General features: G+C 36.4%; 5 protein-coding genes, 1 long non-coding RNA gene and 3 other non-coding genes across 11 annotated transcripts; 5 read left to right on the top strand and 4 right to left on the bottom strand.

The window, feature by feature from the left end:
• Positions 1-14856: 14856 nt before the first annotated feature.
• LOC113290530 lies at positions 14857-15526 on the bottom strand. Its single transcript, XM_026540124.1, has 2 exons — positions 15430-15526; positions 14857-15032 (listed from the first exon to the last, which is right to left on the bottom strand). The coding sequence occupies exons 1-2, from the start codon at positions 15524-15526 to the stop codon at positions 14857-14859; spliced, it is 273 nt and encodes a 90-aa protein (XP_026395909.1).
• Positions 15527-22349: 6823 nt separating this feature from the next.
• On the top strand, positions 22350-26541 carry LOC113285467. Of its 2 annotated transcripts, none has more exons than XR_003328674.1 (3): positions 22350-22538; positions 22783-22837; positions 25220-26541. It is a non-coding gene; the product is annotated as an uncharacterized LOC113285467 (long non-coding RNA). The 2 variants fall into 2 exon arrangements; XR_003328673.1 differs by lacking the exon at positions 25220-26541 and adding an exon at positions 23106-23638.
• On the top strand, positions 24221-24330 carry LOC113292236. Its single transcript, XR_003331731.1, has one exon. It is a non-coding gene; the product is annotated as a small nucleolar RNA Z103 (small nucleolar RNA).
• Positions 24537-24660, top strand: LOC113291967. Its single transcript, XR_003331665.1, has one exon. It is a non-coding gene; the product is annotated as a small nucleolar RNA SNORD14 (small nucleolar RNA).
• On the top strand, positions 24847-24927 carry LOC113292252. The gene has a single exon (XR_003331744.1). It is a non-coding gene; the product is annotated as a small nucleolar RNA R11/Z151 (small nucleolar RNA).
• Positions 26542-31677: 5136 nt separating the features above from the next.
• Positions 31678-32778, top strand: LOC113290529 (F-box protein At5g07610-like). The gene has a single exon (XM_026540123.1). It carries the CDS (start codon positions 31678-31680, stop codon positions 32776-32778), a length of 1101 nt encoding a protein of 366 aa, XP_026395908.1.
• Positions 32779-38311: 5533 nt separating this feature from the next.
• On the bottom strand, positions 38312-45623 carry LOC113287008 (4-alpha-glucanotransferase, chloroplastic/amyloplastic-like). Of its 2 annotated transcripts, XR_003329650.1 has the most exons (17): positions 45052-45623; positions 44697-44759; positions 44511-44599; positions 44352-44412; positions 43953-44031; positions 43606-43742; positions 43211-43369; positions 43036-43112; positions 42683-42822; positions 42258-42289; positions 42103-42177; positions 41779-41851; positions 41593-41681; positions 41451-41495; positions 41174-41326; positions 40800-40963; positions 38312-38506 (listed from the first exon to the last, which is right to left on the bottom strand). XR_003329650.1 is itself a non-coding variant. In XM_026535665.1 (16 exons), exons 1-16 carry the CDS (start codon positions 45430-45432, stop codon positions 40853-40855), a joined length of 1764 nt encoding a protein of 587 aa, XP_026391450.1. In that variant the 5' UTR covers positions 45433-45623; the 3' UTR covers positions 40485-40852. The 2 variants fall into 2 exon arrangements, 1 of the variants encoding a protein (XP_026391450.1); XM_026535665.1 differs by lacking the exon at positions 38312-38506 and having other exon boundaries at positions 40485-40963.
• Positions 45624-45653: 30 nt separating this feature from the next.
• Positions 45654-52474, bottom strand: LOC113287009 (ribosome biogenesis protein BMS1-like). The gene is made up of 15 exons (XM_026535666.1): positions 52030-52474; positions 51665-51727; positions 51442-51525; positions 50658-51335; positions 50246-50452; positions 50038-50131; positions 49840-49961; positions 49546-49738; positions 49183-49393; positions 48444-48704; positions 48044-48274; positions 47486-47689; positions 46989-47162; positions 46779-46895; positions 45654-46377 (listed from the first exon to the last, which is right to left on the bottom strand). The coding sequence occupies exons 8-15, from the start codon at positions 49686-49688 to the stop codon at positions 46237-46239; spliced, it is 1482 nt and encodes a 493-aa protein (XP_026391451.1). The 5' UTR covers positions 49689-49738; positions 49840-49961; positions 50038-50131; positions 50246-50452; positions 50658-51335; positions 51442-51525; positions 51665-51727; positions 52030-52474; the 3' UTR covers positions 45654-46236.
• Positions 52475-57809: 5335 nt separating this feature from the next.
• On the bottom strand, positions 57810-59199 carry LOC113287007 (protein MIZU-KUSSEI 1-like). The gene has a single exon (XM_026535663.1). It carries the CDS (start codon positions 59100-59102, stop codon positions 58224-58226), a length of 879 nt encoding a protein of 292 aa, XP_026391448.1. The 5' UTR covers positions 59103-59199; the 3' UTR covers positions 57810-58223.
• Positions 59200-72089: the final 12890 nt, after the last annotated feature.

Here is a 72089-nt window from a genome sequence, read left to right as displayed (position 1 = left end):
AATATTAATTAATTTGTTGTGGTTACGACACGCATCAAATTTTGGCGCCGCTGCCGGGGAGCAGCGGAGCAGCTTTAGTTGTTTTTATTTTCGTTTTATTTTTGTTTTTAACTTTGTTTTCTAGATTTTTTATTTCAGGTACCAGTTTTCCATGTACGGTGGACAAGAGCAAGCATATTACAACAATCAATACGGTTTTCAACCTCAACATTATGGCAACTTCCAACCATCTTTAGGATACAATCAAAACCAATCTTTTGGCTATGATCAATTTCCTACAAAATTATGGATATTCTCATACATATCAACAACCTTGTAGTAGGTATGTAAGTCAAGCACCAAGGTGGGATAAGTCTACTTCTAATGGCTTCATTCGAGTTGTATGCAGATTATGAAAGAATTGCAAGATATGCGACAAATACTAGACCAACTTGACCGTGATAAAAAGAACGCACAAACCAATTTCTGCAACACTTTTTCTTATCCGACTCTGGATCGTAGTTATGATCATTCACCCATTCAAAGGGAAGAGTCCTGGGAAAGAGAACCTATTGTAGCCAACGGTGGTAAGCGTGTGAACGTCAAGAAACTTGCACAGAAATTATACAAGTTGGAAGATGATGGAACCTCGGAAGCTTGTCGCAGAAATTAGTAGGACCATTCATATGGAACTTAAACGACGTCTGGATAAAGGTTATGAAACCGATGAAGATTCTTATTATGGTGAGTCTGAAAGTGAAGATGATGTTTGAAAAGGACCAACCTTTGGAGACTTTTGATGACGCTAGTGTAGCTTACTCGAGCCTTGATCTTAATAATGATCAATCACCTATTCAAAAGGTAGAGCTTGAGGAAGATGCAATTAGTGCTTTTAAAAAATTCCTTAGGGAAAGAAATGAGTCCGCGGTAGTGTATGAGCGTTGCAACAATGGAAGTTATTCCAACTCCGGATCATAATAACGATCCTTCACTTATTCAAAAGGAGATTGGGTGTGACTTACCTATTGTTATAAACGGTGTAACACCCTCACAAGATCTTACAATTTATACCGATGAAAATCATTTTAGTGAATGGCCCGATTCGATGATGAGAATGTTGAAGAGATGATGCTAGAGGATGAAACCAAATTCATTGATTTTGTGGAAGACCCAATTGAACTTGCCAATGATTTTAATGATGCCGAGACTTTGGTTAAGGTAGAAAACGACGAAGAATGGTTGCAAGGTTTGATAGAGGACCACGATATACAAGAGGTAAGTAATTCACTTGAATTTTTTAAGGATGAAGAGGATTCCGTAATACAAGAAATTGTGCAAGGTTTGTCAACCTTTGCATATTGATTCTTCTCCTTTACCTCTTATTGGTTTGAATGTATGTGCTTCGAAAGTATTTTTGGATGATTTTGTTTCTAGATATCCACCATTGGAAACACTTGATGCTAACACTATGCAGGTTTGCCAAGAGGAATACATGGAAGTTCCCAAATTCTATGTTCTTTATGCACTTCCGAGTGTGGACAAGACTAAGTGTGGGGGAATTTCTATCGAGCGATAACATTTATTATTTTCTTGTGCTAACATTTGTATGGAGTTATTGTTTGCAAACAGGTACTGTGGGTGGATCCCCAAATTTTCAGATTGTTAGTATATGGGGAGTGAATCTTACAAGAGCCAAGTCGGGCCGTCGACTTTAAAACAAGCGCTTAATGGGAGGCAACCCATAGGTTTTGTATTTCTTATCCTTTTGTTTTTTGTTTTGTTTATTTATTTTTTCTTGTTCCATATCATGTTAGGATTTCCCACCTTTACTTTACTTGGACGATTCAATTACATTGAGGACAATGTAAGGTTTAAGTGTGGGGGAGTGGTTAAGCATTTATTTAAAAAAAATTTGCATAAACCTCCAACTTTAGAGATTTTAGAGTCACTAGCATACTTCTAGTATGTTTACATAGAGAATTCTGACCGACATAACTGAACTTGGAAGTGTTAGGGAACTACGTTCGGATTTCTTGCTTGTTAGAGTGTTAAATAATGGATTTAATCATGCCGGTGATGCAATTAGGAGCAGGGAGACATGCATTATTAGAGTTGTGATCAATCATTAGTGGAGACTACCCTATTTATATCATGCGAGGCACCGACCAGATTTCTTTATAAATAACTAAAGAGCTTTCTTTTGAGTGTGTGTCACCGTACGTTAATTCCGGGTAGAATGGTGAGCTACCCAACCTCCCACCAATAGAAGCACTACTCTTTGATCTCTTGAGTGCTAATTTTGTCAATCATGAGGGTGACGTCTATAGATGAAAGCCTCCTTCTTGTAGTTCGATTTGCAGTTAGCACCATTCTCTCTCTCGAAAACAACGGATCCATAGAAACACCATCATCATCAACAAGGGAGCGACATCAAAATCTACAAGGAAAGTTGAAAACGTTCAAGGTTTACAAGCAACGGAACAAGAAAAGAGAAAATTTCATATCCAAGTAAAGAACTAGACAATGAGCGGAATTATATATACATGTTGAAGACTTATTTACAAGAGCAAAGAAAAGCAAAAGGTGAGAATTATTGAAGTTTATGATTTCGAGACGATATAAGTTGTGAAGATCAAGCGGTAAAGTACTTTTCCCACGGCCATGGTTTGTTTTTATTTTCACTTTTGTTTTGTATTTTATTTCTCTTGTCTCTAAGAAAAAAAGTAAATTAAGAAAAAAAAATGAAAAAAAAACGAGACAAGAAATTTTTTATTTTTATTTTATTTAATAAGCCGTGGGGGAAGTAAAATCTATAAATAAGTTTCAAGCGACAACGATTTTGAGGAAGAAAGTTACAAATTGTCAAGGATCTATGAAATTCAAAAGTTATCATCAATAGTTGAAGCCGAAGACGAAGACCAAGAAGATGAAGACGAGGAGCGGAATACGTTTCTATTGGATGCCGTGAGAGTGGTGTTATCATCATTGACGATCGGATGTGAAGGTGAGTAAGTAATCTCATCCTCGATAATAGTGGTTGATTTCCTTTCTTAGAGATCGTCAGAAAAATGGTTTTTCAAAACGTTAAAAGATGTGGGTTTTTAAAATATTTCGGAAGTTGTCCTTCCCACCATTCAACGTGTTGCAGGAATTCTCTCTTCATTCCTACCTACACACATGTGAGAACTATAAAAGTACGTCCTTTGAGTGCAATTTCATGAAACCCTTTTTGGTGAGGCAGAAGTCGAGGCGAAATGCTTATTGATCGCACTCAAACATGCATTCTCTCATTATGGTGTGGTTATTTCTCACTCAACATTTAAGAATGAGAATATGTTCTTTAGTATTTCTAACTTCTTATTACTAGTATGCAGAAACTCTATGTCCTCATAACTCTTTGGATGCTTGGGACGCTGGAACGCTTTGCAGTTGTAAGTTTTAGTTTGATTTGCTCGAGGACCAGCAAAGTCTAAGTGTGGGGGAATTTGATAGGGTGTAGAATACATCCTATTTATTATATATTGTTTATGCTTTCTCTGCTATTTTTCTTGTAAATTATGTATTTTACGCGTGTTTTGAGTTTTATAGCTACTTTGGAGTCATGCGGAAGAAAAGAAGAAGAAATCATCCAAATTGAGCGACAAGGGCAAACTAGTCATTTCAGAGGCGAACACAATTCAGAGCCAGTAAGATTGAGCTGACTCGGCTAACTCCCTTCCTTGACCCAGCTGACTGACTGAAGACCGTTAGATTGACAGTTAAATATAACAGTACCGGACGGAATATTCTGTCAGAGGCGATGAAGATTCCAGCGACCGGCAGGGAGCTTTCCGGTGCCGTATTCCGTTGGTACCAGTGAAGTTCCGGTGACTCAATTAATGAAGAATTTTCTAGACTCATGGGTTTGAACAATTGGGCTTGGATTTGGAAAGAGAAGATGGAAGATTTGAGAAAGACTTGGATTTGGAAGTTGAGCTACAAAGGGAAAGTGGTGTTATTATGGAATGAGGATTTTATTCATAAGAGGATTGCTAGGAAATTGAAGCCTATAAATAGAGAAGTTCTCTACACAACTTTTACACACACAACACTTCTCTTTTCTTAATTCTTTGTGTGAACTCCTTAGCATGAGTAGCTAATTTTATTGATTGAGGATGAATTCCTAGTTCTTAACATGTTTTGAGTTTTGTTTTAAATCTACTTTGAAGTTTTCACATGATTATCGTTTGTTTTTACTAATAGGAATTTTTATACATTCATGGTTGATTGATAGGTCGTTTAGGATGCATACTAAATTGATTTGTTAATTGATCTAAATCTAGTGAAAGTTAGGGGATAAGTAATCGTTTCTTGACTCTTTACACAAGTAACAAACACGAGATCTTGCGGAGGGATTCCGTGGAGCAATTGTGTGTGGAAACAACATTAGCAAGTAGACCTTGAGCTAAGAGTCTAACTACTAATATCAACCTAATAAATTCATAAATCTTAATGCGTTTAACTAAATTACATCTTGAGTGATCTACTACTAGGTGGTTTGGTGAATAGAATCCGGTAGTCGAGAACTTCCGTATCCGGTGATACTAGGGATTTAGGGGTTTAACAATGAGCTAGCTGCTTAACCTACGGTTGGTGATAATCTGTGACTAATAACATGTGGATAAAAAACATAACTTGAATCATTGTTTTGCAACGAAGAAGGATTCCTTGATCTAATCTCTCTTATCGATTTCAAATTTATCTTTTTAATTGTTTTGTTTATTCTTTTACTTTATAAAATATAAAACCCCCTTTTTTGTGACATTATAAGACAACTAAAACCTCTTGCTCCTCGTGGGAACGATCCTTACTATCGCTATATAACTTGTTAATTAGTGTGAAAGATATTAATTAATTTGAAATGGTTACGAGACGCATCAGTGGGGAACACGATTCAAGTTGTTACCATTGCTAGGTGAATATAGTGATTGAGAAAAAAAATTGAGAATTGAGACCAGACCATCAGACCAACCGGAATAAATTCAATAAAATCGACCACTGGTGCCCTTGTATATGCCAGTTGTGTTGACCTAGAGTTAGGTTTATCGACCACTGGTCCCCTTGTATATGCCAGTTATGCTGATATTAGTCAGACCGGTATCTCAGTCCATTAGGATAGGTTCATCTTGGCAGAGGCCTTCAGACAGATATGGGAAACACCGTTCACTTTAAACCATCATTTTTCTCTGCATCATCTTCTTATTCATTCCATGTGATTGGTTGACTCCGGTTATGATGTAAAAAAACTATCTGAGTAGAGCTCTGTCACTTATATATGAATTTTAGTATGCTTGAGTGCAAACTCGTGTACAACAATTGAAATTTCGCATCAGGGTACTTCCTCCTATAGTCAATGTTTGTATGTTAACCAAGGATATTCTTTAGTGCCTTCCAAGGTTCTGCGCAGATAGCTAGGGTCTGGAGTAAAGGTTTTGTGGGTACACCTCTGGTAAACCCTCCGGAGACAACACCCCGCCGCTAGGGCTACCTAGCGGTTTAACGGCTTGCTGCACGTGCTAAGTGTAGTCATTTTATATTAGATTTGCTCGAGAACTAGCAAATAATAAGTTTGGGGGTATTTGATAGACACATTTTTGTGTCTGAATTGTCCTCAGTGTCTCTATTGCTACTGCTTGATTTTTTACTTATTATGGTGTTTTAATGTTTGTGTAGGTGTTTTTGGAGAAATACACTTGTGTGGAAAAAGTTGCTCAAAAAGTGCTAATTGGACCCCTTGAGGACATTTGCTATACGAACCCCAGATTTGGCTAAGGGGCACCCAAGGTTACGCGTAGCCCAAATTCATCCTCATCACCCAAATTCATCCTTAGCACCCATATTATTCTTTTGAATTTCATTTTGGCGGGAAAATGAAGAACATAACTGTGTAATTTTCGATCGAAGTTTGAAGGAGTTCTGGATAGATTAAAGGGCTGAAATTTGTTGGGAAGTTGTGATATGTCCCAACAAAACTATCATGAGTGATTTGATCGACTAAATTTGGCTAGATAACTCGCGAGAAGAAAACAGGGGATTTTATTCTCGGAAGAGGTTATCACGGGATTTGCTCGAGCAGCAGAGGATTTTGCACGTGTTTGGAAGACCCTAACAACTATTTGGAGTGTGAAGGAGTTAAATATGGCAATTTGGAAGCTTCAGAACGCGTGTAGAGATCAAAAATCTGAATTATTTCCTAAACTGGCCGTGAAGAATAATGGAGAATTATATGAAGTTATTACGTGAGATTTTGCTGTTGCTAGGTTATAAATAGGTGTTGCGATATCATAGAAGGTTTACGGAGAGTTTGGGGAGATTACAGAGCTGCGAAAGTCGAGTTGCAGAAGAATCACCATTTCTGCTGCTGTAAAGAACACCAAGAACATAAGGCGCGCAATAGCAGTCGTTTCTCAATAGTGGAAACGACACACATGCGTGGGTCGAGAGCTACAGAATCAGCGACAATACTGTTATATCGTTCTTTTCAGTTTGTAACAAATTTAAGTTTCAAAGCCCGGTTTAATAGTTTTTCTCCATTTCATTTTTGTAAACACCTTTTGAGCAATAAAAATGAATTTTGAGTGGGTTTCCAATATGATGATGAGCTAATTCTCCCACAACCAAGGAAATGAGGAAGTTATTTACGCATGAATAATTGGTAACTATTTTGTTTTCTATAATTTATAGTTTATAATTCACTCAATCACTGCTTTTGCAGAGTTTTAAATTGTTTGAATAATTTTCTTAATTAGTTGTGATTCAATCTGATAGGTTATACTTTGTTTAGTCAATTGATAATCTATGCTTAGGGAATACAATTGATATTTGAGAATTTGCCTGATTATTTGTGAATTAAGAAATAAGGGATTTCAAAGATAATTAGAGTTCTAGATCATTTGCCATAATTTATTCATGTGTGATAGGGGAATCAGTATCTTGGTTATTCCTAATAATCTTGAATTAAGTTTTGTTTTGTCTTTAAATTTCATTAAATCTAAAATCTTTTGCTTTCACAAGTCTCAACGAACTTTTTACTACAACTCAATTGAAAATCACATCAGATAGGAATTGTGTGTTTTGTCAGCATATAGAAGAATCTACCTTTCATTTGTTTTTTGAATGCGCCTATGTAAAAGAAATTTGGACACTTCGCAGGGAGTATCTTATAACACCATTTCTACACATACTTCTTTCTTAGATATGTATAATGAATGGATGAGTGGATATCTGAACACAATATCCATGGCTTTAGCTGCAACTAAGTGTTGGTTTATCTAGAAAGAACGATGTCTTAGAGTCTTTGAGGATAAAAGTAGAACACCAGCTCAATTGGCTAAAGACATACAGAGACATTATGAATATTGGCATCCAATAACACAATTACCAGTCATAACACAAAGCAGCATCAGAACTCAGAATCTGATTCATTGGACTCTGCCAATAAGAAACTTTTATAAATTAAACTGTGATGCTTCTTGGGTTTCTTCTACAACTAATGCTGTTTTTGGATTTATTTTGCCTAACTGGACAGGGACCTTCAAAGGAGCGGGGTTGGGCAGTTGCAGGACAGAATCACCAGAAGAAGCTGAAGTTGTAGCTCTGCTGCAGACTACAACTTGGGCCATCAAAAACAACTTACAAAATCTGGCAATCGAAGGAGATAATCAAAACACTATCAAGTACCTGCAAGGAAAACAAACCTCAATCAAATGGCAATGTGTAGCCATATTAGATGAAGTAAAGAAGATGGCAGCTGAACTAGTTTCTTTTGGGGTATTTCATTGTGTAGATAGAAGATCAAACAAAGTGGCCGATTTATTGGCAAAATAAGGACGAACTTCAACACAACTGATTACTAGATTCTCTGTTACACCTTATTTTTTGATTCCAGCTATTAATTTTGATTCTGTTAAAGCCTATGAGCAATGTAATATGAACTCAAACTTTGTATCTGTTTCGGAAGTAACTAATCACACAGATTCAGTCATCGGACGGACAACTCTACCAGAGTTGATTCCAAATGAGTCTGAATCTACAAATTAGTTTCTTCTTTGTTTTATATATCTGGCTATTTTAAAAAAAAACTTATATGATCATATTAACCTTCACTAACTGGGATTGTACGTATGAACTCAAATAGACTCTATTGTGCTTATAAACTTTCTTAGGAGAAAAAGAAATTACCAGGATTAACTAGTCTTTTCGCGATTGATGCCATGACGAATACAAGTCAAAAAAGGTGCAAAGCATATGTGTTTCTCTGCGATCTAATGAACGGGTTGAATCCCACGGTGTGTACAACAAGAGAGAATGGTGTGGGTTACATGTAGACCCCACTCCCTCTCTCTCAATCGATATAATCAGCATGATATAAATTATTATCAAACAAAAAGTAAGTTAAAGAAGACACTATGTCTAATCCTCTCTACACACACACTTACATCCCTTCCAGCAAATCTGTCTCTTCTCATTACTCAAAACAAAGTTTGATTATTTTATCGATTGATACCTTGCTTCGCTGTAGTTTAATTGTGGGGAGATCTAACTACTATGATCCTTCGCTTCACTTTAATATGGCGATTTCGCTTCGCTACAAAAAAAAATTTGATCATATAAGCTAAGCGATGATCAGTTTCCGCGACTTTCTGAAAGGATACTGAGTTTCCGTTTTCAAACTCTTATTATTAAATTTTGTTATTAACCTATTTTTACTCATATTTTTCAATTTTAAGTTTTAACTCTTTTATTTACTAGAATTCATTTTTTTATATTTTTTTTTGGTCAATGAACATATTTCAGTTCATTCAAATCAAAATACTGATTACATGATCGCTTACAAGAATAACAAAAATATCAAAATACAAGATGATTAAACCCCTAATACAATTAAAGATACCAATTACAAGTATATCGCGAAGAGAAAGAGCGATAAACCGTAAAGACACCCAAATTTTGTTTATGTAGTAGGAAAAAATGATGGTATTATCCGGAACCAATCCCAACGATTTAATCTTATTTTCTTCTTCTTTGATAAGAGATGCTCCTGAAAGAAAGGAGTACCTGGAAGCCCTAAATCTCTTATGTTGAAAATAGATTCAAAGCGATACCGTGTTGAATGATTGATGTTTTTGAACCGAGAATAGCAAGCCACGATCTAGCTATGGAGATTTGAAAAAGTCGACCGCAAAGCGAAGAGACAATCGTCCAAAATGACAAAGAAAAATCGCCCCAAATGGCGAAGAAATATGCCGAAATACATCAAAACAGTAGGAAACATGTTTTATTTGATTAACAAATGACTAAAATTAAAAAAAAAAAAAAAAAAAATTTTGCTCAGATCTGGTCCAAAAGGACCAAATCTAAGCAAGAGGTCGATGAAAACTTGAGTTTTTTTTTCCTTCTTTTGGAGAGAGAAAAGAGAAAGAATAGGAAGATTATTTTTTCTTATTATATCTCCATTTCTTCTCTTAACTTTTTTTTTGTACCCATAAGTAATATTTATTTGAATCAATTAAGGTACAATTTGAAAAAATAAAATTAGAAAGGTTTCCGTTTTCCACTATCTACACGGATACTCAGGTAAGCTAAGCGATGCCCCTCACTCCATAGTTAGGTGTGCCCTCATGCTCATTTTGTTTAGTTACAATTAAGCTCTAGGGAAGCGAAATGCTCATCCACAGTGCTTCGTCTTACAGTCCCATATCTAATTTCAAAACATTATTGCAATGTGGTTCAACAATCTTAATTATACAGTGCTTACGGTCGGTGTTGCCCCTGTGGTGGAGCCTGGTGGTGTATATGATGATAGTAAACTGTAAAAGTCTTCCCCTTATTTTTTACCAAAATTGCAAAATTGAATTTGGAGCGTTATGCATGTTGAACCAGCGGACCTTCAAATGTCTTTCCTGTGTTTACTTTTGAAATCAAATTGTATGTAATACGAAAAATGGATCATTTGTCCAAATATTTTTAAAACATGGTTCAAATGGACGAGTAAAAATTATTATGGGTGAAGTGGACATCAAAAAAATATTAAAGATGAAACTGGATTCATCCTGACTTAAACTTAAAAAATAGCAAGGATGAAACTGGATGCATCCTGATGTAAATTAAAAATAATAAAAAATATTTAAAAATGGGTAGGATGAAACTGTTTATATCCTGGCTATTTTTATATTTTTGTCCATTTAAACAATATCAAAATCTATATGTCATTTTCACCCAGGAATTGTTGATTTTGGTCTTTTTAACCAATTTTACGTATGTAATACAGGCTGTATATGATTTCAATAAAAATTGTGGAAAAAAAGCGAAACAGACAAGATGGTTTTCTACGTAAGGGTGCCATGTATGGTTCCATGTACTTTGTCTCCTGCAAACTAATATCACATTTCAAAAACGAGGAAAGATCTCCCTCGTGAGTCGCTCATAATTACAAATATGGATGTTTGTTTTCCCTCACAATTTCGGAAGTCACTGTTTACTTAGAAAGCAAATTCAAATTACAGAATTTCATTAGTTATGTTTAACCATTATCATTTTCTAAATGTTTAATTTCCTCCAATATCTCATGCTATTGAACATATTCGGCCAAGGGTGCCATGTAAGGTTCCATGTACTTTTTAATGGGAAGGTTAGATCACCATCACCATATTTATATACAACGATTTTGGACCGATGAAGTGAATTGACATAAGAAATGTACCTATACAATTAAAATGCAATTTATGCATGAAGATCAAGACTCACTAAAATAGAGTGTTTAAAGAAATAAACAATCAGATTTCTTTAGATTATTGAACATACAAGAACTGAACTTTTAAGATGGAATGGAAGTGTTATGAACTTCATTCTAATCGAACCACACTTACCACTTGTATCGAATTTTACTAATTAGGACTGTATCTGTATGGATGACTCAAAACTTCACCTAAAGCGTACCCACTCGTTTGTAGTCTTTCTAATATTCTTGACATCTTCACACAATCCTCCCACCTTATCAAACTTCAACTAAAGCGTACCCACATTATACCAATTCTCTTCAAGAAATGCGAGTCGAGAATAAGAAGTTTAGGAAGGGTTTAAGGTGTAGTGATGAGTTTAAAAAGATTATCTCGGATAGTATTGTCAAAGAAGCAGTTGGATATGACCCTATGAGTTCTATACTCTACAGTGCTACTAAGAAAGAGAATAATTTAATGACACCCATTAGATATTAAGTCCTTAATTAAGTTGTGGAGAAGTAAAAAGTTAGACAGCGTTCAAAAATTTACGGATGAATTCAAAATTTTGGATAGTCTTTTAACTCTTTTCTTCCTGTTGGCTATACCGGCTGAATATCGGCAATTTGAGGAAAAAACACCTTGAGCGGCTAAAAGTTTACCTCTCAAGTCTAATTTTAGACTTTTATTAATTTATAACTCTTGGAAGCGGGACTCACGATTAAGTTTTCTTATTTTAAAAAATAAATAAATATGGGGAGGCATATCTTTAGCCGTTTGGAGAGAAAAAATCTCTACAAACGGATAAACATTAGCCGCTTAGTCCCTTGAATTAGTTTCCCATAGTCACAAAACACTCTTTCACTCGGTCTCTCACTCAATTTGGAAGTGAATGAGTGTTGAAAACACTTAATGCATAGCCCTTGCTCTTAAAACCATATTTTAAAAATATTTAGACAAATAACCCGTATGTATTAGTCTTTATCCCGCTTAGAATCTAGGTGAGGAGAAAATAGATGACCATGATTTACTGCTCGATTTACAATTAAGTGCCATGAACTATACTAACTTAAATATTTGGACTTCAAGCTCCATAAGAAAAATATTCTTTGGAAGACTGGGTTCGATGGCAAATACTTGGTTGGAGATAAAAAAATATTCCATACCGACAAAATGACAAGGCAGGCAGGTTCAAATTTTGGGGAACGTTCCTAAAATGCTTACAATCACACACCCAACTCCCCTAACGAATTAGAATGAGATAATAGAGTGCATCATTTTTAACATTCAAAACTAAACTCTCATATTTGGTGCAGCACTTTAGTTCTGAAATTTGTGTGCATTTTCATTTATTTCTTGTGTTTCCCATTAAAAATCATTTTTTGTGTATACACTTTCTAACCTAGGATTTCAACAAAAATACTTATCAAGAAAAAAAAAACACTACACAAAATGGTTGGTTTACTAGTTAGTCTATACCAATCTATTGGTTAACGTTAATCCACAACCAGAGAAACATAACACTTCCACAAATGATTAAAAAATCTAATCCGGAGTACTAAATATTAAAGTCGTATACTGATATAGTTCAATAGCAACTTATACATGAAGATTAAACTCATTAAAATAGAGTTTATCCTTCGAAATGTGATGTCTCACAAGGGACAATTAACTCTATTTAAAAAAAATTCAATCATTTTTCTTTAGATTATTGACATACAAAATTCAATCTTATATGAACTTCAAATTCAAACAAAATTTCTCATTTTTCTTCCGAGAAACTTGCTTACTATCAATATTTGTCATTGTACCACACTTACAACTTGCATTGAATTTTACTAGCTAGAAACTACTTAGGAGAATAAGAGACGACCGCGATTAATTACTCATTTTAAAGATGTGTACACGAAGGAAATTTTTTGTCCACGCACCCATGCTCAGATCAGAATGTTACGAGATTGGAATGCCATTACCAATTAAAGATGACATGAGTTTTTGAGTTTAATTGAAACGTCAGACTTGTCAATATAGAAGATACTCCAATTTTAAAAATACAAAATTGGTTAAAAAGACCAAAATCAACAATTTCTGAGTGAAAAGGACAGTTAGATTTTGATACTGTTTAAATGGACAAAAATGTAAAAATAGCCAGGATGCAAACAGTTTCATTCTACCTATTTTTAAATACTTTTTCTTATTTTTAATTTACATTAGGATGCATCCAGTTTCATCCTTACTATTTTTTAAATTTAAGTCAAGATGAATCCAATTTCATCCTTGCTATTTTTTTGGTGTCCATTTCATCCATAATAACTTTTACTCGTCCATTTGAACCATGTTTTAAAAATATTTAGACAAATGACCCATTTTCCGTTTTAAAAAACCAAAATCAGTTGAAGGAAATTATATATGTACAATAGAGAAAGCTTGATCAAACTATAATTATTATTATTATTTCGAAAATAAGACTTATATTACTGAGCCATCATTAATCTGTTAATTCAGACTCTTCTGAGACTAACTCATGTTGAGTTGCTCATCCAATGACTGAATTTGTTGGATTAACAATGGCAGAACAAGATACATTGGAATTGTTATTCGTAGTACATCATATATCATAGCTTTGACAGTATCAAAAACTATTGCGGGAAATAAAAAGCTAGGAGTTTGATCAGTCCAAAAAGTTATATTGTTTGATCTTCTCCCTTCCTTTGCGAACAAGTCTGTCACCTTGTTAGCTCTTCTATCTATCATCATCATTCGTAACGGAAACCAACGCATCAAAATCTTCCCCCAGGGATTGATATTTCAAATTCACGGTATCAAAATTACCAACAGCCGATAACTTACTAATAATGTTTACGAAGTTTATGTTCCGATCAACAGAGATAACTTTTGTTTCTCCGCCAACATAAATTAATTGATTATTGTGTGCTCGTGGTTGGAGGGTCTCAAAAAGCCTCTTTGAGTTTCAAAATTTGGTATAAGACGTGTCTATACCAGGCCTAAAAGACATGACAGATCAATATACCGCTAACTTTACTTAGTGCTACATGTTCTAGTATGATTGTGTGAAGCTTGCGTGTTTCGTTTTTAAAAAAATGTTTTGATGACAAAAGAGAGTGGTAAAACTCGAACCCAAACCTAGAAAAGCTAACAATGTGTACTAAACCACAAACTTGATTATTCTTGGGAATATTGATAAATTGCCTCACTCTCAATTTGTGTTTAATAAATTGCCCCGTTATTTTTAACTTTTCAAAACTGTCCCCATTGTTAATTTTTCCATCTAATTTAGTTTTTCATCCAATTTTTTACTTATTTACCCTTTACTTGTCACGTTTATCTTCTACTTCATTTTTCAGGTTCGTCGAGCTCGATTCATGGATTTAGGGTTCAGGGTTCAAAGTTCATGGTTCTGCATTCATGGTTTACGATATAGTTCATGGTTAGGGGTTTAGGGTTCATAGTTCAGGCTCTGTTGTTCATGGTTCAGGGTTCACGGTTCACGATATAGTTCAGGGTTCATGGTTCATGGTTAGGCTTCATAGTTCACGACATAGTTCACGGGTAAATATGACCTTTTAACAGGTGAGATAACTGCCACCTTGCATTTAAGGGGATGGAAAGCATTATTTGAAAAAAACGGACAGTTTAGAAAAGTGCAAAAAAGCGGGGACACTTTTTTTACCCTAATTCAAAACTGGGTCACTTTATCAAAATTCTCATTATTCTTTGACGGTGCAAATTGTATATTACTCCCTCCCTCACACAATAAATGGCCTATCCATTTTTTAATGGGAACATTCTCTATATACCCCTACTATGGGACCTATAGCCAATACACCGTTTTGAACTTTACAAATACTCCTAAGTATAATACATTACTAAAATACCCTTTTTTATGTAATGTATATACAAAACCATTACCACTAACCACTATTCAACAAAATAAAAAAAATAAAATAAAATAAGAAAACCTCAACTATCCGCCATCACCACTGTCCACCACCGCCAACAACCACCACCACCACCTCCAACCACAACCACTGTCCACCACCGCCAACCGCCACCAACACCGACGACCACCACCACCACCGTCAACCACCACCACTGTCCATCACCGCCAACCAGCACCACTGTCCACCACCTCCGCCGCCCACCACCACCAACGACCACCATCGCCGCCGCCGCCAACCACCAACCGCCACCACCGCCAACCATCACCGCCATTTTTCTCCACCACCACCGCAGCCAACCACCACCGCCAACTACCACCACCGACAACCAGCACCACTGTACACCATCGACAACCACCACTACCCACCACAGCCACCAACCACCACCACTTTCATCCACCGCCACCAATCACCACTAGCAACCACCAACTCCACCACCATCATCTAGAGGCAACTTGCTGAAGTTGTCTTCAATAATTGAGGCAACTAGCTCAAGTTGTCTCCACATATGGAAGCAACTAGGACAAGTTGTCTCCACATTATGAAAAGTATACACAAAAAATGAACCCGGCGTGAGTTGAACACGCATCATCTGACATGGAGTCAGTCGTGCTACCGTTGCACCACAGGTTTGTTAGTGCAAAATGATATACAAAATCACATCCAAATAAATATACTACAACTACTGATGTATAAAACTACACAGATGTTGATGGTCTGTAACATATACATACCTAGTAGTTTGCGCGCATCCAACACAAGTTCATATTGTCTGTCGCAATTACACCCACCACAACTCAAACCACCACCAGGCAACACCATATCCTCCATCTCTGCTACTGCAACTCATATTGAGTTCCTGCTGAACTTCTTAAGCATTCATTTATCCTCTTGACTTTAAATCATGAGCATCAGCAGCACAACCATCATCAGCAACTCAACACAACAGCTACTCTAAGATATATGTATAAGGTAACTTCAGATGAATGAATGGACCCAAAAACATAACCAAGTTGCCTCCAAACTGGAATCAACTAGCTCAAGTTGCCTCCAATCTGGAATCAACTAGCTCAAGTTGCCTTCAAAAGTGAAAGCAACTTTCTCAAGTTGTCTGCAAAAAAAAAAGAAGCAACTAGCTCAAGTTGTCTCCAATAATGGAAGCAACTTGGTCAAGTTTTCTCCAATAGTTTGACGCATCCAACACAAGTCCACTGCAACAAACCACCACATCTAACACAACAAACCACCTCCACTGCAACAAACCACCCACTGACCCCTGGAATATTGCAATTTCAGTTCCACCATTTCCAGTACCACAAACACTATGCAGCTTCATGTCACTCTATGTTGCAGTTCAAGACCACCATACCCAAGACTCCATCTGTTGTCCCAGTTCATGTACATTATCATAACAACCTGCCATTGCCTGTACCTACATCTTCTTGTTATTTCTCAGTTCATCTCATCTGCTTCCAACAACATCACTGACTCCATCTTGTCTTGCACCTGTATCTCATACTCAATCTCATTCATTCTCAGCTCTGCACTTCCTCCAACAGTCCACAACTTCCCTGTAATATGCAGTATCACCAAGTATTCAGCAACGTCACTGACTCCATCTTGTATTGCACATGTATCTCATGGTCAATCTCATTCATTCTCAGCTCTGCACTGCCTCCAACAGTCCATAACTTCCCTGTAATATGCAGTATCACCAAGTATTCAACTGCTCCATCTCAGGCCAATGACACCTGCAATCCCCATTTCATCCATCTATCAACAAATTCAATAAATAACACAATCAACTTCAACTGCAATTCTCAAAAACCCATTATGTAATTAACCATATCTTCCATTAACATAACCTTCGAATTAAACCCAATTTCATAATAAATCAACAACCCCCAACAGTACCAACATTCACTGAATCACCCAAAATTGAATTCATCGATGTTCTTCTTCCTTCACTGATTTCTTCAGTTAAGTTCTTTCCTGAGACTCATAAATCAAACCCATTATTGCAGCAACTATCTTCTCTTCTCGACATCAATAACCACCAGATCCCCTTTCTTCTTCTTGATCTGAGCCAAACCCATCACTCTCCATTCTCTGTAATCAACCGCAAATTCAAGACAAACCCTATCTCAACATCATCACACAGAAATTGTATCTTCGAATCTGCTGGATAATCTTCACTATTGCTAACTCAAATTCAACCAATCTTCGATTCTTTCATTTCAAATCTGATTTCTCTTGGTCTCTGAATTTCTGTAAGTATAAGATTCACTACAAACCCTAGTTTGATATCACATCTCTTCATCTACTCCATGTGTTCATCGATTCCAGGCCAGTGATTTCGAGATTTTAATTTGTTCATCTCTTCACTTCGAACTGAAATTGCAATATTGCAGGGTCAGTGATTTCGAGATTTGATTGAAGTCGAAAACCTAAATCTCGATTTATAGATCTGTTGAAAACCAAACTTATAAAATGTAGTAGCGGTGATTGAGATAGTGATGGCGGCAGCGATTGAGATGGTGATGGTGGTGGGAGAGATGCAGATGGTGGTGGTAGGAGAAATAAAGTATTTTATGAGATTATGAGTTGAGGAAGAATGAAGGTGGAAGGTTAAAAAAGGAAGTCAACAAATTGTGATTTTGTTTTGGACTTGTTTTTTACCCCTCGAGGGTGTTTGTGCAAAGCCCATGGATAGTAGGGGTAATAATAACATTCCCACTTTTTTAATTTTGTACCACTAATAGGTGACCTATATACGTCATTAAAACAATGAAATATTTCTAAAACTATTCTTTTAGGTGATTATTGTTAGTATAATAAAGATGTATAATCCGATAGCTATGTTTGTATTCTTTACTGAGTGTTTAAAAATACTTTTCAATGGTATAAAGTTAATGATATCCATGATATAGTTTGAAAGATAAATCATTTCTATATATATTTGACTAATTATTATCCATAAGATTATAATTGTAAAAAATATTTTAAAAATACTCCTGTCTCCTCTTGTCTTGAAATTGTGCATACTTAAACGAGGTCACCTATAGTGGGATAATGTGTTGTAGAATGTGATAATAAGAAGTTCGATTATCAGATTTGTCAAGATTTGATTTTTAAACTAAAACTAAAAATAAAGGAACACTAATTCAGAATTGATTTCAAGATTTTAAAAATAACCAAGACACTAGATTCCATTATTATACGTGATTGAATGATGCTAAATATTTCAAAACCCGAATTATCATTTAAGTCCTTTATTTCTTAATTCACAAATAATCAGGCATATTTTCAAATATTAATTGTATTCCCTAAGCATAGATTGTTAATTGATTAAACAAAGTATAACCTATCAAATTGAATCACAATTAATTTAGAAAATTATGATAATTTAAAACTCTGCAAAAGCAGTGATTGAGTGAATTATAAATTAAAAATTAGATAAAATAAAATAGTTACCCACCATTCATGCGTAAATAGCTTCCTCAATTGCCTTGGTTACGCGAGAATTAGCTCATCATGGTATAAACTCTCTAAAAATATTGATTTTATTGGCCAAAGTGTTTACAAATGATCATGAAAAAGAGAAAATGGTGAAAAGCGGAAATTTTCAATGCTTATATTTGTTGCAAATTTCAGTGTTACAGAGAACGATAAAACAAATATGTTGTAGTTACTATTAGTCTATCGTTGAAATACTATTGCAAAGCCTATGAAAAGTTGACATTTTTTAACGACTGTCTTGGACATGTTGTTTTGCGTGTTCTTCCTCTTGCAGCAGCAGGAAAATCTCAACTTCTCGGTCTCGCTCTCTCTCTCTCTGTTCTCTGCTAAACTCTATGTAAACCTCAGCTCAACTCCAACACCTTTTATATAGTCATAGGACCAAGAATGTGTTCGTAATATCCAAAAATTATCACAATGACTTTTTTATTCTTCACGGTTTTTCACGGGAATAATTCCCTTTTTTAACTTCTCACGATGTCAATTAGTGTTTACTCAAAACGCAGGGGATACCCAATACACCCAACTTTTTCGTTCGGTAACCTGTATAGACAAAACTTAACATAATAGTAAGTATACCAACTTAATGATCCTTGACAATATGCATATAGAGTTTATATCTGAACCTCTACTCAATCAGTATGTATATAGGCACAAGGTCCGCGAACCTGATTGTTAACTTGGACGATCTCAAAAATCAATATCCAAGATCAATCTAGTCGTATCCAAATAATTCAATCAAAATTCTCCCAAGTGAATTAAACTTGTTATCTATCTTTCAAGATACGTATTTTACATGAAACTAGTCTCGTAATCGATTACAATTAAGCGGCCGTATCTACTTAGAGTGAATACGTACAAACCTGTGTAAACCAAATTATAAAGATAAACAATATAATTTGGAAAAGAGAAAACATAAGATACTAGATACTTTGTTAACGAGGAAACCGCAATAGCAGAAAAGTCTCGGGACCTCGTATTATGCCGTTACAGACACTAACCTACTATCATACTTCGTTCGGGAATGTAGTTGAAATCGAATCCACCCTCTAATCGATTCAGTTACAGTCGCGCTCCTTACGTATCTTCAGTTACAGTCGCGCTCCTTACGTATCTTGAACCTCGCAAGGTTCTATGCACTTGATTCCGTTAGTTGACGTCCTTTATAGCCTAAGAGTTGCTTGATCGGAAGGTAGAATTTTGATACCAATATGCCTCTAACATATAAGCCTATTTGATTTCCGTTTAGATCAAAGATCAAGGTGTAAAAATCTGTTTGCAATGGACAAAGCTAGCAAACCTCACAAATCCATATTTTACGACTCATGAAGAGCATCTCAAATTCTTAGCCACCTCTCAAGAACAATCTTCAAAAGATCAACTAAGATCAGTCTTTAGGTATCTATCCAGATGAATCACAAAGTATGAGACGTAGATAACTTTGCGATTACTATCTATCTTTCCTGAAAGATATTACGAAAACCTCGATAACAAAAAATCAAGATCAGGATACACAAACTATCAAGGTAAATATCATCGGACCTGGCTTCACAAATCCCAAAGCGAAGTCTTTTAGTCGTAGACTTAATAATGTTTTACAGAAGAAACCTAGGTCAATAGAGGACGACTCTAGAATTAACTAGGACACATGATATTAAACAAAGGTATCGTGTAGATTGGGTTTATAACAACGAAAAAGAGTTCCGATATGAAAGTTGTTATGAAATATCGAAAGTCTTGCCCAAATTTAATCCAATTCATAGGTTTTAATTTCTAAATTTTTTAAGCAAGAATGTAAAAGTAGATTTTCATTTACCAACAAAAGTGCAATTACATTAAATGATCATCCAATAAAAGTGCAATTACATTAAAAGGAATAATATTTATCAAACTAACGATTTCCCTGACCTCCAAAGATACATGCCCCGCTTATGTTTGATCCTCCAACATGTCGTAAATTCAATAGTTTGAGTCTGAGATGGTGATTGAGTAGCATCAGGCGATTCATAACCTTGATATGGTACATGAAATGGTTGAATTGGATGAGCAGGTGCTTGAAATGGGTGAAATGCTGAAGTGGTTGTTGGGTTTATATTGCAGATTTCCTAAATGTATCCACATTTCCACCACCAGGAGTAAGTACAAGACCTTGGGGAATGAAACCACTAAGGATCTGGAAACAGATATCCGCCAGCTCTACGTCTCCTCCTCCTGCTGCTACCTGAGTCTCTTCCACTAAATTTGGAGTAGAATGACGACTTCTACGACCTCCACGACTTCTTTGACTACTACCTGAGGGGGACATGATGTTTATATAAACCAACTCGCTCGGGATGACTAGATGTATGCGTAGCTAATACATCAGGATCAACTAGTTGCCTAACATTGATGAACTCTTTTTCCTTATCCTAGATATAGACGCCATCACATATTGCAGTAGTCAATTTTTCTTTGTCTTTTCTGTTGTTTTTCCTTTTTCTAGTTGTTTTGGTACTCATTTTCAAAGAAGCTAAGCAAAAGATCCCTCTGGTTTGCTCTCTATAGTGAAGAGAAAAAGAAATATGTGTGAATGAAAGCTGAAGAGGATGGCGCTATTTATATACGATAGAGCACCGACTGTGCACGATCGAGACTCGATCGCTTAACGTTCACATATTGGCTCGGCCAATTTTTCAAACCAACTGGCATGACATATGAATGGGTTAGCCACCCCCGTAAGAACCGGCCTAAACAAAACATATATGGATGTTTAATTTTTTCTTTGTGCCCCTCTAAAATTTAGGCCTAGGGTGGTTGACCATTCCGCTCTATGCTTTAGACGGCCCTAGCTGATCGGTTTTCTAGTTAGCAATTTAGGGTACAAATAGTAGTTCGGGACGGCATACGTACGTGAATTATACGAATTCAGATAGGTCGGATTTGATCAAAAGATCGATCAACGGTTCGTTATTCGGAGAGTAGTTCGGAACGGATACATACATGTATAATTCGTTTTATAAATGTGAATTCCATATTTAAAATTCGCCATTATTAAATAATAAATTTTAGAATTTTAGGAGGTATTGACATAGTTTGTGCTAAAAATGTAATATATATATATATATATATATATATATATATATATTAAATATCATCTAATTATTTCAGCAACTACCTGTTTGCCCAGTGGTTCAGATGTGAGACAAGGGAGTGGGAGGTCGTGAGATGAATTCTTATTTTGAAAAACCAAATTATATGGGAAAGATATGATAATTCGGCTTGAGCTGGCTGGGCCTGTTTTGTATTGAAAAACCAAATTATATGGGAAAGATATGACAGTTCGGCTTGAGTTGGCTGGTCCAGTTTACAAATGTTTGCGTCTGGGCTTGGCGAATTAATAAGACAAATTTTGAGTGGGTACGAATAATTCGCGCACAGTTCTGAAACACCATATAACGCGCGTTCAAGAAATTCCGCCGTATGATTCGAATTCGGACAGTTTAGATACGTTCGCGAATAATTCGCCGAATTACTAATTAGGGGTCGATATTTATTTTCTTTGTAGTTTATTTTTGAGTCACTTTGAAAGTCTGATAATAAGGTAAAACCACCTGATTAATGAGTTGCTAACCAATCACGATCAAACCAAATCCAACGTAGGGTTAATGGTTTTTGATTTTAATGATTTTTAATAAAAATAAAAGAATGGTAACAATTATAGTTAATTTTAATATGACTTTTGTAGACGGTAAATCAGAAGAAAAAAAAAAGTAGGTCGGGAGAATTAAGCTTAAAAGTCCTTCACCCATAATTTGATTACATTTCGATCCCGCTTCCATTAACACCTACATAGGCTAATACGGTGATGGTGTTTTGGTTCTTGCAGGGTAGTGGGTTTTGTTTACCCGTACTAGGTGTAGTCGCATTATCTTTGGTTTTCACATTATGGATGGGAAATAGGAAAAACATAGGTGGTAAATAGGGAAAATCGAGGAAAATAGGTGAAAGTAAAAAAGTGAAAATAAGAAGCGTCAAGTAAAAATCGATTGTCCCTCATGGCACCCAAACTGGTATTTGTCGGGTGCCCATATAACATTGTTCTCTATATTAATTCCGCCCCCTCTCTAGTCGAGTCTCCACCCTATTCCCCACCACAACTGTTGCTCATTCGAACTCTTTACCAAAACCTAAAACCCTGCTATCATCGTCGTTTTTTTATTTCTGTAACTATTATTCTTTACGTAACATCAAACAAGAATGATGGTGGTGTCTAATTAAATGATGAATTTCACTAAATTGAAGTTTTTCAAATGAGTTTTCTTATGATCCACAAGCATTTACTTAGGTAACCAAATTTTCATTTTGTATATGAGAGAATTTTAGTATTAGATTGGTAACATAATTAGGGTTTGCATCTGTTAATATGTGATAACCATTACATGATAAAAGTTAATTTTGATACCTATTTGATTGTATCTGAAATCCTATTTCTGTGTGCTTGAAGTGTGAATTAATAGTGGTAGCTGCTGTTACAATTCCTTGAATGCGAAAATTTGGTTTTGATTGATTCATTCTTGTTTCTGAATTAGGGGCTTTTATAGGGAGGAGATGGTTTTGGATTTGAATTAACTGGTTTGTAAGCATGTAAGTAATTTCCCCTCACTCTCAATGTTAAAATTTGCATCATAGGCTTTGGTGTGTTGTTCATCAAGAATTTGCGTGATGAAAATGAGTATAATATTACTGAATCTTTATGCTAGCACTGGTCAATACAAACTACATGCAAATTAATGTTGGTTTGTATTAAGTTATAGGTACAATTTTCCCGGATGCAAAAGTTGAATGATTAGATGGTTTGAATGCAACTTGTAATCACTATAATTGACTTCAGTTTCGTGTTGTTATATTACAGGCATCACTATGAAAGTTTGCTATCAGTTATGTAGAGTAGTTACATTTGTGGTTCTTGATATGTCTGTTATGTAGTCAGTAATCTTGTTGAAATGGGTGACAATCATTTGGAGGAGAGGGGCTTACTCTACTTTGTGATACGCACGCGAGGAACTCTTACTAGTTACAGTTCTTTTTACTTGCTAATTTGTGATAGGTAATGGGAATGAGTTAGAGCTGAAAGTATAGGTTTTGCTTGCTTATTTGATCTTACCTATTTAGTTTACATTACCTTGCCCAACCTTGAAGATACTCAAAAGGCTGTAATTTTGTTAAACTTCATAATGTATTTGTAGGCTAATCCAAGTTATTTGGTTGGATAAAGCTGGTTTCATATATGATCGATATAACCTTGTCAAGGCGTGTGCTTCTCTTTTGTTTTTACTGCTGCTGATAGGTATTTAGAATATTTAGTTACCGTAGAATGTTAGCAGATGTATCGTGAAGGACGCAAAAAGACACAACACGTGTACAGGGTAAAAGTGTTTTTGTTAAATTAAAGAGATACTGTTGAATTGGATTTTATGAGAATTTGTTTAGGGTAGTGGCATTTGGAATCATATTGATTTTTGATAGGGTGTTTTGTGGGTGACAAGAAAGAATGAAGAATAATAAAAAGACCTGACACTTAGTTTGGGGTAGTCAAGAAACACCTTATTTTTCTTAGTGTAGTGAAGTATAGTTTACTTAGTGTAGTGAAATTGGAGTGATATTGAAATCTGATACTCTGGTTATGTCTGAGGGCGACATTGGCTTCATTATCTGGTCAATGTTGGCATCTGTTCTCCTTGAATCCTCCTCTTGAAGAAAAATTATTTTGCTCTTCTGCTCAATGGTTGCATTAGGGAAAATTTGGGGCATAGACTTTTAAAATTTGAAAATTCTCTTTCTAATTGCAGCACCTGTAATGATTGAGTAGATAACCGCACAACTTGATCATCTAAAGGGCTGAAGATTGTTTAGTTGTCCTCAAAACACTATAAAATTCGTAATTGTTCTAGAAAATGGTCATTTCAAAATTTTCTTTTCCTAGCCTTTTATGGGTAGTCATTGTCATTTTTTTTAGGTAATGTTGTGATGGAGGTGATGATCCTTTCCCAGTTGATCGACCAAGATTATACAGTGTGCTCTTTGTTTAAATCTCTTTCTCAACAGAAGAGGTTTTCACATCCAGTACTGTGATCCATCTTTCCTTTTTTCCATTTTTCTCCTAAGCAATTTTTTTTTTTTGATTTTAAAAAGCTTTTGTGATCTTCTGCTGCTGTTCTTTCCCTCAGTTTGCATGTGGCTGATGGGATAGTTGCTGTTCTTTCCCTCAGTTTGATCTTCTTTTTTCCTTTTTGCTCTGAACGTTTTTGTATAATGTTTTCTTGTGTTCAAAACTTTAGTCTATTGTTTATGATGATTAATCAAGGGGTTGTTTCTAAAAAAGAATCGCAATTGCCGACTAAGAGCTTTTGCCTTTCGCTGGGCTTGAGAGCTAATGCTGCTTTATTCCTCCTTGGGTGTCTGAAACATTTTGATAACACTTTTCTTTGTATTTCTTTTTCATTTCTTTGTAGTTCTTATCCCAATTGATCCTCAAGTCCAGATAGTAAGGTGAAATACTACGTAGTATTTGCACTCTTGATGATAATAAATTTTTACTCGTTTCGACTTGTATTTTTCATACAAATGCACCAGTGCCAATTTCCAGATTAATAAGGCTAATGATGATAAGTTTTTATATCTTACCGGATTTCTGTGAGATTTTATCAATGATCTGAATGTTACACACACAGATTTTGATAGGCGAAAATGCTATTTGACCAGCATTTTAACAGCTACTTGACAGCTGATCTGACATGGCAGGTGATGTGGCGGAAAAGATTGATTTTCTCTTTCGTCCATGTCATTAGGGAGATAACAAATTAATGTGAAGTATTTTTTTTTTTATGTTTTCTCTAATCCCTGCACATGAACTTCTTTTCTCTCATCCTGTTCATTTGATTGTTACACCATTACAACTACAACCATGTCCACAAAAATCTCATGCTATCATAAACCACTAATGATCCAAATCACTTCAAATGCCAGTTGCAGTGGAGAAAAAAATGACATGTATTATGAGAGACTTCTTATGGGGAGCTAGTTCTGGAAGGAGAAAAATTTGTTGGATAGCATGGAAAACAATGGTGAAACCAAAAGCAATGGGAGGCTTGGGAATTAGGAGCTTAAGGGCAACAAACAAAGCCTTAATGGAAAAATGGAGATGGAGATTCACAAAGCCCTATGGAGGAAGGTGATTCAATGCAAAACCAAATCAGATGAGACTGACTTATGTCCACTAGAATGCAATCTGCCACAAGGAAGGGGTTATTGGAAAGAAATCCATAAGGAAAGTGAGTTGGTCTTTTCCAATTCAAAAATAAAGATTGGTAATGGCAAAACTGTTAAGTTCTGGCTAGACATCTGGAAAGGAATTACTCCTCTATGCAAAAAAAAATAAATCCTATAGCTTTCAAGGCTGCAATTCATAAAAAAGCTAGAGTGGCAGATCTAATTCACAATGGAAGATGGAGGATACAACTGAGGAAAAATTGAAGCTCAGAAGTGGCAGAGGCTTTCTCCAGCATGCTAACTCTTTTGGGGGTTTCCAGCTACTCTAAATGAAGAGTTGGATTCAATCAAGTTCCAGTCAGGAGATGCTTACACAACTAGAGAGGGATACAAATGTATAACGCAGAAAGACAATCCCCAACAATCTTCGAGTCTCGGCTATGTTTGGAAGAAGCACATCCCTCCTAAAGCTCAAGTATTTGTGTGGTTTGCTGTACAAAACGCAATACGAACAGTTGACAATTTAAACAAGAGAGGATGTGACATAGAAGAAACCAACTGCAGTTTCTGTAATGTTACTGCAGAAGATGTTGATCATATACTGCTAGGTTGTTCTTTCTTTCTCTAGGGACATATGGGACTATTTCACAACTCGAATGAGACATGACTGGTCACTCAAACTGACAGCGAAAGAGAAACTTGAATCGCGGAACTCTACAAGAGAGAAGAAGATTAAGACTAAGGTTTGGGCCATTCTGCCGTTTGCAGTTTTATGGGCAGAGAAACAGAAGTGTGATGGAGAAAAAGAGGGGAAGGGATAAAGATGAAGTGATCATCGAGATAAAAAGATTTGTATACGGGCTCTTTACCTGATTGGTTCAAACACCATAGTTTCAGGGACGTGATATATTCAATGGGAGGCTATGGATGGTAACTGCTTTTTCTGCCTATCCAGTTAGGCTTGTAACTGGGCTTCAAGTTGCCGTTTTTCTTTGAACCCTTATTTGGGGCATACAAGATAATTTTGGGGCATATAAAATAAGACAAAAACAGGGTTGGAAATAGTGTTTTTAGGGTATCCCTTATCCAATATATTTTCATAAATGCGAAAAATACCCTTGACTGATTAGTGTTAAATTATTGTTAATTTGATTAATTAGTTGTTAATGATTGTAGTTAGTTTAGTGTTAACTTCGGATAATAATTTTCTTTTTTAAGAGAGTGAGTGAGTTATTTTAGAAGAAGAAAAAGAAGAGGAGTAAAGAAAAAAAGTTTCTTTTTCTTTGAGATCTTTGTGATTATTGATCGATGTGTGATCCAAATTCGAGTGAGGAAGGTGAATCTTCATCACGTAAAGCTAAGAAAATTCATATCAATTACGATGGAGATCTGTAGATGGTTTATTTGTTGGATTATGAAAATGATTTTACCCAAACTCAATCTCAAACTCAACTTTTTTCTCAAGCTCAAGATGACGACTTTTTGGAGCCAAATCCCGAAGATGAGTACATGGATGAGGAACCCAATGCTAATAATACATAGGTATGGTTGTAGATGTTGTTTGATGTCCATTTTGTAGCTTGAATTCACCAAAAGTTTTGATTTTTGTATGTAGTTTGGCGCACCAGAGTTAGGTTCGGCATATAATTTATATGCCGAACCTTGATAAATAAGAACAGTTCGGTTTGTACAATTGAATTCTTTATAAGCCGAACTGTCATAGAATTTTTTTCGCACCAAATAAATTCCATGGATCGGCTTAAAGAGAATGTGCTGATGAGCCGAACTTCAAAGATCGGCTTTCAAATAGTATTGCGAATAAGCCGAACCTAACCCCAAACGATAGTGAAGTCTACTAATGGAGAACATCAATGTCCAAATTAAACTCATTCAAATGAATGAGATATTATCGTCATCTTCAAGAGAACGAAAAGACGAAAACAACGCAAAAAGAATGAGGCCATTCCGATATCGGACGAAGAAGTTATGGCCAAAATTAAATCTAAAAACTTGAGTGTACAGAGATAAGTTCGGCTGATAACTCATCATCACGAGTTAGCCGAACCTGGAGCCTACAAATCAAGATTTTCGAAATGTTTACAGAGATAAGTTTGGCTTAAAAGTAATCTAATCGAGTCAGCCGAAGCTGACAACCACCTGGAGTAAATTTCATTTGTCAGGTTCGGCCGGGAAAGGTTGGCAAGGTATTAGCCGAACCTGACACTATTATGGGGCATGTTTGGACGCAAAATTGACTTTTATCTCAAGGAGAAACGGTTTCGGAAGGATTCTAAAGCCTAACTTTGAGAGCTCTATATAAGAAAAATCCTTAAGAAGAGATCTTTCAATCTTTATCATCTCTTTACACCACATTTTATCATTCATATTATATTCCACGTCATAAAAAATACATCGAAAAGTCTAAAATGACATGCATCAATTTTGAGAAAAAAAATCAAGTTAGAGGTACGGGATCACCACCATATTCATCATCCCCTCCGCCACCATTTTCATCATCACCTCATACTACACCCTTATTTTCATCATTATCATCCTCTTGTTCTACAGGCAAACATCCACCCGTGTCATTTCGCCTTTTCCCTGCATGCAAGTTTTTGGTGCCACCACCTCGAGGTTTGGGAGTTTTTGAATTAGAAGGAGTCACTTCCATCGTTCTCCTTTTAAGTTTTTCTTTGAATTTTCCCGGATGGGTGCTAAAACAAATGATACACCTTAATTAATTTTCCAAAATAAATAAATATGACTCTACTAAACAATTATAAGTCACCTATAAATGGACAAGTTTATAGGAAGTTATTAGTCATACACAGAGTAAAGTTCGGCACATTCGATATTTATCAAAATGAGCCGAACAATATGCCGAATAGTGTAAGATGGATTGTTCAAGTTCGGCTGATTATCATAAAAAATATTTATAAGCCGAACATGTAGGTTCGGCTGATTCGATATTCAAAACACAACATGTTTTTCAGCCGAACTGTTCTTCGTCTGTAGAAGAAAAAAAAGTTTGGCTGATGAATATCAGCCGAACACTACTGCGTAACTACCAAAATTGCAAGGAATCATCGATTACATGTCATGAAATCAATGAAATACGAAAAAACAAGCAATGGGTTTGTGGAAAATACCTTTCAATGTGCAATTTTATGGAATCGAGGTTTATTTCTCTCTCTCCAACACCGATTTATCCACTATCCTCTTCATCTCCATCTTTTCCAAAAACCCTAGATTGAGATGCTACAGAAGCAACACCAGGATTCGACGTCTTACCTCTAGCACGTCGCTTATAACGAGGTGCCATATATGGTTTAATCGAGAGCTTAATCGAAAAATCAAATTTTGAGAATTTGATAGTTGTTTCTGGAGAAGAAGAGGGATAGAGAAACGGTTTTGGTTTTTAAACTAATTAGTGGGTTAATTAGTGGGAGGGTAGTTAATTAGTGGATGGTTAATTAGTGGGAGGATTTTAGGATTAGAAATTAATTTAGTGGAAGGGTAATAATGTAATTTAAACTACATAAGGGTATTATAGTAACTTAAGCATCACTAGAACACCCCTTATCATCTTGCATTGGATGGCATAATAAATCTGTATGCCCCAAAATTTTCATGTATGCCCAAAATAAGGGTTGTATTCTTTTCTATCAACAAAATCGTAACCCTGTTTTTCTTAAAAAAAAAAAGAAAAAAAAAAGAAATGATGATTCAAATCGATTTGTTTTTTCTTGTCTGTTGATATAAAAACATATCAGATTCATATAAAAAGTATAGGGAAAACTTTTTCTAACCCTTGATCTGTTCAAAACTTCTTCAATTTAATTGGACTCGATCCAAACTGGGTTTGTTGCAGTTCAATTTGAGAAGATTATTGTTAAAAATAGGACTTCTGATCATTGAGGAAGAACTCAAGATTGTACTGTCAAAGAAGAACTCAATTTTGTTTCGGAACTCAAGAATCAAGATTATACTGTCAAAGAAGAAGTTGGGTATGAGTTTTATAGTAATGACACCCTTGAGTCATTAAATAAAGTAATGGAGAAGCAAAAAATTTATTGATGTGATGCTGAATATTCACCGAATAATATAGTGAGGGTGGTTGACAGTACTAATAATATGAATTTGAAGGATTATGCACGTTAAACTCAGAATAAACTGTGCTTATATTTTTTAAGCAAGGTCTTAACCAAAAATTACCTAAAAACCCTAATTACACTAAAACTTCTATAGCAACAATCATGATTTCTCCAATAAATTTTCTTTGGAACCGCTTTGTTTCCAAATATTAAATTGTTTTTATTTTTAAAACATTTAGTTTCCTCCAATATCTCACAAAATTGTACATATTTATCCCGAAGTCGAGGTTGCTATCCTACCAATGAGCGAGGTTCGGTGAAGGAATTAGCATGAGAATTTATGTATAATCAACTTGGATGCAGCTAAAAGGCAATTTATGCGTGAAGATCGCCCACATTAAACAAGAGTGTATCATTACTTTAGCATTCAACACTAAGCTTTGTAACTCACATTTGATGTCTGTTAAACTTTTAAATTCAAATAAAATTTTCATTAATCATCGCACCGCTACCACAATTAACACCTACATTGAATTTTTCTAAACATGGTTGTATGTAGTAGACTCAATTGGGCTCTATTGCGCTTAGAAAGTTGCTTAGGGGAGAAAAGATATGGCCAAGATATATTATTACCCTACGGTGTACATCTTCAACTCTTCTCATTTTAACTCACCAATCCTATCTTGTGTGCTAGCTAGTATGCCCCAAGGCCTACTTGCTTGAACTCTTTAGGGTTTTTTGGTGACATGAAAACACTAAGCGCAAGTGGCATCAATCGAAAAGAAGAGTATGCAACGATTATCTCTGTGATCATATTTCAATCAAATTTAATAATAGCCAGGTAGAGAGAAGAAAAAAAACAAGCATTAATTATTATGATTCAGCCTCTCACTTTTAGCAACAAATTTGGACCTAGCCGATTGGGGTTGAATCTGGCTATGATTTTCGATGGCCCCGATAGAAGATACCTTCAACAATTTTGGAAAAATGCTAACTAAATTTAGCTTTTCCACTGACAGAACCACTAGCTAGTTAGTTAGAAAACACAAACAAATTACGATCACCAACTATCTTTAATGGTGCTGTTGATGTTTGTAACTCATTATTCTTCCAAATAAGTCCAAGGAGCAATCTCCCAATGTTGGTGTGTTTCAACTGTACCACAGAAAGAAAATTACTATTGCTGAGATTGGGAATGCCATTAGAGAGAGCTTGCTCATCAACTGAAATACAGAAACCATGAACCAAAAAACAAGCTGAAGCAGCTGACTAGTTAATAGAAACTCAGGATATCTTCAATGATCAGTAACAGATTATTAAGAGTTTATTGAAGATCACAACTGAAAACTAGCTAGATTTAAGTCTTTTACCTTTATAATACCTTGACAAAAACACTAGAACAATATTTATTAACTAAAGGCTCAAAATGTAGGTATTGGGCACATCTCTGTAGATGTGATTTGAAATCACAGTTGAAGATAAATCCATGCCACAATCACCTCATTTTAAGGCATCAGATGATACTTATGATCACTGTGTTGCATTTCTATACAGTATTGTTTTGGATAGATGCCTCATTGAATAATACATTAGAAAAAGAACCACTTAAGGCCACCCAACTTGAGTCTTTAAATAAGAAAGTAGTTAGAAGTGAAAAAGTGAAATGAGGAAGCATTCAAATTAAAGTTACTGATGTCTGAGAGAGGAGTCCGAGTCCAAATTTGCAAAAGAAGAATGAATTCCTGAACCAAATACTATATTCTTTTCTTTTCGGTTGGTGCCACTACTTCAATTAACGCTAGCATTCAGTTTTGCTAAATGGGGTTAGCCTCTATTGCGCTTAGAATCTAGCTTAGGAGAAAATAGAGGACCATGATATACTACACGATTTACAGTCAAGTGCGGCACCATATCGTATTCTTCTGGACTACATAACATAAAGCCCGGCCATCATATAGTTAGTCTTGATATGGACCCAAAATAAAAAGACCTATAATAATTATAAGCAGATTCCATATATAAAGCCTTAAATAGTTTCCCATTAAAACAGATTCCATATCAATTATAAGCGGTGCCCGTCAGAAAAGAAAAAAAAAAGAAGAAAAAAAAAACTCCGTGAAGATGCCTAATTCTTCTTGTTGCTTAGCCTTAGCGGAAGACGTTTTGTTGGAGATCTTTGTTCGTCTTCCTTTCGGTTCGATTTGCAAGTTCAGGTGTGTTTCAAAAGCATGGTTATCACTTCTCTCAAATCCAATTTTCATTAATATGATTTTTAACAAGTTGATGAAAGATGGTATTATCCCATGGGCAATCGTGAGACGACATTCTTTTAATGATTACAAGTGCAAATTCAATAGTGCCATTCATAAACGTTCATTCTTTTCAACTTCATCTACTAATCTTTACCATGAATTATTATCTAGTCGAAATTTATTTTCTTTTGAATCAGTTTTAGATTCGAACGTGCTCAAGCAAGAAGAAACGGACATATTCCTTTTAGCTTCAAGTAATGGTTTAGTTCTTTGTTTATCAAAGGAATACTCCCCTGGAGATTATTTTATCTACAATCCATTCACTAGTCAGTGTGTCTCGCTTCCCCTACCTCGACCAAATTCTGAAATAGAGGGTGTTACTGGCTTTGTTTTTGAACCTTCCACACAAACTTATAAGGTCATTCACGTCCAATTTTCTCATCTGTCTAGCAATTTTAATATCCAGATCTTCTCATCTGATGCAAGTGAATGGGTTACTCGTGAAGTAACCTGGTCTTACAATGTAGAGATGCATATAAACAACCACCTTCACATAGTTAACCATGATGGAGTATGGTATTGGATACATTGGATAGAGTGCGGAAAAGATATAATGATAGCTTATGATGACAAAAATGATGGTGGTGTTAAATGGAAGTTACTCAACTTGCCTAGTAGAAGAAATGTTTCTCTTGAGCAACAATGTCTTGGGGTGTCACAAGGGCATCTCTGTTATGGAAAAATTGAGAGAAAACGAGAGGTAAGCACCGTAAGTGTCTGGGTGCTCCCCGATGATAATGAATCGTTTTGGAAGATGATGTATAAAGTTACTGACATACAAGATTATATATGTGTACCACCATGGAGAAGGTATTTTCTTATAGGCTTCTGTCCAGAGGATCAGAATGTTTTGATCTTTGAATGCCTTGGTGATGGTCATCAATACGAAGTTCTTAAATTTGATAACTAAAGATTAGACTAAAACACAAATATTGGTTTCTTCCGTGATAGTGGAAGATTAAAACTTCATGTCTATTTATGTTTTACTATTGCATGAATACAACGAAGAATTTACGTAAAGATGGAAACAAAATATTCACAGTGAATACATATAATTCTAGTTTACATAACTAAATATACGGTCATGGGTTTAGAGTGAGGTATCCCAAGATCACGGAGTAGAAACTTGAGCCATTGAAGTTCCGAGGCTAAGGAGGCAAGTGCTCGATATTCAGCCTCAGCAGACGATCTTGAAATAGTATGTTGTTTCTTACTTTTCCAGGAGAGTGGACTAGAACCCAACATGGTAAAATATCCAGTAGTAGATCTACGTGTTATTGAGCAACCAGCCCAATCAGAGTCAGTGAAGCCACTAATATGAAGTGAACTAGAAGAAGACAAAAGAAGATCGTGATTGATAGTACCTTTTGGTAACGTAGAACTCGTGTAGCAGCATCCATGTGAGCTGTATGTGGATTTTTCATAAATTGACTTAAGTAGTTGACAGAGTAGGTGATATCCGGCCGTGTTACAGTTAGATATAGTAAACGACCAATTAAACGACGATAAACAAATGGGTCGGGAAGAGGAGTGCCGTCTGTGGGAAGAAGTTTTAGATTTTGTTCCATTGGAAAGTTACAAACTTTTCTTCCAAGCAGACCAGCATCATTGAGAATATCTGCGATAAATTTACGTTGGCCAAGAAATAGACCACGTGGAGAGTGAGACACTTCAATACCTAGAAAATATTGTAATCGTCCAAGATCCTTGATGGAAAAATGACGAGCGAGTAATAATTTTAACTGAGAAATTGTCTGATCGTCGTTTCCAGTGATGATTATGTCATCTACATAGACTAGAAGATAAATAATGATTGAATTTCGACGAAAGGTAAAAAGTGAGTAGTCTGTGTAAGATTGTTGAAATCCTTCATGAAGCAAAGTATTTGAAAATTTATCAAACCATTGTCTAGAGGCTTGTTTTAGCCCATAAATAGATTTGCGTAAAAGACATACCTTATTTGGATTTTCTTTAGCGAAACCTTGAGGTAGACGCATATAAATTTCTTCATGTAAATCTCCTTGTAAGAAGCCATTATTGACGTCGAGCTGATGAAGAGACCAACCTTGAATGGTAGCAACAGATAGTAAGGCTCTTACAGTAACTAATTTAGCAACTGGGGAAAATGTATCATGGTAATCCACCCCTTCGACCTGCGTATACCCTTTGGAAACTAAGCGCGGTTTGTGGCGTTGTATAGATCCGTCTGAATTGCGTTTGGTTTTATATACCCATTTACATCCAATAGTTGTCTTGCCGGGAGGTAAATCTACGATGTCCCAAGTGTCATTTTCTTGTTGTGCCTTAACTTCTTCAACCATAGATTTGCGCCATACAGGAATTTTCGCAGCCTCCGTATAGGATCGTGGCTCTCTATCGGATAGAACTATTGTGAGGAATGCCTTGTGAGTAGGAGAAAATTGTTGAAAATATAAATAGGAGGTTAATGGATATTTTACGGATTTTGGAGATTCATGCGTCAGTAAAGTAGTAGTCTGACAAACATAATCTTTTAAGTGACTTGGGGTTTTACGAGTACGAATAGGTCGTCCCTTATTTTGGGACATAGATGGTGATGGAGATATTAATTGGGAATGCAAAGTATCCGTGGATGATATGTCAACTATAGTAGGAGATGGATCAGTTGTAGTATCCATTGGAGGAGGAACATCAACTGTAGTAGGATGATTAAGTGGCAATATGTGTGTACCATCAGAAGATTCAGTGAAATAGTGATCATCTTCATCAAATGAAGCATAGTCATACAAGGGATTAATATTAACGGAATGAGAAAGTGACGTCGATTGACCATCTGGAGATATGTCATTGTAAGGGAATGTAGTTTCATGGAAATGAACATCACGAGAGACATAAATTTTCTTGATAGACAAATCACATAGTCTGTATCCTTTTTGTCCATGTGGATAACCCAAAAAAATTACAGGATATGAACGATTATCAAATTTGTGAGATGGTTTGGTGTTGCGTCCAAACAGAGACAACCAAATTTTTTTAAAATTGAATAGTCTGGTTGACCACCCAGGAGCATTTCGTGGGGGGATTCGTAGCCCAAAGTAGGAGTAGGCATCTTATTTATTAAATAAGTAGCATGCATTATGCATTCACCCCAAAATGATAAACGTAGTGCACGCGCAACATCCAAAAGATGCCTATGTTTACGTTCAACAATACCATTTTGTTGTGGAGTGTGGACACAACTTCTTTGATGGGTAATTCCATATTGGAAATACCAAGCTTTCATTTCATTAGAAAGAAATTCAGTTACATTATCGGAGCGAATCGTTTGTAATTGAGGTAAATATATATCTCCAGATCCAGAGCTTCTAACGGAGACTCTCTTTTGAAATTGTGTAATAACATGAGCGTAAAAATACTTGAGAAATTTTGATGTTTCTAACTTGGTTTTCATAAGAAAAATCCATGTACAACGTGTGTAACCAACGACTATAGTAAGAAAATAACGATCATTAGAGAGTGAAGCAATATTAAACGTCCCCCAAATATCGCAGTGTATTATTTCAAATGGTTGTTTATTACAACTAGTGCTTAAAGGAAATGAGTTGCGAGTTTGTTTCGCCTGCGGACATACCCCACAAGGTCGACTGCAACTTGAACTAAAATAATTAAAATTTTGACATAAAAACTTAAAGCGCGCTGAAGACGGATGTCCTAATCTCCAGTGTCATAGATCAAACGATGATTGAGTAGTGACTAATGTTGCCGGGGTGGCCGTAGATAATAGGGACCATTACGGTACTCACCCAGACCAATCAGCTTCTTCCCGGATAGGGCCTGAAATTGACAGTAATTTGATGAGAAAAGTGCTTTAATAGAAGACGACTTGGTGAGTTGACTCACAGATATTAAATTGAATTTGAATGAGGGTACATGATAGACCCTTTCTAATATTAAATCTTTGGAGAAAATAATACGTCCAATATGTAATATGGTTGCAAGAGAACCATCAGGAAGCTGGACATTGAAATTCTTAGGTGCTGGTTCGTATGTACTAAAGACAGTAAGATCAAAACATACATGATTCGTCGCACCAGTATCTATAATCCATGAGTGTGATGAAAAAACTAATGATTTGGATGATTTAGAAGTTATATTAAAAACTGATGAAGAAAAGTGTAAATATTTACCTGCTATGTTGAGAATTGGCGCAGTGTCAGCAGGCTCGGAAGAGAGCATTGCCAGGAGCTTAGCATATTGATCAGTTGTGAGTGCCGGTGCCGGAACAGAGGACGATGCTTCACCAAATGTAGGGGATGCAGCAATAAAGGTGGAGCCTTATTTTTTCTTTGGTGGATAACCATGCAACTTGTAGCATGTTGCACGAGTGTGCCCGACACGGTTACAATGGTCACAGTGAGGCCTAGGCCGCTTGTTAGGACCACTTTTACGATCTTGGAATCGCTGAACATTGAGTGTCGCAGATTCAACAGTGGGTACAACAGGGGAAGCAATTTCTTGCTGCTTCTCCTCCTGACGTACAAGAGCATAAATTTTTCCAGTAGATGGACACGGATCCATTAAAAGAATTTGGCTACGTACCATTGAGAAGCGATCGTGGAGACCCTGTAGAAATTCAAAAGCACGATCCTGATGAAAACGTTCCATCATCTCCTTGTCGTGGCCACAAATGCAAGGTTGGACGGTAGTCAGAGAGTTGAGTTCATCCCAGAGAGTTTTCAGCTTGGTAAAATAGGATGAGACATCCTGACCTTCTTGCTTGAGGGAAGAAATTGAATGCTTCAACTGATAAATCTTTGGAGCGTTTGATTGGGAAAAACGCTCATGGAGATCGGTCCAAGTTTCTTTGGCGGTGTCACAGTAAAGGACACTTGAACGAATGTCAGGGACGATGGAGTTGAGCAACCAGCTGCTCACCATGTAATTTGAGCGTTCCCACTTTTTTTATATCCTCTGAGTCTGCTGCAGGTTTGTTTAGAGTCTCATCGATGAATCCGATTTTGTTTTTCGCCCTTAAGGCTAGTGAAATCCCACGGCTCCATATGCCGTAGTTATCAGCAGTTAACAATGGAGTTACTAGGATTGCTGTTAGATTGTCTAAATGATGTAATTCGAATGGGTTGGTGAATGGTGTGATCAAAGAACGACCATTTGAGTTTGAGTTTTCATAGTTTGATTTGTCAACGGAAGCATCTAATGGATCTGTAACCCTAGGAGATACCATCTTAAATTTGATAACTAAAGATTAGACTAAAACACAAATATTGGTTTCTTCCGTGATAGTGGAAGATTAAAACTTCATGTCTATTTATATTTTACTATTGCATGAATACAACGAAGAATTTACGTAAAGATGGAAACAAAATATTCACAATGAATACATATAATCCTAGTTTACATAACTAAAAAGGTTTAGTATCTTCTTAGGTGTCTTCTTTCCATTCCATGTGATATATGACATCCTGTAGTCTTGAATATGAGATATACGGAATTGATTCTCATTGTTTCAATATCTTTGATAATCTTTTAGTCTTTATTAGGATGAAAAACTCTTTACAGGTTGGAAAGAAAATTACACGTATGTAATTTTCAATAGAAGTTGCATTCAATATTAAAACTAGAAAGTCTGAAGTGCTTCGTTCTTCTCATCTAGATGTCTCTGATTGTTACCACAAATGGAATCTTCGAAGCCGAAATATAGTAACACTACTACCAACAATCATTCCCACTAATGTGAATTAGACTCTAAATAATTCTCTTCTTATTGGGTATGTCTAACCATCCTATGATGAGATCTATATGTAGAAATTTACCGGAGAGTGGTGCTAAATCAGAGATGGATGCAACCCTGATTGAGGATACTGATAGTATTAGAGTACTCTGATTCTGACTATGATGAGCAAATTGATGCAGTCAAACGCTCGTTCCAAGATGAAAATGTGCGGTTCTTGCTAGAACTCATGTTTTGACCTTTTTTTTTTTTTTGAGGTTGTGACTTGTGAGTTACTACTCCTAAGTGAGCTTGTTTTATCTTTTCTATTCTTTCTTTTTCTTTTTTGTAACTTTGGTGACACTCATCTTTGTTTTTTTTCTATTGGATTTGTATTTTTGGCGTCAAAATAAAAATACTACCTCCGTCCCACTATTAATTGACCTATTTTATAACTAAATTCAGTTATAAGGTAGGTCAACTAATAGTGGGACGAAGGTAGTAATTTTTTTTTATATAGAAAAAACTTAGGCCATGCAGAAGGCACCTAAAGCTGATACAAAGGATTGGTTGGACCACTCGTCCTGCCAATATTGTTCTTACAAAATAGAACTGTATTAAAAGTATCCATATTTTGGAGACGATGGATGATTTTGAGTCTTAATAAAACAAAAGAAACTGGATTGTAATTGTTGCTATTGTCTTCCTCATTGCTATTTTTTCTTTCCTGATAACTTATGTGAAATCTTCCTTTGACAGCTTTGTGGTAGAGCAATTTGAAACGTACTAAAATTTCCATGGATCAGCCTGTATCTCTATATTAGTGTACTGCATTTCTTTGGCCCATTGAAAAGTTAAGTCTGTGTTGCGCCTCTTGTTGCTCCCCAAGCGCCGGAGTATCCTGGATGTCCTCTGGTATTATTGATGTTTACTGCAAAATCCAGCATAGTCAGTGCAGTATAATACATCAAAGTTTCAGGATCCTGCAGAGTACATATCTGGATGATTTTTCCATACTCCGTTGACGGATACTGATTTAGATTATATGGTGTAGTGTTGTTGTCCATAATTGAATCAGTTTCCTCAAACCGAATTGAGAAATCATTCATAATATGCTCAGACATGTTGTGAATTCTAATATGATTGCATAAATGTTGTTTAATGCAGTTAGAAATGTGTGCTGCATTTGGCTAGATTTGTCTGAAAGTTAGATTACATCTTGCCTTCCACGTATACCAGCAAATAGTGACATAAATGTTGCATTCATGGCTGATCATCCCATTTTGAAACCAGGAATTAAGCCAGTCCATTAAACAAGTAAATTAACTGCATATAGTCTTTGTGCCTCAATTTCTATCTATTTATTTACATATTATCATAGAGGTGTAGAATTTGTATGCATGGCATGGCATCGGAGCATATCAGGTGTCTCGTAATGTGTTCCTGTCTTATTCGTAATCTTTTTTGCAGTTGAGTGCCAAGATCAATACAAATGTCCGTGGCCTTTTTGAGTCTTTAAAGAAAGCTTCGTATACAACAGTTCTAGTATTTGTTTTCAATAAAATAATAATAAACTTCTTTAGAATCTTTTCTTCAGCATATTTCCATCAAATTTAGGGTTTCAACTATCAAATCTCGAAAATATGATATTGCAAGACTTTGGAGGAAAACTAGAGATGAGCTAACATTCCACTACAATTTTGCAACATATCTATGCCGTTGAAGTAAACATGATTATATCAACTTTAAGCTGAAAATGAGAGTTTTGGAGCATAACTTGGAGAGTGTCTGTAGAACTCTTCAAATCAAATTAAAAAGTCCTAGATACAATCTCTTCAAAGTAATGCTCAACTCACAATGGAAGACAGATAATTCGAAGAACAGACAGAAGTGTTGTATGTCAAAAACAGAAGGATGAGGTATGAGCTTTATAGCAGAAGAACCAAGACACACACCTCATTGAATAAGAGAGCTCGTAGTTTCCTTCTCACAAAAGTGGTTGAGAAAAATCTCTTCGATCAAACAGAAAGAGAACCATATCTTTAAATTTCCACCTAAAGTAGTTGAGAAGTGAAAATAAATGTACAAAAACTACTGAAGTAACTTGATATTGCAGAAGCATTCCACGGTAAACAATCATTTCAACTACTATGAACTCCACTTCTATGTAACCACATATAGTCTTTGTGCTTCTAATATGACAGTTTTGATGTTTTAATTAAATAAATCTTAGCCTGTGTGTTAGGATGCAGAGGATAGAAACCTCTTAAAAAAAATTCTTCAGCTTATCTCCATCGACTTTAAAAGGCTTCAGTTTCTTAATGAGAGAAGAATAGATTTCAGCTACCAAATCTCCAGAATGTGGGTTATTATATTGCAAAATTTTGGAGCATCATACCACATTTTTCAAGTTTTTGTAGTTGGACAATTGGCTAGAAGCCTGGAACAATATCTGTTAACTTTTGGCTGAAAATGTGAGTTTTGGAGCATAACTTAGAGAGTTTGTCTCTTGAACTCTTGAAATCAAATTAAAAAGTACAAGAGATAAACTCTTCAAAGTAATGCTCAACTCACAGTGGAAGACGGATAATTAGAAGAAACAGAAGTTTTTTTTTTAAAAAAAAAAATCAAAGAATGAGGGATGAGCTTTATAGAAGTAGAAACAACAGAGACACCCACCTCATTGAATAAGGTTGCTTCTAATTCGACCAAAATGGTTTCCTTCTCACAAAAGTGGCTGAGAAAATCTCTTCCATCAAAAAGAAAGAAAACCATTTAATGTCATCCAAATTGGATCTTTGAATTTCCACCTAAAGTAGTTGAGAAGTAAAAGTAAAAGCAAAGACATTATAAAAATTACTGAAGTAACTGAGAAGAGATAAAGAGTCTAATGAAGTCAAGCAAGGAAGTAGCTTATTGCCCTTTGAAAGAAGCATAACTACATAAGAAAAGAAGTGTCTTTCAAGGGTGCTTTCAGTGGATTCCAATTCATCAATAGAGCTTTATCAGCAAAATAAGACATTGTGCATTGCTAAACTGTAGCTTCTGCTTCATCAGCTTTTGACTTAGGACTGCTAAGTGTCAAGCTTAGTGTAAAAATTCGAAGCCACAACCTTATTATCCTAATCGAAAAATGAGAACTAATAACTAAATTGTATCTAGTGGAAATCCACGAATGGCCTTACATAAATAGTTTGCAAATCAATGAGATAATTTTGACTTACCTAGCAGGACAGAAGTAGATTGCATTTCTTAACGTAGATAGAATTGTTGCAATCTATGAGGACACTCTTCCGTACATTAACAGAATATCCCTCAGCTTCTTTGCCTCGGGTTCCAGGTCATCGAAACTCAATGAGCTAGGTAATCTCCAACTCCAATTTCCAAACTGTACACGGAGATAAGAAAATGAAGTTATTGAGATTGGATAACTGGTAAAGATGGCAGTGAGAAAAAGGGTTATAATCCATGTTTAAACAGATGGCAGAAGTTAAAGAAATAGAAATATATGATGGCAGCCATTATGGTTTGTGGTCACAAATTTTCAAACACAGAAACCCTCCGTAATATGACCTCTAATAAAGCAGCAAAGATTTACCTGTGTAGCTGGAACATTCATCCTTGCCGAACTTCCCAGACTAAGGATATCTTGCATGGGTATGATGGCAGTTCTAGCCACGGAGGAGAGTAAAACACGTATAAGGGTCCATGATATATCTCCTTCTTCGCCAATTGCCAGATACTTGAGTACCTGTCAGGAAAAACCAATAAAAATTAACAAACCACATACATTAGTTGGTTAAAGCGAATATTCACTAAGCACGGGAGGACATACAATAGAATTACTAAACATGGTAAGAAAAGAAGAAACTCACACTCGATTTCTCTTCTTGTTTCAAGTTTTCCCACCAGCCTCGAACCTAGAACCATGTAACGAGGAATTAAGATTTGGTTCTGCCAAAGAGAAATCTTCAAGGCCAATAGATATTTTATTAAACAGAATTATAGAACTCTCACCGTGTCATTGTCATGAGTACCGGTATACGCCACTTGATCACTCTCATGGTTATGAAGCAAATGAGGGTTTTCCGAGTCCCCTCCAAAACCTGTAACAAGAAAAATAAGGAGAAGTATATCAGCTTTCAAGGTTGGCTTCAGAATTTAAAACCAACAAAATTGACAAAATTGGCAGTCGTTCATTACCAAATTGGAGGACAGCCATTCCAGGTGCTCCAATCGCTTTCCTTAGTTGAACAACATCCTCCGTTATGACTCCCTGACATGTATCAGGGATACAGGAAGTCATGTAAATTGAGAAGATATTCAAGTCATGAAAATTGAGAAGATATTCTAAACTCCAAAGCAACAAATGTAAGGAATAGCAGTGCATATAAATACATAAGAAGATTTGCTCATGTTCACAACTGTTTATAGTGGCTTGAAATATCGAGGATATTGAAATTTGTAAATGCAGTTTTTCCATTTCTAGAACTAATGGGTTAAACACAAATTCCTTATTGAACGTACCAGGTCCTCTGCAACTATATCGATTTTTCCAACAGATTTGAAGATGGCATCAAATAATGCTTTCTTCGGCCCAGCCTGTGGTCAACCAAAACTACATTTTACTTTAATCATCATATTACAAAGTATAGATTCTTAGAAATGCGCAAGTGACTTACCTTCCATTTGCCGAACATTGCAATCTTTGATTCTGCAAATTTGTGCAATCAAGGTCATTAAAGATATACATAGAAGGTAACGAATGACACGAGCAGTCTAGACTTGATTGCTTTTAAAAAAAAACTCGGCTGGATCTTATCAAGATCCCGTTGTTGTTATGTTCAGTGATGCAAACTAGACTTGATTGGATAGTTTGCCCGCCTGATGTGGTTTATTCTTTCTGGAATTCTGAAGGTGCAGAAATGTTTGAAGGGTAGATTTGTTGGTCAAGAACTGGGGGAGATACCATAGATTCGATGATTGTAATATAAACTTGAAAAATTCTGGAAGGTTTTCCGACTACCGAAACCGGATTTACGAATGAATATACTGTGGAGGAAAAGAGAAAGAATGACGCGAACAATCTTAAATTATCTGGCCTCACCTGCAGGGACAGCCCAAAATCCAGCGAATCCTCGAAAATGATCTATCCGAAATTCATCATAGAGATCATGTGCGCGACGAATTCTCTGTACCCACCAAGAAAAGCCAACAGCCTCCATAGCTTTCCAATCATATAACGGACTGTAATGATTGCAAGTGAAAAAAAAAAGCACAACATAAGTGTATACTGAAATGGGATATTAATACAGACAAGTATCATTTCACCATACAGAAGTAAGATTGGTGCAAAACAAAAAACTTATGAAAATTAAGTTTTTTTCCCTTTAATAACGATGATAACAATTCCAAAAAAGACTAATTCATGCATGCTATAGTATTCAGTTTGATAATAACCTGTCCCACAATTGACCAGTTTCGCTGAAGGCGTCAGGGGGAACACCACTAACGAGCACCGGAAAACCACTCCGGTTCTGCCAAATGATAGAGAGGGTAATAGTCAATAAAAAAATAAATGAAAGGTGTTGAGTGCCATAAGAAACACCTTAATTATTGAAAACCAAAAACTCACCAATAAAAATTGTTTCTTATTTGCCCAGACATCTGCGCTATGATAACCTACATAAATAGGCATGTCCCCCATTATCCTGATTCCCTTCGACTGTGCATATTTGCGAACTTTATGCCATTGCCTTTGGAATAAGAACTGTTGAGCAATGAAGTTGTTTATCTGAAACATGTATATCAAGGAGAAACCCATGAGACATTATCAACAGCTAAGAATCCAAAAGTATTTTTGATCATCCATTTTGATGTCACTTGTGACAGAACCCGAATCTTGATTGTTTGCAACAGAATATTTTTGATGTTTTTTTATGTTTGCTTGGTAAATTCTTGGCTTCGGTATGGTCAAAAGGCAAAAGTCCATTGGGTGATAGTTACTAGTGATAAATGGTAAGTACTCACAAAGTCCCTTTCTGTTTCATAGATTCCTTCCAAAGCCACGATATGACGATTTTTTAAAGGTTCAGGCCACTCATTCCAAGTGAAGGTATTTAAAGAGTTGTCGATTGCGGCAAAATAAGCTGCATCCTCGAGCCATCCTGAAAAAGAGGTTCATAAAACTTGGAAACTTTATATGAAAAAGTTTCACTAAAGATCGCCACAAATTGAAGATGTTCAGACACAAAGATTAATCCAAAAAGGAAACAAACCAATGCATGCCTGTCTTTAATTGATTGATACAGCAAACAAAATGCATGACCAGTCTCATAAATATGCATAAAATAGAGAACTTGTATGGTATACCTTACCAGAAATTTCAGGGTCTTTACGAAATTCTTCAAGCTGTTTTTTGAGCTCCCCTTCACTCAGCATGAGCCTTTCTGCAGCCTAATAACTTAGTTAGAACTTAAAACAATAATAAGCCTGCAGTACACTAAGAATTGGCATGCATAATTTTTCAACTTCATATTCAATACAAAAACAAGTAAGATGTGGAGGTTTTAATACGAAGGTAATTTTACAGACTCGATGCAACTTTTACTTAACAACTAAGCCTACGAGGAAAGTGTTTCGACCAAAAACAAAGGAGTCTTTTCCATTCCTCCAAGATTTGTGCATCCAGCTGAACTAGTTGCTTTCTAAATGCATCCCACCCACATATGGAGTCTAAAAACAAAACTAAACTAATGCGTCTTCATATACTTTACCTTGGCTATTAATGGTTCCTTTACACTAGCAACAGCTTCAAATTTCACTCGCTCTGCATCCCTGTACAGATAAACCACTTGCTTATATAAGCACATAAATGTAAGTTTACCAAATTTAACTTGATCTTTATACGAAATCAGTTATCTACATATCCTCACATTGGTTTCGGAAGCTCATCCTTGTTCAATAAACCATCCTTAACTAGCTCTTCAAGAGAAATCAAAAGCGTATTTCCACAATTTGCATCCTATTAAGAACAAACAAGATAAACAATTTCATTAGGCACTCGGTCAATGAATGTATATCTTTCAGTGAACCATCTCAGATTTTCGATTTCACATTACCTGGCCAGAGTAAGGTGACCCTTCTTCATTAGCCTTCCTCCCTGGTGGAACAAGAGGAAGTACCTACAAACATGTACCCAGCCATGTCAAGAAAATCATCTGAAATGAAATTCAATTGAACAAAAAGAAGACCCAAAAGCTAATTCCATGAATTAAGAATTATTTCAGTAAAGTTAATATTTTTTATACTATTAAAAATTTCCAAATTAGGACCATTTTCCTCCCCTCCACTTCCCTTTTCTAGTTTTTACCACAGACCCATTTTCAGTAAGTGTCCTAAGAACAAAACCCAGTAACCAAAATTGGAATTTTTTGCAATTAAGATATTCAATTTGTGGAGAGGAAAACCAAATACCTGCCAGACAGAACAGCCAGAATGATGAAGCCAATCCAAGAAGTTAAAAACGTCATCACCAAGATCACCAATACCATAATTTCCATGTAAAGATGTTGGATGAAGAAGAATCCCAGCCCTTCTCTTATCTTTAATATCTTTCTCAGGAAACCAATCTCCATAATTTTCAGGCAAATCTTCTCCTACATTTACAGCAAAATCTTCAGCAGAAACTGCATTCAGGGATAACAACATTCCTTTCTTCCTTGCAACTCCCCATTTCAAACCAGTACTAAAAGTACATAAATTTTTATCAAACTTTGTAAATTTATGAGGAAGAAGAGATTTATTTGAAGAAATTGGTGTTGTTTGTAATAGACATAGTGAACGAGAAATCGACATAATTCTGACCCCAAAAAAAAATCTAATTTTTTCTAACTAGAAAGAAGATTGAGATTGAGAATGGGGTTCTTTTCTTTTTAAGGTTTAGTAGAAGGAGGAGGAGTGATCCGCCATTGATGAGACCTTCACGTGTTACACATACTGAGGAGCAGCAGGAGGAGGAGGAAGTGTAAATATCAAGTCAAGGATTAAAAAAAAAAAAAAGAGAGAGTGTTTTGTTAGATTTTGTATGTGAGGTGTGGAAACAAAGGAGTCGGGTTAAATTTCAGTTCAGGGTTCAATTTCCAACGGTATGATTAATTTATGTTTCCTGGAATAATTTACAGTCCCAAGAGTTTACGTACCCGTTTTAAATAAATATATAATGCACCCCACTTGTTCAAGTTTTTGCCGGAATTGTGCTCATCGGAAAAGTTTTTTTTATCATGTATTCACCGGCTCAAGTCAGAACTCCACGAATGATGGTTTTTAGAAAAATGGTGCACTGGCGGGTCCACAAGAAATGGTGCCAGTCCAGTGTAAATGATGGTGCCACTGACCCCTAGGCCAGGCATTAGACATACGGTTGCAACTGTCACCGGCCAAAAGAACCGGACTCGGTGGCACCACATACTTGATCAGCAATAAAGTAAGGCATGACACACAAATTCACATTTGCACAATAGTAAAAAAAAAAAAAAAATCTCCATAGACTCGTGAAGTTTCTGAGCCAGACTAACAAAATCCATGTCCGATGCATATATGTTTGGTTTTTGTGGCATGAGTTTGAAGAGATTGTTTCGGCTACTAAATATATATGTATCCTCAAAAATTAAAAAGTAACCTTGTATCCAATCTTCTCCATCTTCTTTCTTTCTTGCGCTCCTCTCTCTTTCTTTTCATTGTTAATGCTCCTCGTTTTTCCTCAGACATCACCACCACAGTTTTCCTTCGCACATTTTTAGTCTGCAGAATAAAGACCAAATCAACTGAATCAGCTGTAACTTGCAGAGGCAACATAGTAGCCATCGACAGAAGTAAAGTGAACAATAGTTCGTATAGTGTTAAGAGAATAGATAAAAATCATATGCGCCTGATATTTACTGGGGATGTTTTCCTCACTCAACACCTCATTCCACAACTAATTACTGACTAGCAGTATGTATAAAATCAATAGCAGCCACCATGCACAAGGAATGCAGGAGTGTGAAATATTTTCACCTAGAAGGACCATAAATACCATAAAAGCTCTGCATTATACATCATATGTGGGATAAAGGTAACATGAATAGACCTATTTTAAAAAGCACTCGGAATTCAGACAGACGATTATGAGAAGGAGCAGAAAACAGCTCAGAAGCACGTACCATATAGGACAACATTAAATACTTTAAAAATGAATAGGAGCAAGGATCCGCATCAGGGAACTTCACACTACGTCGTTGTTGTGCAAGTCTGAGCTGCCTGTGAGCAGCAGGGTCTCCCTGAAATTTTGGACCAAAGAGAAGTCACGGGTGGGCATGAAAAACTCTATCATCCGTAAACTTTAACCATCCAAGGTCAGATTAGAAAATAACCTGTTTAAGTGAATCCTTGTTAACAGGAACAATATAGTCATGTGGTTCCAGTGCGGCCAATGGGTAGTGGACGCGAGGAGCCTCAACTTGACGAAACACAGGCATGATAACAGTATCATGAAAATCAATTTTGCTCTTAAATGTGCATTTAGCAATCCCTTCTTTTTTTGTCGCCTGCCCAATACCCATAACATTAGAAACACAAAAAACAAAGTTCACACTGAAATGCTGAAGCTATCGACACAACAAAAATAAACCAACTAAAGAGGATATATAATTAAGACATTCACTTAAAGAAACAGTTCCTGCCAACTCTAACATGCCAGACAGTTGCAGAAAACATAAAACCGACACAGCATTCACATGAACTCTAACATCACAAAAGCAAATGCATGCCAATCTGTGGTTCTATAATCTAGATAGACATTAGAGAACTGTATTTAACATGGAAGACCAGATACAGAAGCGAGAATTTTGTTTCTAAGCTTAGCACAAACCTCATCAACTTTCCCCCGAATTTCAGTCCAAGTTCTAATAGATGCACCTATAACTTTATCAACATCAGTATCTGGTGTAAACTTAATAGGAGCTCTCCTCCCCCGGATTTTATGAGGTTTTCCTTTCAGCTTGCTTTCCTTCACTATCTTCGAGTGATGCTTAGGGTCAAGAACAACAGCTGTTGCCCTTATCCGAAACACTTCCTGATTCAAAATGCAAACCTTTCAGCAAACAATAAGAATACAAGATATGAGCAAATTCATCAAAAAGTGGCAAAATATATATATATAAGATCTATTCAGAAGGGTACAGGTAATAAGGTATACCACAACTAAAAGGGACTCGAGTCCATTTAATCCTAAAATAGATAAACTAAAGACTCTCAAAATGCATCAGTTTTCGTCTTCGCTAATCTTTGCCCAGATGATTTCTGGAATGAAAGACAATGTGTATGAACTTACTACTTAGACATATGGTTGGTTCTTTAACTGACGATAATGAAACACCCTTTGCAATAAAATTATACAAGCATCAAGTTGAGATGGAAAACACCAAACCTTGTTACCCTGCACAACAGCAATTCTAGTATGGGGAGGTGCAAGGGGGCCCCAAAACATCGCAAGACAGTGCTCATATTGGGGAATGTACTTTGCACTTTCATGCTGTTTAGTGTCGAGTTCCATGGCATAGATAGGTATTGTCTGGTAACGTCTCCAACCAGCTGACACAGTGGTCGGGTCTTCTGACTTCAACAGTTTCATATGCCAGTCATGCCGCTTAAGTCTCGCCTGGAAGAAGAATACATGATCATGAAGCCTAGCAAATGGAGTTGAGGAAAAATGTCTCACTATTAATTCATAGTATTAAAATATCAAATAATAGCTCTTTCATTTCCAAAACAGTGAAATAAACATCAAGCTTCGAATAAGAAAAGTAAAACAGAAAAGGCATAATAACCTGCATACAACCAACGTTATCCTCTTCATGATTGATACCTCCAACGAGAATAGGATGACAAGGATCGAAATTTTCAACTATACTGAAAGGAACATCATGAACCTCCAACCTTATATAGGTCCCTGTTCTGAATCTCTTTTTCTTCATGTGAGGTGGCTCGAAAAAATCATTTTCCTTTTCCATCTCAGAAGATAAAGGGGAAGGATCAGCTGTGCTTCTAACACCATCTAAACGAAAATCACCAACACCAGCAAGATGCACCTGTCCCAAAACACCTAAAGTCAATTTGGTGGATAAAAGTGCAAGTGAAGTATGTGGTACACTACCAGAAAATAAAACTAAAACAGGGATCTAAGATACGGGAAACTGTCATTTCATGTTAAAACCACAAGCCAGGAAATCTAGTATAAAGTAGAGGACATGCAACGAAGTTGCTCAGGTTTCTTTCCTGTAATTTTTGCGTTCTCATTCGTTTATTTAATGGATACTTTATGAGAATGAGAAAGCTAACCAAGTTGCTAGATACAAACTACAAAACATATCCATGCAACGTTTATAAGTGTTCTAACAATCAGATATCGTCTTATTAAAAAAAATGACAACAAAATAACCAAGTACATTATGTAATGTTTTATTCATGCCTGACAAGGTCACAGAACAAGAATAAGTTCATAAATAAAATCTCTAGCTCCAAAAAATAACGGAGTGTCTGACATTGCATGAAAGATATTAAGATTACCTTAGATCCGCTCTTAATATTACAACCTCGAAGGTGGCCACACAGACCTATGATTCTTTTGCAATTTGCATCCTTGTGCAGCTTTTCTGGAGGAGTAACATCTTCAAAACGATCTACCAGCACATAAGGATGTTCCGCTCGCCATGATGGGGTACGGAATCGGAGCATTGATATGGCTTCAGCCAGTTTTTGTACTTCCAACATTTTGTACCTGATATGATCATAGAGTGGGTAAAGAAACTAAGATAGTGAGTTTGTCCGATTCAAAGTAAGGGAAAATATTATCACTAAATGAGTAAATGTTATAGGATAGGCGCATGATTACAAGAAGCAACTTTGCAATACTAATCGAAAGAAACTTACAACTCATAATCATTAAGACAAGATAAGTGGAATATTGTTGCTCCTTCACATATTTCGGTCTGGAAATGATCCTGGAGATGCTCTATGGTTTTAGTCAGTTCTGTTTCATCTTTGAACTGGTCAAGATGTGTAAGAACACCCATAACCTTAGGAAGGCCATGCACTCTTAGAAGGCTCAAAACTCGAAAGTTTCCTGAAATGGACAAAAGCAATTGTCATACAAATAGATCCACCGGTTTTTGCTAGATAACAGGGATTGTACCTATCATAGACATAAGAAATTAACTAACCCACCGCTTCAAATCCGTAACTTGCATCAACCAGTGACAACACAAGATCAGCATACTTTGCAGCATCAATCATGCCATTGATATCATCAGGACATTCCTCAAACTGAAGCCTTTTTCTTTTGTCACCTAAAGAAACAAGAAATAAGTCACCCCCTACCTATAAACAATAATAATTAGGGTATTTGGAAAGCAAATAAATTACCTGTTCTAATGGTGATGGGGCCTTGGATATCATCTATCATATGTTGCTCAGTAAAATGCTTGAATAGAGATTTAATCAGCAGGGACTTCCCAACCTAGAACAGCACAATGCACACAAATGATCAACTTTAATCCGACGTTGTGACTAAAATAACAAAATCATGAAGAATTTATTAGTAATTGGATAAGTACTACTAATTCTTACTGACATTGGGAGGTCCTTGAACGAGAACAATATGAGAAGGTGGCGCTGGTTCATCATCAATTTCACCATCCCAATCGTCGTCTTCACCCTTGTTTTCCTGGTATCCGTATATTTCAGCCTTGTTTGGCTTCTGGTCTCAATAAATTTCGAAAGCTGGGTGATAAACTTGAGAAGAAGTGGAATCGGAAGAAGCAATTGACATTTTAAAACCCTAAAAAAAACAAATCAACATAATTATTACTTGTTATAGGAGAAGAGGAAGAATAACCAATAAGTTATCCTTATCCCCCGTGTAATTAAAGTAAATTTAGTAAGCAATGCTTGATTAGAGATTTAATCAACAGGGACTTCCCAAACTACATAAGTACTATCACAACAACGGTTATGAATCATTACTCTACTTCATGTATGCATACCTCAAGTCATAAAGGATCTTGCTGACTTTGGGAGGTCCTTGCACGAGAACAATATAAGGAGGTGGTACTGGTTCATCATGAATTTCACCACCTTGAAGGAAAACGTTGCATAACTGTTTTGCTAACGCAATAAAGTTAAGTTTCTATTGCGCAATTGAGCATTATACTGTTCTTCTAATTTATCTATCATATTGGGGTACGGAATTGATCAAGTGGTTGATTGATACAGCAAACCAATTCCTTGACCAATAATAACCCTGCACTACACTAAGAATTTGCATGCTCATTTTCAACTTCAAATCCAGTGCAAAAAGAAGTAAGACGTGGAGGTTTTGATATGAAAGTAATTTACAGGCTCGAAGCAACTTTTACTTGACAACTAAACCTATGAGGAAAATGTTGAAATATGAGTCGGTTGTAAACAGAAAACGTTTCGAGCAAAAACAAAGGAGTATTTTCCATTCCTCCAAGATTTTTGTGCATCCAACTGAAGACCAGTTTATCTGGGAATCTATGGTATGGTTTTTGCAAGGTAGGGTGGCATATTGCGCCCCATAGTTACTATATATTTCAAGCTAGTCGCTGCCTGAATGCATCACGCATATGAGGAGTGGAAAGACAAAACTAAACTAATTACTGACACTTGCAACAGCTTCAAACATAACTCGCTCTGCATCCCTGTAGAGATAAATCACTTACTTAGACAAACACATAAATATAAATTAACCAAATTTAACTTGGAAACTTGGTGTTTATAAGAAGTCAGTAATTTACAGATCCTCACATTGGTTTCGGAAGCTCATCCTTGTTAACCATCCTTAACTAGCTCTTCAAGAGATATCAATAGCGTACTTCCACAATTCGCATCCTATTTACAACAAACAAGATAAACAACTCTCAAGTCCAATAAAACATATAGCAATCACCACTGACCTCCCTTTCATTAGGGAGTTGGTCAATCAATGTATCTTTCAGTAAACTATCTTGCGTTTTCGATTTCAAACTACCTGACCACAGTGAGGCGATCCTTCTTCATCAGCCTTCCTGCCTAGTGGAACAAGAGAAAGTACCTACAAACATATAGACAGCCATTTCAATACATTTCCACCAAAATAAAGAAAATCATCTGAAAATGAAATTCAATTAAACAAAAAGAACAGCCAAAAGCTAATTCCATGAATTAAGAACTATTTCAGTAAAGTTACTATTTTTATACAAGTAAAATCCCCAATAAAGGGCCATTTCTCTCCCCCTCCACTTCCCTTTTCTAATTTTGACTAACCCATTAGTGTTCTAAGAGCAAAACCCACTAATCAAAATTGGAAATTTATACAATTAAGACATTCAATTTGTGGAGAGGAAAACCAAATACCTGCCAGACAGAACAGCCAAAATGATGAATCCAATCCAAAAACTTAAAAACCTTATCACCAAGATCATCAATAGCGTAATTCCCAGGTAAAGATGTGGGATGAAGAACAATCCGAACCCTTTTCATGGGATTTTCAGGAAAATCTTCAGCAGAAACTGCATTCACTGATAACAACATCCCTTTCTTCCTTACAACTCTCCATTTCAAACTAGGACTAAAAGTAGATAATTTTTTATTAAATTTTGTAAATTTATGAGGAAGAAGAGATTTATTTGAAAAAATTGGTGTTGATTGTAGTAGACATAGTGAACGAGAAACCAACATAATTCTGACCCATTTTTCTAACGAGAAACAAGATTGAGATTGAGAAATGGGGTTCTTTTCTTTTTGAGGGTTTTAATGGAAGGTGGAGTGATCCGCCATTGTTGAGACCTTCACGTGCTGAGGAGTGAGGAGGAGGAGGAGGTGTAATTATCTGAGTAAAGGATAAGTAGAAAAAAGAGAGAGTTTTGTACGTGAGGAGGTGTGAGTCAAATTGTGGTTGACTGTGGCGTAGTTTCAGTCAAGGTTCGAAAAACGGGTCACGGCCCACGTCACAGGTACTAGGCGTGACCGTTATAACGTGTTTTGACGGGTGTCAGCACGTTTTGGGTCAAAAACGCGTTATATAGGAATAAAATGCGTTTTTTTGACGTTTTTTTTTAAATAACGGGTGTGATAACGGTTAAATAAGAAAAATAAATAATTTGTGATCTGAATTTCCTATGTAACGGTAATTACAGCTGTGAAAACGGTTACAACGGGTCTAAATAACGTTGTTACTACGTTTTTTCATTTTTTTTGGTTTAATTTATTTATTTGATTTTTTATTTATTTGTTTATGGGTTTTTAACATACAAATTTATGGATATCTAGTAAAATTCACAACCTTAAGTCTATGACTTATAACAATGCATTGTAGTTATGTCTACCGACAATATTTATACACGCATACTATCACTATCCACTTGATATATTCAAGTTGTCACTCAAATAGTTCAATGCATTCCCAATATTTCAATAATGCATATTCGGATTCAAAAGCAGTCAAAACTTTGTTGTCAAATAATACTCCTAGGCTCTTAGCTACTTGCTACAAGACTAACCAACAAGGAATGCAACAGCAAGAGAGTCAGAGACTAGCTAGAGAAAAAGAGAGTGAGAGAGGGAAGTCAGGGAGTCGATTTATCTTTTTCTTTTGCATTTGGAGGTGTGTACAGTATATGCTACATGTGGTCTGTACTTTACAGTTCAGACTCAAAAGTTAAAGAAATAAAACAAAAAAAAAAAAGTAAAAAGAGTAGTTGGTTTCATGATCAAAGACATAGCTAGCCTGTGCTTATATACGCATGCAACGAGATTCCAAATGTTTCAAGAATATTTCGATTTGCTAGCTATTATGTCTTCTTGCCCAAAGGAATGCTTTAAAAGGACAAGAAGAGAATTGAAATGAAATCAATACCTCTGGTTCTCTGGTTCTCTGCTTCTTGCTCAAAGGAATGCTTTACATTTTGAATTTCTCAAATACAAGTTTAAGAGGTAATATTAATTATTTTTTGTAGATTTTTCATTCAATTAGAGATATAATTTACTAATACGTTATTAATTTATTTATTATCGTTTTTTTCTTTCATGATGTTAGAGTAGTGAATATAGATGTTTGAGAAATATCGATGTTTTTTTCTTTCATGATGTTTGAGAAATATTTAAGAAATGTTAAGTGAAGAAATGTTTCATTCTATTAACGTATATTTACTTAATAAATGTTTCATTTTTATCTAAGAAATGTTTTAAGAAATATAGATTTTTTGTTCATTTTATTATCATTTATTTAAGAAATGTTTTAATAAATGTTAATATTCATAATTAAATAGTCCATCAACTTGAATCAGTTGGCACGTAAAAAATCATTGTTTCTTTATAAAAAAAATGGCATGATGAATTGATGTATGGTATGTTTGTATTCCTGTTCTCAATCATGAAAAAATGAGAGGCTACACGATCCTTAATTTCAACTTTTAATATTCAAGTTGAGTAAATTGCTAATGCAACTTGTGATTTCTAATTATAATGCTACTCTAACCATTTTTATATTGATGGAATATGTCCACTTAACTTGTATTTATATATGTCACTTATTGCTATGTGAAATTTCCTACTTACAGAATATAATGGAAGGATCAACATCTGCAAAACGAGATGTTTTTCATGCATATTGTACTGTAATGAGTGATGGTAAAAAGTTGAAGTGTAATTTTTGTGAAAAAGAAGTGTCTGCGGGAATTTCGCGTTTCAAAATGCATTTGGCACAACAAAGAGGTACAATTACTCCCTGCATGCATGTGCCACCTGAGATTAAAAATTTAGCAAAAGTATGGGTGCAAGACAGAAACAAAGCAAAACGGCAACGAGTACCAGAAACTGAATATGAAGATACAGAAATTCAAGATATGTATGAAAATGAACCGTGGAACCCTGTGCATGATATAGATGAAGAAGAACAAGCGCCGGTAACACAAAAGAAAATGGGCGGGTTATCGAAGTTGAAGAACCTTTTTGGACGAAAAAGTAAGAATACTAATGCCGGAGAAGGTACATCACAGCGTCCACAGGCCTCTATGGACATACCTAGTTCTTCAATGCGTACACCACACCAAGCACCTAGGATGTCTGTAGATATGGGAGGACAATATAATACTAATAGGGATTCTCAACCTAGCATGGCGAATTTTGGGAGAAGTAAAACATGCCGGGAAAAAGTTGATTCTTCTGTTGGACGTTTTTTCTATGCTAATGATATTCCCTTCAATGTGGCCAACTCAACTCAGTACCACGAGGCATTCAATGCAGTTGCAAATTTCGGAAAATCATACAGAGCTCCGTCTTCCTATAAGTTGTCGAACCCATTATTAAGGCAGGAAAAACAAAGGATTCAGAAGGATGTGGTGTCGGTCCAACGAAATTATTGGAGAGAGTATGGGTGTACACTCATGTCAGATGGTTGGAAAAACAAAAATAACCATACGATTGTAAACTTCTTAGTTTACAGTGGCCATGGGACAGCATTTTTGAAAAGCGTTGACATCGAGCATAATCGGTTGACAGCAGAGTATTTGATGAGTTTGTTCAGACCGGTTATAGAAGATATTGGTCCGACAAATATTGTTCAAATAGTAACTGATCAAGGATCCCAATTCAAAGCCGCAGGTAACTATTACAACTTAATTTAATTACAGTTGTTTATTTTTATATATATTAATTCATTTCTCATTTTGTTTTAATAGGTATGAGATTGGCCATAGAGTATGGTACATTTTTTTGGGTACCTTGTGCAGCTCATGTGTTGGATTAAATGTTGGAAGATACTGAAAAGTTCCCCTTTGTTAAAGGTGTGATTTCAGAAGCTAGAAAAATCAGTAAATTTATTTATAATCATGGTTGGGTTCTTGCTAGATTCAGACAACATTCTGGGGGACGCAATCTATTGCGCCCTGGCTTAACAAGGTTTGCGACAAATTTTATCGCAATCAAAAGTATCATTGATCAACGTAATGCAATCGAGAGTCTTTTTGTAGACCAAGAATTTGTGAACTCGCCAGAAGGAAAAACTCGTACGGTTAAAGATGTGAAAAACATTATTTTGAATGAGATGTTTTGGCACACATGCCAAAATGCATGCATGATGGTTGGTCCTTTATTGAAAATGATCCGTTTCTTGGATTCAGATAAACCTACCATGGGTTATTTGTTTCATGCACTTGCTACATGTGTGGAAACTATAGAAAGGGGTTTGGGTAAAACTCGAAATAATTCTATTGTAGGTGTGATTAACCGACGATGGAAAGATCAGTTGAGTTCTCCTCTTCATGCTGCAGCGCATTTTCTGAATCCATATTATATCTACAACCCAGCAGCCAATCTCATCAACAATGAAATTTCTCAGCCCCAAATTTGTCTCAGTGAAGTTATATCAAAAATGATTAGTAGCCCTCAAGAACAAGCGACATGCATGCTAGAGGTATGAATTTTTATTAACAATTAATTTCGTAATTATATGAATTTCTATTCACAGTTTTTGATATTTTTAGGTGGGAAGAATGCAAATGATGCAAGGCCAATTTGCATCACCATCAGCAAGATTGGCTGCTCTGCAAGGTGATCCTGTAAGCTGGTGGTTGTCATACGGTGCTCAGTTTCCATCACTCCAGAGGATCGCGGTAAAGATACTAAGCCAGACAAACACATCGTCTGGATCCGAGAGGAATTGGAGTGTGTTTGAAAGAATTCACACCAAACTACGCAACCGTTTAGTTTCGTCAAGAATAAACGATTTGGTATATGTTCAGTACAATTTAAGATTGGAGCAGCAAAGAGTTCAAGGTAAAGCAAAGCGACATAACATCGATGTCCACGATGTTCATAGCCTGCTGACAGATGAAAATATGCTTGATTGGATAGCAGGGGATGATGAAACACCAGTTTTACCTCAGGAAGAACATTGGTTAAATGAATTGGAAGAGGAAGCAACTAATAATCCAGAGCCTCTCCCTCCACCATACGAATGGCATGATCCAGAAGTTGAAATCTCATATCAAAGGTTTCCAGTGAGTAACTTTGTTTATGACTTTGGTAACCTAACATTTGGAGACAATACACAAGGTCATGAAAATGAAAATCCCATATACAATTCTCATTACACTGAAGATCGTCCAGAAGAAGATACCCGAGGAATTAATGAAGAGTATAATTCCAATATTAATATCAATAATGAAGTAGATAATCGTAATGATAATGAGGAAGAAGACTATGGTTATGAAGATGACTATACTGTTAACTACGACAGCCAAATGCATTACGCGAACCAATATAAGGCGGAGGAGGAATCAACTGAGAATCGTCGAGAAAACAGAAAATACTTGAATAAGTCGAAAAAAAATGCCGGTACAAGTTGGTTTGTCTAAGTTTAAAATTTCAAGCACTACTGTCACTAGGTTACTTATTGTAAGTTTATAAAATTTGAAGTGTTTAATGATTATTTATGAAATTTTAGTTGTAAGTTTGAAATTAAAAATTGTATAAGAATTTCTCCAACTCAAATTTTTTTTCCTTAAAAACGGGTTTAACCGGTATGAAAACGGAAAATACGGTGTAAAAAACGTGTGTTAAAATGTTATTTAGAAGAAAAAAACTGAAATATTAATTTTAGAAAAACGGTAATCACAGGTGTGAAAACGGTTATAACGGGTCTAAATAACGTCATTTTTTCCTATTTATCGGTGTTATTTAGATAAACGTGTTGGTGAGCCTCACGAGCACGGTATATGGGCGTGAGCGTTATAACGGACGTTTTTTCGGAAAAAACTGCGGCCGTTTTTCAAACCTTGGTTTCAGTTCAGGGTTCAATAATTTCCAACGGTGGTTAATTTTTCTTTCCCAAAATATTTTAACTTATACCAGTTAAATGAACCTTTTCTGGCAGTTCACTTGTCCCAGTTTTGGCCGGAATTGTGCTCATGGAAAAGTCTCTTTTGATCGGGAATTCATCGGCACAAATCAAAACTCGACAAATGATCGTTCTTGTTTGTTTCTTGGGGTACGAAAAATGATGCCGATCCAGTGTAAATGATGGTTCCACTAAGCCCTTAAACATATGGTTGCGGCTTACACCGGGCTCAGTGGCACCACATACTTGATCGGAAACAAAGTAGTATAACGTACAGAAAAAAATAGAGAACACACTATTAAAAAAAGAAATAAGAAATCTCCAATTTTCTTTTGTAAGCAAATTCTGAACACAATTGAATATTGGAAGCCAAATCCCCTGCCCCCAATCACACCCCCTCTTTCTCTTTTATACATCTAGAAATATATTACTACATTCTCTACTGTTCAAACTTTACTCAAATGACCACAGCAAATATTTCAAATACAACATGCATACGGTGGTCGTCTCTATATATGCGTCTGTCTGCTTGACGGTCGCAAACACTTCTGTAAACATGTTCAATCACTCTTACTGAAGAACTAGACATTTTTATAATAACATGTCTAGCTAATAGTGTCATGAAATACCTGGAATATGGTATACGAACGTGTGCATTTTGGATATCGGCAATCATCCGTCATAGTAGTTCTTATGCCATGCATCGTATATGTCAAACCCTGACGAAGAATATGCTTAGCTCCGGGCCGTGATTCCCTTCAGGACTAATCAAATAAAATGTCTCTGAATCTTTTGATCCAACAACATGTTCGAAATAAGCTCTCATATATGCCAATTCGCCGTCGGGACCTTCAACTTCTGAATTCCCAGGAAGAACACCAGCTCCCATGGATGACGCCCTAAGAAGCTCCATGATGTTCAAGTCTTCATCTGTAGCATCTCTTTTCATACCATATCCACCCTTTTTACCATTACAATACATAGACCAAACTGGTTCATCTAAGAGTTTAAGTTTTTCTTTATCGGCAGGTCTTTTTTCGCATTCAAGAGCTATTCTTACCATACCTAAACTCATTTCCTTTTGTAACACACTTGTTTGCATGGGGAGTTCAATCACTAACGTAGGAATACATTTTGGATTCTCTTGTATGCATAAACTTACTCGTCCTCTTCGAAACCCATATAACGTACCGGTTACTAAAACTCCGGTGGTAGTACGGTTTCTGTCAGGAAAGCCGTTAAACTTGCAAACGGGTGTAAACACCGGAAACGATCTAAAGAGAGCACGAAGGATTCGTACAACTTTGACAGGTTTTTTCTTTTTCTGCGAAGGTTGAACAAGAGAAACAGGCAGCCGAGGTGTTGTATATCTCTGCGACGGTGTTGGTGATGCTGTAGAGTTAGAATTTGTAGATTGTTTCGGTGGTTCTTCTTCTGGAGCCGATGATGATGGAGCGTCTGAATTTGTAGATGCTCGCGGTGATGAAGGAGAGTCTGATTTATCTGTAGATGTTTTAGGCTCTTCTGCCGCCGGTACTGGTGGTAATGCTGATGGAGGGTCTGAAATGGCAGGTGGTTCTGGCTGTCCCATGGTTGGTTTTTGTTATCGGAACCAACAATGGGAGCGGCGAGCACGAGAGACAGAATGCAGGGGAGGGGGAGACGGAAAAGAGGAATAAGGTAGAATGTAGGAGAGAGTTTTTTGTTGGTTAAGTTTGGTAGTGTTTTGAGGTCTGGGATGTGTTTTCGGGAGTTTAGCCTAATTGTTAGGTAACTTAAGTGATGTTTGTGTTTAAGAAAAGAGTTGACAGAGATTCCGCAGCTGTTTAGTGTTTTTTTGTTTTTTTGGTTGATACAATTTTACTCGCCAGATCATGCTGTTGACTCTTAACAAATAATTTCATATTCCGAGGTCATTCGGTAATGATACACATCCAACATGTGTACCACGATCTGCACCGCAAAGAAATCCAAAGACTGTTAGGAGTGCAGTCCTGGAAGAGATTTATAAGGGATGACGCCAAAAATAGAGCCCATCTTTTTTTCCTCTCTCACACGATGCAGCCACGGGAGATCCTCCACGATACACCAATCATTTTCGGTGGTCATTTTGTCTCGCAACGAATTTTAGTTACCAATGTGTGTTAGGATGCAAATTTGGAGTTAGAAAACCGTTTAACATGATTAAAAGCACGGCCCGTCCCTATTGCACACTACTGAGTCTGGTAGGGAACCCACTGTCTAATCTTAGACACCCACTCAGCAGCTCAGTCATTCACTTACATTCCATTTTTGTTCTCGTACCCGGCATACTAAAAAATTAAACAAAGTTTTGTCACATTTGATTGAATGCCGATCGACCAGCGATCAAGTAGAATGTTTTTCTTTTCTTTCATATTCTTGATTTATATTGGTTTTGCAGATCTATTATCCGGGCTGTGTGATTTTTCTTTAAAGGCCTCACAAAAACACAAAATAGAGCCATTTAATCGGAACCTCAACAATGGTATTTGATAATGGCCAAACTGTCCTTTATTAATTTGTACTAGAACGTGGCCCGTGTCGTGTTATCTAACAGCATGGCCACGAAAATAAATGAAAAAGATTATTTTGACCGGTGTTATCCATTTGTTGTTATTATCTAAAGTGACAATTGTTTTTCATACATTTTGATTATTATTATTTTTTTTGTATTTGACCGAGTTTATTTTAACACCTAAAAAATCAAGCACAACTTGTAAAATATAATGTTATTTGTGTCATAACGACATCGAATAAACATTGCAAACTACTATATCGACTAATTGTGATACCTCAACCAAAACCACCCATTACAACTACCTTTTTCACCAGCAGCATTGCCGCCACGGGCTCCATGCACCGCCGCTCACGAATATCACCCTGATTACCCATAATATCTATTGATGTAATTATTAACATAGTTGTTATCTATTGAGTGGGAGTATATATTCATTTAGATAATTAATAAGACACTTATCATGAGAGATTAATAAAATATTTATTATGAGAAATTCATGAGATAATAATGATGTGCACATATTAAGACCGTTAGATATGAATTTCTAACTTTCAATCATAGATGTCACTTACTTAAACAACCATTGATTTATCTTCTCCCTAAACAAATCTTGAGGATGATACTAAAAACAATTGATAAATTAAGGCACTAAAGATTTCGAGGATGATACCAAATCATCAAGGAAATAAGGTTGAGCGAAAGCATGTTCTTGGATTTAATTTCTTTTGCCTCTTTAGTCTATCTGTAATTGTCAAATTTATTTCTGATTTAGGTTTGCTCAAAAGTGGAGAACTAAAGTTTTTAAGTCCACTCCTCCTTCTGGATGTGAGTGAGAGAATCAATTGTTTAGTTTTATGGGAATGTAGGTTTGTTATTTTTAGTCTATCAAATTTCTCCACATTGCTTTTGATTTTTGGAATGGGAAAAAGAGAATATGTAATGCATTATTTCCCAATTTAAGCGTGTATTCAGGGGATCGACCACAAACGTGGATTTATCAATCGGGAGGAAAAAACCAAGATCTCTCTTTATGTTAACTAACTTAGTTATACTTTGTTTTATAATACAGAACAAGGAAACATGAAAAAAATATCACCTAGCTATGATATAACTCGTGTCATAACCGTGCGACTTAGTAAAAAGTTAATTTATTGTGTACTGATTTTGATTTGTAGTTATTATTTTAATTGTCATGTATTTTTACCGAGTTTATGTTATCATTAAGACGATCAACCACATTTTATATTCTTTATAAGGTTAACCAATTTGTGGTGAAACATGATTAACCAAATATATTACTTTCACCAACACCCACCACATCCAAATTATCTTGATACAACTTTTTCCCCACATCACCGTTGCTTCCACCCCCAACCACTAGACGTGCTTTAAAAAATTTAATCACAGACGTCATGAGAAAAGTTTATATTAAACAAACTTAAGTCGTCAATTAATTTATTCCACTACTTTTTTTATTCTATTGGTTGTTTTTTATTAAATTCTCTTTTATATTGTAATCAATTTTATTTAACATTAAAAGTCATGATTTGTCTGATCAGGTATTATTTGGGTGATCTAGCGGTATATGATGATATTGCCTTATAAGATCTGGTATCATCCATGAAATATTTGGTTTTTTCCTTACCAATCGTGCGAACAAATAGCTAATTGTATCTTTCACAATATAATGTTGTGCGTTTGTAAAAACAAAAAAAATATTATTGTACACTATCATTCACCAACACCCACCACCATTAAAAACAACCATCGACACTATTTCTTCCACCACCAGGGATAGACCAACACCCACCATAATATTTTTGTGTCTTAATATCTCTACCACCCACGACTTCATCCAATGCCACCACTAAAATTTAATAATATAATTTTTAATAAAATTATTATTTACTAATAAAAATATGTATTTATTAGATCAATTAAGGAAACATTTATGATGAAAAATTAATTAATAATTTATTATGAGAAATTAATGGGATGGTAATTAATAAAACATTTATAATAGTTTGGTTGAGGAAACCAAGACCGTGGATTTATCTACTTCCTAGACAAATTTTTGCCACTACTTAAATAGCATTTAGTTCAGCGTAAATTTATCTAGCGCTTAACCGGTGCTGAAACGGCACGGGCATAATTTTTATTTGGATATTTAATTTAATATTTGTTAATTATCGAGTTTACTCTCCTTATCATTACAAAAATGAAGACAAAACCAATATATATTTTTACTCTTCAATCCACAAATCTTTTATCATGTACTCATATATGATTCATTTCCAGTATGTTTGACATTCTCCCAAATAATGTTTATTCCTTGCCCTCTTTCACAACAAAACCAATGATACTTTATATGTTTTATAGTTTGCAAAGACAAACACATATTATCGATCATTTGAAATGGTATTTTCCTTCTACATCTCTCTTATTTTAGTGACCGTGCAAAACCAAAACATCGAACTATGTAGAATAAAACAAAATTACATCACTCAAACTCATTCTTCCTATAAGTAATTCTGTCCCATAAGCTTAGAATCCTTGTTTATTTTGTCCCATTCTAAAATGATCCAAAAAGATTAAAACTCTAAATGGACTCTACAGTACATATTACATCGTATGTTCTTATATTTGAATAACGCAAATAAATACTAATTCATTTATCTAAGCCACTATAGCATAAAACGTTGAGACATTTCAGATGGAAACCCATTCGACTCAGAAAAGATATATCTTCAATTCTTGAAAACTCTCAGACAGTCTACGACATTGATTTTCTAAATGTGAGTCATTTCACATGGCAACCCACCACCAAAACCACTAATTACCACTACCTTTTCCACCACCATCACTATCATCACCGGCTCCATGTGTCTCCAATCTCAAACACCACCTGGGTCATCCTTAATAAATTTATTATTTATCTAATTAAAATATATTTATTAAGATAGTTATAAGACTATTTAACAAAAATATATTTAGAAAAATGTAATATGTTGAAAAGAATTTTAAAATTTATTATGATTCTTTATTAACAAATTTAGTATTTATCTAATAAAAGTACATTTACTAAGATAACTATACGACATTTATGATAAGATATTAATAAAGTATTATTTTACTAAGATAATTATTTATTATGATTCAAGAGTAACCTATCCCTAAAATTCTTTTTAGGACTGGATGTTTATTATTTTCTGATCGTAATTTAAGTGATAAATTTCAGTGTCATTAGGGCTGGGAGATCATTTTTCTCAGCGTAATGAAAAATTAAATTAACTTATGGTTGGGAGTTCTTTGTCTTTCGGCCATTATTATATAACCTACGACTAGGAGTTCATCAATTCTCAGCAATAGGTAGTATCTGAAACTGAATTTCGAACAATCTAGCCTTTTAACCATCAAAAAATGGTGGGTTGTTCGATTCTTGACTAAGGGCAGTTCCTGTGAATTTTTGTATGAAAATTTTGTTTAGCCAGGTGTACTGGCAAACCCGTTTTATATATGGTAAATGCATTTGGTGACCAAAAACAAAAAAAGACTTTCAAAATAAAAAAAAAAGACAAAAAAGAAAAAGAAACGTGGGGCGTATGTTTGGACACGCGGCTAAACATAGGTCTCCATGGACTGTAGTTCATCCACTGGCGGCTTAACATCTGCTCTCAACATCCAACATGTACTATAACGATTTCTTTAATCTATATAAGTTACGTACTCCATTCTCTCCTACCAAATCACAACACTCTTATCCTAATTACCAATTCGGTGTACGGAAAACGTTCGGAACGGAATATATATGAGTATTATACGAATTCGTTAAAATTAAATTCGGTCAAAAAATCAGTCAACACTTCGTGATACGACAATAATACGGAACAACATATGTACGTGTATAATTCAATTTAGGAGTATGGATTCGGCATACAAAATTCGGGATGTATTAATTAATAAAACAATCATTTATAGTGGGGATAGATGTGATTATCACTTAATTAGACTATATATTTATCATATGGAACAACCATCTGCTGGTCTGGTGGTCAGCAAGTCCTTCAGGAAGTTGTAGGAGTGAGGTTCGACTCCCCTCCTCATCCAATTTTTGGATAAATATTGGAACCGGTGGCTGTGAGCTCTTAACTTGGGCGATTAGGTCCAGCCCAGCTGGCGAACCGAATGCACGTATTACACCCGAATCCGTATAATCAGCCAATTATCCGGCTAGCCCAGATTAGACGCGTACCAAGTACGGAGTTAGTGTAGTTTGTTTTCTCAGTTTGAAACGGCGAATTACTAACTAGGCTCTTTACAAAGAATATATTGAAATGGATGGTACCTTGTACATAGAAAAGCAAGAAACTTATTTAGATATTTTGCGTTAACTGGATGAAGAGTCAAATGAGTCAAGAAGGATACAGAACTTTGGTCGCACGAGTGCGCCAAAGACGCCAGCGTCTTAGATTAGATCGCGCGACACATGTTATGTTAATAGCGTCTTTTGGCAAGATGCAAGACGTGAGAAGATGTGTTTCTCTTTGTAGCCGGCAATGGACAAACCCTCAAATTTATTGGTTTGTCCATCTATTTTTGTGGTTTTCCCATCCCATGGTAGGCTCAAATATTTGATTTGAGAATTTCATAGGAGTTGTCCTAATAGAAGTCATTTCGAGTCGACGGTGAATCATCGATTGTAAAAAAAATAGAGGAAAAAATAGACGAAGATGAAGAAGAAAAGTAGAAAAAGAAGAAAAATGAGAATAATAATTTGAAAATTTTGAAAAAATAATTCACACCTTGAACCGACGGAACTAGTCATGGTTTTCACCTTGAAAATTGAATTGTGAACTTCTATAAAGCTTAGTCTGTTCAAATACCATAAGCAGAAATCAAAAGCAAAATGTTTTTGCTTCACAAAAAATTAACTTTTTTGCTTCTAGAAATTAGTCTGAAATTGTGAATCCAAACTAATTTCTAATTTTTCTGAATCCAGAAGTCACAAAGAAACTTTTGTTGCGGTATTTACAACACGTTTGTTAGAAGCAAAACTATTTTATTTGATACAAAATTATTTTTTTTCACTTCAAAAAGTTGTTGTAAAATCTAGATTAAAAAGAACTGGAGTGGTCACTTTGTCTAGAAAAGTTGGGTGGAATCTGGTGGCTGTCTTGATCAAAAAAGAGCTGGGTATTAGAAGGTTTACGGAGATAGAAGGGGTGTCAGTGGTGGAAAGGTTATTTCAGATAGAAGAGGAGGAGTGGAATAAAATTTGGAAACCTTTGAAATTGAATTATAAAGGCGTGAATATAACTCTGGAAATGTGGACGAGGGGTCTTATTAGCAAACCTAGCAAGATGATGAAGAAGATGCAACAAAGGAAAATGGATGTTCCATTATTTTCAGCGAAGAAAATCTCAGCACAAGTAAACTGGTTGAAGTTAGAGGATTGCCGATTGATAAATGGCCTTCTGAGGTAATAGCTGTTAGAGCATTGTTCGGTCGAACTCGCAAGCGTTGCTATCTCAAGCTTGTTTGTCAAGTTTAGTTGATCAAAACTATAGTATTGATTTGTAGTCTACCTATAAGAGTTACAGACTAGGTTAGATTGTATAGTTGAGTTTTAGACTTCACGACGCTTACAAATGAAGTCGAAGATCTACTGAAGAACTCGGAGGAACTTCATCAACAAAATTATATTGCGTCATTATGCAAATGTTGATGGGAAATAGAATGAACTTTCGAATCATATGCTCAATATTTGATTCTTACTTAGAGGGTGGTGGTAGTATTATGACTAGGACGAATAGAACCAAAACTAAAATCACACCTCAATATTTGGCGACCACATCCGGAGACTCGTGCCTAGCCTAGCCATCCAATTCCCATGACATCCGGCGTCCCTATTTCTTACAACATCTCCTCTTCTAATTAGCACACCCACCCACCCACGTGCTCATACAACTCAGCGGAACCTAACCTGTTTTCTGCCTATGGATGACCAAAATCTACCTAGCTTCTCCCAAAATCACCTCCGCGTCTATGGATACTATCGCCGAGGGATACCAGCGGGCTGCTCCTTTACCTCCGACTATACAATCTTCTTATAACTCGCCTCATCTCCGTGTTTATGGCTACTGCGTCTTCATCAGCTCAGCGTCTTTCTTCTCCGACAAACACAAGCGCCCCCTCTTTCTTCTCACCCGCGTTCACCATCACCACATCAGCGCTCTTGAACTACACCAGCGCCACCTTTGACAACAGGATTTCTTCTTCATTCTCCTCTGAATACAAGTACCAAACCTGAATCGTGAGATTCATCGGTACTCAAACAAGATTAGCTTTGGCTCAAGGGGAAGGGATGAAGAGACTCATTGTTAACAGCCAAATTGGGGGATTAAACAACGAAATTCGATCAAAAAGATAAGTTCAATCTACATGTTACCATTTACTGTATTAATTGATTGAGAAATTGATTTTCGGAAAAACATTTTTAGGGTTTTCGTAAACTCAAACTCAGAAATTTCTTTCGTTGTACGAACTAACTTGGAACCTAAAGACCCAATTTGTGATTATCATCTCGAGGAAATTTTTAAGAATCACATAAAAATTTTGGAGTGAGTCTTCGTTTAGAGTTAGTATGCATATCAATCTTTCATCCCAATTGAAAATTAGGCTTCGGTTTCAAAAATAGTGTACCTTGAGCTTGAAAACCCACCAAGCTATTTTAAGTTTGATTCACTTTCGTTTGAGAAACGAATTGCTTCAGTTCCTGGGACTTGAGTCTAATTTGCTTTTAGTTTTCATTCGAGCTTCTCTCTTACCTGTGTTTGCATGATTGTAATTTCCAGGACTGAAAATTGCTGAGGTTTCTAATTGCAATCAAACAATAAGTTTTATGATGAGAACGAGGAAGAGCTTCAGCCGGGAATTAATGAACGCGTGATCATTTGGAGCTGCGCCAATGGCTAAGTCTAACGAGTTTGTCAATGAAGCCCCGGCAGCTGATGGTCTTCATCCCGGCATCACCAAACTAAACCCGTCACAACAACTTTTGTAGTTGGGAAACGCGGCTATCATAGATCAAAACTCAACCCAAAACTTCAAGCCCTAAGCTGTTGCTACCTAAACTTCTGTAGAGGGCGCCAATTCTTTATAAGGGTCAAGTCATCAGCTTCTCTAGCATATTCAATGTATGTTCCCGCCGCTACCAGCTCAAATTGTGAATGGCACCGCCAGCCTGACTCTGAAAAAATCAAGCGCAAAGTACCTCTCCTCCGAGAAGAAGAAAGTTTACTACACCAGTTGGTGGGGATGTTACTGAGGCGATGGCTGTATGATCCTCGAAGTCGAAGCCAAGATGCTGGGGACTTGAACTAAAGATGGTGTTTTTGGTGTGTCTAGCTCAAGAACGAGTTTGGAACGTCGACTCAGTACTTGACTCCATCAGCACTACTTGACTGCACCGGCACCCTCAAGCCCTTCATATAACATACCTCCAGCAGAAAGCGCCTGAACAAGGCCTTCAAGGCGCCTGCCTCATCTCACAAAAGGCTAAGTATCATCTTATTTCACTCAACTGTATCTCTTAGGACTACTAGCTACTGTACTAGTTAGCGGTAAGGATGCTTAGCTGTATCCGCTTTTTACATTCGATTTCTTTGAACAACCTTGTTATGGCTTTAGTCATCCATCGGTACTATGGCATATCCCTGTGGATGCGCATCTTTCCAAAGTATATACCTTATTGTGATCTGTGGTCTTGAAGCCATGAATGCCTTTTTACATATTTAGGGAGAGAAGTTGCATTGTCGTAGGCCTTGCTTAATTCATACTACTTGCTGACTCCTGGCTTAACTTCATTTCTTAAACTATTTTGCTCATATACGGATCTTATTTTCCTCTCGAGAACCCGGCAAATGTGATTCGTTTTACCTCGACACAGACAGTCACCAAAAATTGCCGTGAACTAAGTATGTCACTCGAAGAAGAGCACTCCAGCTCCGGCCGCCGCGTATCTATGGACTTGCCTGCATCCAAAGCAATAAAGTAGAAGATGCTGGCCAATGTGAAACTCATCAACGACATCCAGATACATCAGCGCCGATCCAGCTTTATTAGGAGACTACGCCAAACTACACCAATGCGTCTGATGGAAGAATGAACATATGCTCTGAATCCAAAACACCACGACGGTAAAAGATCACTCATTTCCCCATATTTTAGTGACAAATATTCGCACTTTCATCAAGCATGTCTTAGTACAGATTGCACCCATCAACCAACGGCGCCGCAAGTAGAACACAAATACTTCAATTTGATGCATCATGTCATAATGCTCATACGCGCTTCAATTTTATAATACGAATGTATAGAAACTATACAGAACCCCGTAGCTAATACAGTCGCCAGGCCAATAGTTAGCAACCCATTTGAATTAATGGTTACAGCTGCATAATAGCTTCATTAGGATAAATATGTTATTTTCATGAATACCCTACTAGTTAATAGAAATCTTAGGTTACATTGCAGAAATCTCAAAATAGCACTATCATCATTCTTGTATGTATTCCTGTATGAAAAAAGGGGAAGAGGGCTAGTATGGATAAGCATTTTTAATTGTATAAAGACACTAGTTCCTCTTGTACACATGTTTATTCAATCCAAAGCATGAAGGATTTAAATATAAATATATGCGCCCTATGTGAACCTAGTCACATGAGTAGGTTGTCACTTTATTTTTACAAAGCATCAATATTATCTTGTTGCGAAATCCAAAAAAAAAAATCTAGTAACATGCTAGCGAGGGTCCATAAAGACCGCTTGAACAAATACAAATTTGGAAAAAGTTACGGGAAAGCCAAAGGCTCCCGATCAGCTTACAAATTTGTAAAAGGTTGCGGGAAAGTCAATGGCGCCGATCGACTGACAAAAAGTTGCGGAATGTTAATGACGTCTGATCGACTGACAAAAAGTTGTGGAATGTTAATGACGTCCGATCGACTGACAAAAGGTTGAGGGAAAGACAATGGCGCCCGATCGACTGACAAAAGGTTGCGGAACGTTAATGACGTCCGATCGACTGACAAAAGGTTGAGGAAAATCCAATGGCGCCTGATCGACTGACAAAAGGTTGTGGAATGTTAATGACATCCGATCGACTGACAAAACGTCGCGGGAAAGCCAATGGCGCCCGATCGACTGTCAAAAGGTTGCGGAGCGTTAATGACGTCCGATCGACTGACAAAAGGTCGCGGGAAAGTTAATGGCGCCCGATCGACTGACAAAAGGTTGCGGAGCGTTAATGACGTCCGATCGACTGACAAAAGGTGGCGGGAAAGCCAATGGCGCCCGATCGACTGACAAAAGGTTGCGGAGCGTTAATGATGTCCGATCGACTGACAAAAGGTGGCGGGAAAGCCAATGGCGCCCGATCGACTGACAAAAGGTTGCGGAGCGTTGATGACGTCCGATCGACTGACAAAAGGTTGCGGGAAAGCCAATGGCACCCGATCGACTGATTAAAAGCCACAGGAATGCCAAAGGCACCCGATCGGCCGATAAATTTACTAAAATACGGGAATGCGAATAGCCCCCGATCGATTGAATGGCGTCCGACCGACTGATGAAAGGTAGTAGGAATGCCAATGACGCCTGCTCAACTGACAAATAACGGAAAGGCCAAGACCGACCAATTGACAAATGAGACAAAAGAGGAGGAGTAGGCGCATTCATCTTATGCCCCGTTCGCCCGCACCTCAAGGTGTTAAGAAAATTCAAGGAGGGAGTAGGCGCGTTCATCTTATTCCCCGCCCACCTGCACCTCAAGGTGTTAAATAAATTCAAGGGAGGAATAGGCGCGTTCATCTTATGCCCCGTGCATCCGATCGGCCACAGATTCACAAAGAAGGCGACGGGTTGAGACACTCACCCGATCGGACACAGATCTATAAAAATGTGACAGGTTATTCAGCGCATCTGAACGACTACAGAAAAGGGGAACGGGCGCGTTTAGTACACGCTCCACCCATCCCCACCAAGGCGAACCACCAAACACCGTGGTCCATTGAAAATAAAAAGGAGTAAACACGTTTTATAACCTAGCTCCAACATTGCCAAACCACACGCCCTATCTCATCACACCCAGCCTCTGCAAAAATAAAGGAGGGATAGGCTCGCTTAGCCCTAGCCTATCATCCAAGAAATAGAAAGGAGGGAGTAGGCGCGTTTAACCACACTCCCTAGCCAATCCTCTACAAAAAAAAGAGGGGGCAGGGGGGAGGGGAGCCCGATCCTATACAAAAAAGAAGGGGGTAGCCCGAGTCCATCCTCCACTCGAGTGCAAAATTCTTGAAAAATGCCTATTCAAACACCCAGATAAGGGAGCCCTATCCTATCCTCCCTCACTGAGGCATGATACGCGCTACCAACTGGTAGACACCCTGTATAATTTTGCCTTTAGCTCTGCTCCACGCGCGAATGAAAGATTGTCCTCATGATCATCATATTGCTTACGTGCTTCGTCTTGATAAATCGATCTGATAGTCCATAGGATACTTACTCCCTCGTCCAACGCCAACAGGCGCGTCAGATCGTCCTGAAGGTAAGATGGGTATACAAACTAAAGACCTCCCCAACTATGCGGAACAACCAAAAAAAAGTGGGGGCTAAGTAAATTTAACATTTATGTCTTCATTATACTCACACTGAGACCCTTATATTGTACTGGTAATACAATCCGAAGGTCTAAGGAAATCTCCATTTATTTCAAGCAAAATTATTGGGAAATTCCTATCCAAACACCCGCACGCATGATGAAAAATTTCTTGCAAAAAACCATCTCATTTCATAAATTCCTTAAACTTGCGGACTGGGGACTCGACTCGAGAACGGAATGTAATATGACTATCGGGTTATTTGACAATTAACCCAAGGGACTAATGTTGATACATGAAAAATATTACCCCTTAGCTGGACTAGTATGCCCCCAAAAGGGGGACAAACCCAACATGAAACATGGGGACTTGAGGACTAAAGCCCAAGTCCACTAAGAAAGTATCCATAAGATGGAAAGGACAAGAGAGGAATTAATAGGAAAGAAGGAGGTTGTATTAGAGAATGGATGGCATAAGTAGTAATTAAGGAGGTTTTGGACATGTGGCATGATATCATAAAAGGAAGGGCTTTTGAAAAGTCTATACAAAGAGACACATAGTACAATAAAAAGGGATCTTTTTCTCTCTCTTTCTCCCTCTGGGGTATTGGATGTGTTATGGCTAGGACGGGTAGAACCAAAACTAAATCATCCCTCAACAGTTATAGTTACGGATCTTCAACAACAATGATGCTGGTCCGAACACATTCAGAGTCACTGGTATACTTGGAGGGGCAAATAATTCAAGCTTCAACCAATTATCAAACATGATGGATGAGAAGCTACAAAGTCTTATTTATTTTGTAATCCATATGTATTGATAGTTTTTCACCAAAATTGACAAAGGGGGAGATTGTTAGAGCATTACTCTGTCGAACTCGCAAGAGTTGTTATCTCAAGCTTGTTTGTTAAGTTTAGTTGATCAAAACTATAGTCTTGATTTCTAGTCTACCTATAGGAGTTTCAGACTAGGATAAATTGTATAGTTGAGCTTTTAGACTTCACGGTGCTTACAACTGAAGACGAAGATCTACTGAAGAACTCGGAGGAACTTCATCAACAAAAGGTATGTGGAAACTAAAGCTTATATATCCTCATAAGTCCATTCTATTCTTACTTATCACCTATTGAGACAAAAGTCGTATACGATATAGTCTTTCGTATCATACACATTTGATATTTCGAGATGAGTATAACTCGCTTATCTATTTCTCGAAATACATGTTGGTAACTTTATGTCCTAGCTACATTCATCATTATTCTTGATTTTATGTCAAAAGATGATCACGTGGAAATTTCCTTAAAACATATTACATGATTTGTGTGAGACAATCATTTGATGTCGACTTGGAAAGTTTCGTATTGATCATTCGATCACTTGA

This window comes from Papaver somniferum, chromosome 6 (assembly GCF_003573695.1).
Source record: "Papaver somniferum cultivar HN1 chromosome 6, ASM357369v1, whole genome shotgun sequence".
Taxonomy (NCBI): domain Eukaryota; kingdom Viridiplantae; phylum Streptophyta; class Magnoliopsida; order Ranunculales; family Papaveraceae; genus Papaver; species Papaver somniferum.
Note: the sequence above shows the minus strand (reverse complement) of the source record. Positions and strands in the feature narration are given on the sequence as shown.

What these genes read in the sequence shown, in the direction of transcription:
- LOC113290530 (XM_026540124.1), bottom strand. Translation starts at nt 15,526, where the DNA reads ATGGAGGATATGGTGTTGCCTGGTGGTGGTTTGAGTTGTGGTGGGTGT. An exon ending in GGATGCGCGCAAACTACTAG is followed by an intron (nt 15,033 to 15,429) that starts GTATGTATATGT and finishes GATGGTGTACAG; the next exon opens with TGGTGCTGGTTGTCGGTGGT.
- LOC113290529 (XM_026540123.1), top strand. Translation starts at nt 31,678, where the DNA reads ATGCCTAATTCTTCTTGTTGCTTAGCCTTAGCGGAAGACGTTTTGTTG.
- LOC113287008 (XM_026535665.1), bottom strand. Translation starts at nt 45,432, where the DNA reads ATGTCGATTTCTCGTTCACTATGTCTATTACAAACAACACCAATTTCT. An exon ending in ACTGGTCAATTGTGGGACAG is followed by an intron (nt 42,823 to 43,035) that starts GTTATTATCAAA and finishes CAATCATTACAG; the next exon opens with TCCGTTATATGATTGGAAAG. An exon ending in TGAATGTTCCAGCTACACAG is followed by an intron (nt 40,964 to 41,173) that starts GTAAATCTTTGC and finishes CTCCGTGTACAG; the next exon opens with TTTGGAAATTGGAGTTGGAG.
- LOC113287009 (XM_026535666.1), bottom strand. Translation starts at nt 49,688, where the DNA reads ATGGGTGTTCTTACACATCTTGACCAGTTCAAAGATGAAACAGAACTG. An exon ending in TTCGGGGGAAAGTTGATGAG is followed by an intron (nt 47,163 to 47,485) that starts GTTTGTGCTAAG and finishes GGTATTGGGCAG; the next exon opens with GCGACAAAAAAAGAAGGGAT. An exon ending in ACAAGGATTCACTTAAACAG is followed by an intron (nt 46,896 to 46,988) that starts GTTATTTTCTAA and finishes CCAAAATTTCAG; the next exon opens with GGAGACCCTGCTGCTCACAG.
- LOC113287007 (XM_026535663.1), bottom strand. Translation starts at nt 59,102, where the DNA reads ATGGGACAGCCAGAACCACCTGCCATTTCAGACCCTCCATCAGCATTA.